The sequence below is a fragment of the Nycticebus coucang genome, chromosome 4 (genome assembly GCF_027406575.1).
Source record: "Nycticebus coucang isolate mNycCou1 chromosome 4, mNycCou1.pri, whole genome shotgun sequence".
Taxonomy (NCBI): domain Eukaryota; kingdom Metazoa; phylum Chordata; class Mammalia; order Primates; family Lorisidae; genus Nycticebus; species Nycticebus coucang.
Window position 1 is genome coordinate 109,282,967 of NC_069783.1, and position 72,089 is coordinate 109,355,055.

Here is a 72,089-nt window from a genome sequence, read left to right on the forward strand (position 1 = left end):
TGAGGAGAGGGGAGGTACAGAAGAGAATATGTCATTTTCTTTTAAATCAGTGGTCCAGAATGTGTATGCATTATTTATCCTTATCCCACTGGCCACAATTTAATCGCATAGCTACATATAGCTACAAAGGAGATAGGAAAATGCAATGTTTTTTCTTCACAGCCAGCTAAAATTGGGGGTTTTATCAGTGGAAAAGAGGAGAATAAAAATGTGGGGGATTGCAGATGTCACCAATGTTGATTATTACAACTATAGACCAGGACACAGGTGATTCCTTCTAAAATATTTTCTGAATAAGATAAATATTGATTTTTATTTTTCATATTAATATTCTCTGATTCTTATAGATATTCTCCAATCCTAAACAAATAGAAAATGTTTTTTAAACCTGTCATTAAGATTGCTCACATTAGGTATACATAAAAGTAAATTTCACTGCTTAAGGCAATAAGAGGTGTTCACTTAACCAAAACATTTGTACCCCCTTAATATTTCAAAATAAAATACTAGTTTCTAGAATATTTACAGAACTATCAACACTCGACAATTAAAAAAGAAAACCATTCATTTAGAAAATGAGCAAAATACATAAAAAGTTATTTCAGGGGAACATAAGACAACCAATACGTACTTAAAAACTGTTCAATATCATTAGCCATTACGGAAGAACAAACTAAAGCTACAATGAGGTACCACAACACATGTGTCAGATGAAAAATAGTCATAACACCAAATCCTGATGAGTATGCTGAGAAACCAAATGCTCATACATGCAATACAGGTGGGCATGTGAAATGGTACAGTAGATTGGAAAACAGTTTGGCAAGTTTCGTATTTAAAAAAAACTCAAAACAGCTTATCATTGTCTTCCCCTCGCTTTCATATACTATCCACATGGTCACCACTGGACTGTTCAAGAAGTGATAAAATTTTACAAGCTATCTGAGTTTTACTGAACCTCATGATTAGGCATGCTTATTTTCAACTTCAAAATCGCATAAAATTCTAAACGTGGAAGAGGCTGAGTGATAGAACAATTGGACCAGATGTGTGCCTTCTGGACTGATATTTAGATACAAACCCCTGTGTAATTCTCTGATCTTAAAAAAGAACAACAAAAAAAGCTCATATTGCCGCAAAGTTTCTATGCTTCTATACAATAATTATTTTCCGCTTTGAGTGTAAATGTGAAATGTAATCTACATGCCAAATTAAAGGTTATTTCTACAAATTTAAGAAATACCATTGAATCTTTACAAAACGTATTTTTTAACCTTCTCTATAGAAGTATTTAATGATCTTATTCCATCTCAAATATAAGATTGCTCTTTTCTGTTTTCAAAAAACATTATTCAAAAGACAAAAAGGAGAAATATGAAATACTTTTAATTAAACATCCCTGGGAAAGAGTGTATCTTAAAATATTTATAGATAAATATTTATATGTCACTAGGACCTATGAAAGCCCAGAATCATCTCTTTTTTGAATCAGATATTCAAAAGCCAATGGAAGCTTCTATTGAGTAACTCTTCATTTTTTTTTGCAGTTTTTGGCCGGGGCTGGGTTTGAACCTTCCACCTCTAGCATATGGGGCTGGCGCCTTACTCCTTTGAGCCATTCAAATTGCTGATTTTCTTTTGCTGTTTGGAGAGTTTTCCCACTAAAAAATATTGGTATCAAGTCTGTTTTAGTTGTTGTTAGATGACTTTGAGCCAGTTGGCCTTTGAAGCATCTGCATCTGACTTGTGCCTCCTATCAAAGTTAATTCAGAGTTCTCTCTCCTCTTAACAGGAAATCTAGGAATTTTTATTGTTGTTGAGTATAATAACAACACAATGTCCACATTTTAAATTAAGGGCTTGCTGTGCTGCCCTATTGCTCCACTGGCAGGAGGGATTTTCTGCAGTGGTATAGGAAAGGAACACATCTGGAGGTACCTCACAGGATGGGGCCAGTGCCCTCCAGCACAGGATATGCTGAAATTTGAACAGCTTCCTTTGGTTCACTCAACATTTTCTTTCATTTTAATAACTTAAACTGGTCTTGTTCTTTGGAAATAGGCTGTAGCACATTAGCCCCCAGGGAGATGTTCCACAAAAATCTGTAAAATGTGAGGTTTACATTCTAACATTTACACAAACTATAGAGCATGTGTATACCTCTAGGTGTTCAGATTGTGATGATCTACAAAAGCAGTCACAGCAAAGTTTTGGGAAGAATCCTGCACTATGACTGAAGGGCTTGTAGAGGTAATTCTGTGGCCCATCACTACCTCTTTTGTCATTTCTTCTTCCTGGCACTTCTCCTTGAAGAAAGGTGACATTTCCAAGAGCACCATGGCCAGGGGACAGCTCTCAATTATTTCATGTGCTGGATCTTACTGCATCTGAATTGAAAACATGGACAGGAGCTGGTTCATGCTATTGAACATCAATGAGATTGTGCTACAGGTCAGGCATCGAGACTGGAAGGCTGGAGTGGGGAAGCTCAGGCAGCTACAGAAGGTTGGATTTTCCTTTTAAAACCTTTGTCTTTCCCAATACTATTCTTACTTTAAAAGGATAATTTTAATTATGATGCTAACATCATTTAAATCATTTAAATGTAGAAATGAATTACTACATAGGAATCACTTCTCTGATAAACACTTGACTATATTTAAAAATATAAAAAAAAAGTATAATAGTGACTTTGCTTAATCTAATTTACTTTGTCATTTATCACATTTAAATTTTTGACAGGCTACTCATTGCTTAAAAGAAAATGAAGTAATTTGTGTAATTTTCATCTTAGGGTTGATCGACCAATTTAAGTTTCTGAATACTTATCTAGGAACATGGCTTTCATATGTGAAAAACTATGCAATCACCATGATAATATTGTTGTTAGCATTAAAAATTGGTATAGAATAAAAAATACTTCATGAACTTCTCAAACTATGCATCATTTGGAAAGTAACAATTATAAATGGCCGTGCTATCACTTGTATACATGTCATTACATTATTCCAAACCTGAGCTGAAAATTCATAGCATGAATTCTTTGTTTATCCCTCCAGTGGCCCTGAGAGGCATTACCTGAAATCCTGGCACTATCTGAGATCAAATCCTGCTCTGGAAATCTCTCTCATCCCGTGCCCCCAGGAAGCAACACCTGGGAGGTAACACTATGTGCAGAAGCTACCCAGACATGTTTTCCTGATGCTAGACAATCCTCAGATTTATCTACCCCATTCCTATACTCCTAAGGAACTACGTTGAGGGGCTGGGATTTACATCTTTAGTATGAAAGATGTAAAATCTCCAACATAGATAAGAGACTGAAGGCAGGCAACAATGAAATGGTTCCTTTATATAACTTCTCTCTTGAATACAACAATAACATTTTTATTAAAAAGAAAAATACTGAGAAGAAACCATTTGTTGCATTTAATCCCACCATGAACCTGCTGTTGCCATATCTGTGTTCTTTCTCCCAGCTGGGGACACAGGGGGAGAATGGGCAAGGTCTGTGCTGCTCCTGGTCCTCCCATAGGAAGGGTCAACTGTGACTAATTGAGACAGTTTCAGAGGTGGCGTATTCCCAAATTACCCTGAGTTGATTAATTCACATTGTATGCCTGTATCCAAACATCACAGGCATGGTATAAAGATACACAACTATAGTTTACCCACAATAATTAAAAACAAACAAAAATATGCCAAAAATGAAAGAATTACTTCTGTACTCACTTGATGTGGTGGTATAAGTGCAAGTCGAAAACCAGGGATGATGCCAGCTTCCTCTGTTCCATGTTTCTCCCGTGAAATTCCCTGTCAGAGGGGTTCACTTCACTGCGGAGGGAGCCCCCCAAAATAACTTCTGTTAGTTTTATGGATCCTGAGGTCTGGGGGTGGGAGAGGAGGGAGTGGAGATAGGCGTAGGGAAACGCTGGTTACTGAGTCAGATCAGGGAAGGCAGCTTCAACATTTCCTCGAGACCTCCGAGAAAGAGACCTAAAAACCAAGTCCTTGGGGCTGGGAGTGAGACCAACAGAAAAGGTCATGCTTCCCTAACTTATAATGGTAACTTGAGACCGTAAGTCCAGGCGTGGCCATACACAAGCACAAAGGCTTTACCAGGCCAGCCTCATATGGGGAGTGGAGTTGCCCTCCCCACTCCTGCCTGGGCACAGACAGGTCATTGCAGGTGCTCAAGGTCCTTTGTGCTTGTGTATGGCCACTCCTGGACTTACAGTCTCAAGTTACCATTATAAGTTACGGAAGCATGACCTTTTCTGTTAGAACTCTCCGATAATACTGTGGATATCTAAAGTAGTGAGTTGCAACCCGAGGTTATTTTGCTCCACAGGGAACATTTGGTAATGTGTGGAAATATTTTTGGTTGCTTAATTAATATATTAAGCTTAAGAGAGGGTACAACCATCAGCCAGGGGGTAGAGGTCAGAGATGCTGTATCCTACAATGTCCAGGACAGACTCCTGCCATAAAGAATTGCCCAGCCCCAAATGGCACTAGGGCTAAGGCTGAGCAACCCTTCTATATGGGTGTGGCCTTATTACAGGGATGAACAGGCATCTCATCATCTGGGAGATCATCTGTTCCAGCATCCTGATTATAAAGACGGAGGCACTGAGTCCCATAAAGGCTTCCTTAAGGCTGTGAAGTTACTCACTTGATGGTACAGCAGGATTCACATCAGAAACTAAGAGCAGGAAAGTCTTGCAGGGTGGTGGTGGAGAATTTTCTTCAACAGTTGAAGAACAGTGCGGCACTCTTGAGGAATTGTCTTTGTGCCACAGACGGGATTGCTCAGTCAGGTAGCCAGGTTAAACATGAAAAGGGAAGCATGATGGTGGTGGCAGTGGGACAGGGGTGGATGTTTGGAAAGGCTCCTGCCTTGAAAATACAAGCTGCACTAATATGTCCCACCTGCATGACGGAGAAGGCGCTATTCATTCCTGAAGTCTACAGATGTGCAGGCAAAGCAGCTCATTCTCTTCTTCTCTTGCTATGACTTCTGCAAACACCAACATATGTCCCTCAATATCTCTGCAAGAAGCAAAGCTGGAGTAAAGTTACTGCACCATGGGAGATCTTACTCCGTGGGATCTAAGTTTTCATGAACTTTTTGTGTTAGCTACTATCTGTCTCCATCTTGGATTATTTAGAACTTTTGAAATTTCATCTGGGTTTTTCAAGAAAAAGGAATTTTGATTATAATGATAGCTCAGGGCCTGGGAGGAAAAAAATCGCACAACTGCACAATGTGAAATTAGAATCTGTCTTTGCCATAATTTTCTACAAATGATCTATTTAGACATATGTTTTTTTTCTTCAAAAAAGGAACCGTATTAATTATTTTGCTCCTTGGGTTTCTAATAGATACTGCTCACATTTCTGATTAAAACTTTTCATGATAGAGGCAAAGAAGGAAATGGACATTTAAAAAACCCGCAGTAGAAATACTTGCACATTAGCAGTTTTGTTAAAAAGCTGTCAGTAAGGAATAAAAAAAAAAATAAAGGCAGCAGGGGAGAACCTAATGGATATAAATTGCAGCCACCTGCTTGCACATTTCCAAAGGAAATGATTTTGTGAAGTATAAATCAATTTCTTTGAATACGTGTTGTTGTAGTCTTGGCTGCTGAAGCTTTTGCCAAAGTTGCTTACCACCAACCTGGCCCAGCCCAGGTGCCCATGTGAGCAGTCAGCGTCAACTGTAAGTGGTCAGCTTTTAGGGTCAAAAGGTGTCCAGCTGAGAACATTTTAAAAACAACATATTGTCCAGATTTAGGGGAACCTGGAGAATCCATTGTGCTAATGGTTATCGATTTCAATTCAGGGGATATGTTTATAAGGGATTGATTTGGCCTGTGACTAATTACAGGGTGGCTTTTGATGCTGAGTTAGAGAGAAACAGCAATGCAATGAGTCATAAACTTGTACCCACAAAGTTGTGGCTGAGCCCATATCAAAGGCACCCATCTCTAAAATAAACATTCATCACATCAACCCAGAAGTACGACCGATTGACAAGAAAACAGAGAAGCCATATGTGATTATTTTATATTTTTGAAATTCTTTTATTTTTTAAACTTAATTTTTATTTTAGAACTACTATTTGTAAATAACCTCTGTTTAGTAATTAAGATCCCCATTATTGTTAAAACACACATTTATATTTTCTTAGAAAAACTTACTGATATATGAACATTTCTCCCTCAATAGTAGAATTTTAATGATTTTCAATTTCTTATCTAATTTGTATGTCTATTTAAAAATATATATACTTATTTATTTTATTTTATTTTATTTGCAGTTTTTGGCTGGGGCCACTTTTGAATCCACCGCCCCTGGTATATGGGGCCCGTGCTCTACTCCTTGAACCACAGGTGCCACCCTCTACTTTTATTTTAAAGTAAAATAAATAATTTTTTTCTAAGGAAGAATAGGCATCACTAATTTGCAAAAGGAGAAGTTGAAATTCTGCCCCCAAGCTCTGCGGTTCCTCACCTAACTTCTAGCTTGTGGGAACTAAGACTGGTGGCAACTAGTTCCAGCCAATTTCTATTCTTCCTCTTTGACTCATGCCTCACATGACATCATACTTTTTATTCCCTTAAAAGTTGCAAACACATGAATCATGCTGTGTGGCTTCACAATTGCAGTAGAAATGTTTGAATGAGCCTGATTATTGTTTCCTGATGTCTCTCATCAGCGATTCAGCTATTAATGGAACCAAAATAAGCTCATTTAGACTTGATTCCATAGGAACCAATTCCGCATGATGTCTGAGTCTTCCTTGACAAACAACTGCAGTGTTTGCAAAATTAGAACCACCACAAGGCACAAGTTTTGCATATTGTGTTTAAGAATATATTTGACTTAATTATCAAATTTATAATCGTGGTTGTACCCCTCATTCACAATGAACCATTCCAATCTGTTTTAAAATGGCTATGAAATCCAGTTTTTCATTACACGATCAGATGTGATCTGGAAATCTCAAAAGAGGTGATAATGAAATTACATATAAGGGAAAATTCTCTCTTTCTGCCTAAAAATGGCTTCCAGATCCTAGACCTGCTAAAGGCTGCAAATAGAGTAATGGGGCTTTATGGCAGTCATGTTTAATACAAAAAGCTCATTTTTTTTTTTTTTTTTTTTTAGGTCACACATGATCAGAAAGGAAACTTTTATGAAAACTCAAGTTTAGATTGAGAAAGCAGCTTATTTTCACCTGTATTGCTTTTCATCTTGAAAGCAAAGGAATAGAGCATTTTGACAATCAATACTTCATAGAGCCCAGTGCTATGGCTGACATCTGTAATCCTAGCATTCTGGGAGGCCGAGGCAGGTGGGTTGCCTGACCTCCTGAGTTCAAAACCAGCCTGAGCCACAGTGAGACCTCATCTCTAAAAATACCAGGTGTTGTGGCAGCTGTCTGTGGTTCCAGCTACTTCAGAGGCTGAGGCAAGAAAATCACTTGAGCATAAGAGTATGAAGTTGCAGGTGGCGCCTGTGGCTCAAAGGGGTAAGGCACCGGCCCCATATGCTGGAGGTGGCAGGTTCAAACCCAGCCCTGGCCAAAAACTGCAAAAAAAAAAAAAAAAAAAAAAAAAAGAGTATGAGGTTGCTGTGAGCTATGATGTCACAGCACTCTATTGAGGGTGACAGAGTGAGACTCTTGTCTTAAAACAAACAAACAAAAAACAAAAACACTTCATCATCTCCTACCCAGTAGGAACTAAATTCTGCTTAAAATCACTCAAAGCTGTTCCTGTGGCCAACACCCAGCAGCTATTTTGATCCCAGTTTACCAAACCCATTGTTATTGGGCGGCCATGTTTCCAGCCCAAGGGACCCATGGAGACTAGTTTAATTCAGTTACTACAGGGTCATTTTCCTCCCAGTGATAGACTCGGTTTGTCAATTGCTGTTCTTTTTGAAAGTACAGTAGAAACAATGTAGCAAATTCTTTTTACTGATGATTATGACATGAGACCTTACTGAAGCTCTGCATTTGAATAAAATTGAGCCTATAGGGCAGCACCGGTGGCTCAAAGGAGTAGGGCGCTGGATCCATATACCAGAGGTGGCGGGTTCAAACCCAGCCCTGGCCAAAAACTGCAAAAAAATAAAATAAAATAATTGATCCTATAAAACGATTTTCTCTATACTGACATCATCGTGCAGGTGTAAAAAGTATCAGACCAGAAGTTCAAGCTTTGTCTGACTCTTGCTGTGTTACTAGGAATTTTTTATGAGAGGAAGTGACATTTTTTTTTAAAATTCCATAAAACTTGCTGGTTAATTTAGTGTTTATAGTATTTAATTATATAAAAACATAAATGACTTCGGTTAAAGAGATACTTCTCTCATTCTCATTTAATCTCTCTATGAAAATCACATTGCAGGTCCTTTGGTTGCCATTGAGCATTGACTCACAATGATTGATTGATAGTGACTATGTTTCCAAGTAGATTTGGACATCAACACTTGTACCATGGTAATGCATCCTCAGGGACCAATGGATGCTTATAAAATTTAATATGTACTTGGTACAAGCTAAGATTGATTTTGTAAGGGATAAATATTTAATTTAAAATAAATATAGGCTAGGACCACAACTATAAGTCAACGAGATGAGACAAGATAAAGAACATAGGTGGGTAATCTTCAGAATGAAGGCATCCATCAGGTGGTTGCATGGTCTTACGTGACCTCTTTAGCTGTCTAGGTAATATAACCTGTTTCCAAAGGCAAGTTGCAAAAATGTCTTTTATCTTTCTTTCATATATACACGTGTATATGTATAAATGCAGGGATGGATGGTGTGTGTGCACATACACCTAATTAGAAAATACAGATGTGCATACTGTATGTGAGATATATATATATATAAAATTAGAAAAATGACATGCTTCTCATTATTCTTTTAGAACATGTTGCAACATATTCTACAGCACACATGCATCTCCTTAGATATTGCATAAAATCAGGGATTATTTATTTTTGTGTATTTTTAAATATCTTTAATGTAAGTCACAAAACCTGGTTAAGTATAAATTTAGGCTGCTGTATGGTTAAGGGTAACATTAAAAGTGAAATGGACTCATATGTGATATGATGCTCGTTAATTAATTAAACCCACTTTATTATATGCAATGGGTCCCCAGGGTATGGTGTTCAACAAATAAATTTGTCCCCGACTCCCTGATCATACACTCTAGGGAAGAAAGACACAAACCAAATAGTCATATAACAAGGTATTATACTATCTTTGGAATCTGTAGAGAGATCACCCCTCTAATTCTTCATGTTGGCAATTTCTATCTTCCCTCTTTCTTTTCCTAATAAGTCTAACTAAGGTTTTTCAACTTTACCTTCTTAAAGAACTATTTTTTTGTTCTATTAATTTTTCTCTATTGCTTTTCTTTTCAATTGTATTTGTTTTCATTCTTATTTTTTTATTTATTTTTTTTTTTTGTAGAGACAGAGTCTCACTTTACTGCCCTCGGTAGAGGGCCGTGGCCTCACACAGCTCACAGCAACCTCCAACTCCTGGGCTTAAGCGATTCTCTTGCCTCAGCCTCCGGAGTAGCTGGGATTCATTCTTATTTTTATTGTTTCTTTCATTCCAGTTTGAGTTTTAGTTGCTCTTATTCCTTTTTTCTTGTCTTCTGTTTTTCCCCCCCAAAGGTGAAAATCAAGATCACTGATTTGAGACTTCCTTCTTTCCTAAGACAGGCATTTATTGCAATAACCATTTTTCTAGGATTATTTTAGCAGTGTCACACAAATTTTGATATGTTGCATTTTATTTTTATTCAATGCAAAATGCTTTATAGTTTCTGATTTCAGTTCTTCTTTAGAATTGGTTATTTAATTTCCAAATATCTGGGAGTTTTTTACAGGTCTTTTCTGTTACTATTTTCTAATTTATTTTCATGTTGCATACAGGACATAATTTATATCATTTGAATCCTTTTAAATTTCTGGAAACTTTATTATTGTTCTATATTGGCAAATGTTACGTGAGTGCTTGAGAAGAATATATATTCTGCCCGTATTGGGTGAAGCATTGTAAAAATGTCATTTTAGTCCAATTTAATTGTGGCGTTCAAGTTTTCTATAGTTTATTTCCTTTCTACTTACACTGAGCATTGAGAGAGGGTCATTACTTTCTCTCCCTCTTCTGGTTCCAATGCACAGATATATCTGGATGATACCAAGGAAACAACTCAGCTTAAAACTCTTTCGGGTGGCGCCTGTGGCTCAGTGAGTAGGGCGCCGGCCCCTTATGCAGAGGGTGGCGGGTTCAAAGCCAGCAAAAATAGCCGGGCGTTGTGGCGGGCGCCTGTAGTCCCAGCTACTCGGGAGGCTGAGGCAAGATGAGGCAAGAAAATCGCGTAAGCTCAAGAGCTGGAGGTTGCTGTGAGCCATGTTGTGAGCCATATGACGCCACGGCACTCTACTGAGGGCGGTAAAGTGAAACTCTGCCTCTACAAAAACAAAACAAAAAAAACTCTTTGTAGGCAGCAGAAAAGACTCCAGAAAGATTTCTTGTGTTGGATCTCAGACAAATTAGACTCAAATCTCCAGACTCCCAGCTGTCTGGTAAACACAGCCTGATTTTCTGAGTCTCGGTGTACTTTCTCCTCATTTTCTTCCTAATTCCCCAATGTAAAATTGAAATAAAAGATGAAATGTAACCTTTGTAATTTATCATTATATTATTGAACAGTTTCAGGTTTTTTGTTTTCAATTATGAAAACTAATGAGTAGTTATACTTCTCTAAGCATAAAAACTCTACACAGTGAAAATTCTACACAATTATTTCATTTGATTTTTACTCATGAGGTTTAAAACTATTTTCTTCATGGCTAATTATCCTCAGTAGAGGGAAAAAATGGTTTCCTACATCATCACTAAGTGGCAAAAATCTAATTTGTTAATAATTTTCATTGATATTAATAAACATTGTTATGTGAGAATACTAATTTTAGTAGACTCTTTTTTTTTTTTGAGACAGAGTCTTACTTTGTCATCCTCGGTAGAGTGCTATGGCATTGCAGCTCACAGCAACCTCATACTCTTGGGCTCAAATGATTCTCTTGCCTCAGCCTCCCAAGTAGCTGGGACTACAGGCATATGCCACAATGTGCAGCTATTTTTAGACGGGGTCTTGCTCTTGCTCATGCTGGCCTTTGAACTCATGAGCCCAGGCTATCCACCCACTTTTGCCTCCCAGAGTGCTGGGATTACAGGCATGAGCCACCGCACCTGGCAAATTTTAGTAGACTTATGCTAGACTTCAGTTAAGTCCATTGCTTCCCTGAACCAGGAACAGAGCCGGGATTCATCACATGAACTAAGTCTGATCTCATTTCCCTTTTGATTCTGATTCTTAAGAACCTTCTCTTTCACTCAGACTAGAAACTGGGCCACATTTGGAAATATTTGTATGTACTAAGTGGCTGTACAGAGAGGACTATTGATGGTGCATTTTTGTGTTTGTTCTTGTTCTCACTGTGAATTGTCTCTTGTATTTGGTCCCAGTGAAACTACTGTTTGTGGCACGCTCCATCAGACATGTCATTGTCTAGTGCAGTGTTTTCCAACTTTTTTATCTCACAGTACACTTGAACCTATAGTTAAGCTTCCGCAGCACATCTAAATTATGTTAATCAAAAAAAAAAAGAATTAAGGAAAAGAATATACTTACTGTGCTTTGAACTTATTTTGAAAATAATTTAATTAGCAATCTGTAAAGATTGTCACAGCACACCAGGGTATCGTGGCATACCGATTGAAAATCATGGTTTCCTGAGAGGTTCACCTTCTTACTGTTACTATAAAAGACTCAGAGGTGGAGTCTGCAGAGCCTTCTTCCCTGGGCAGGTGATGGGCTAGAAGTCAGTGCATATGTGTTCCTTCCCCAGGAGGGTGCATCTCCCACCAGATGTCAGCCTCCATGTCAGGATTGACTCAGCAGCCTAGTTCAGCAAAGGGCACAGTCTTCTGTGACTCTTCAAAGAATGAGTCTCTCAGATGGCTACAGATAGCATCAAATGAGGATTGCCTTTCCTTATATCTGTCTGTTCTTCTGAAAGGGTATTTACATTCAACCCTCAGATTGGAAAGATTGTACTAATCAGTTATCAGCATCTCCATAAATATAGAGAGACAGAAAAAATATACAATTCTCACAAAAGCCCCAGGCATCCCAAATTCAAATGCCTAATGATGCCAAGTGAGTAATAGGAAGGACTATAAATGCCTGATAAGAGAGGGAGGCTTGTGCAACCTGGAGGGCTTGGGCTCCAGGTGAAGACATTTCATGTGGGCTGTGCCAGGCAAAGCTTTCCGTGGGCCAGGTTAGTCTAGGTCCCGTCTCCTGTGCTCCATCATAATTCAAAGCTGGTGTAATCATGCATCACAGTGTTTTTAGGTGTATGTGTTTGTTTTACTTACATGGTAAGATTATTATGTAATCATAGTATGAGGTGCTTTCCTTCATGAAGGATTGGGTTTAGGTTTAAAGCTGTCAGCTTGTGATGGAGTGTTTACAGGGATGCAGGTTACTGAGGAATTCTGAAATTACTGAGCTATGAAGGTAATCACAGGCATATATTTCCTTAAGGATGCTTGACCTGGACAAGGTAAAGGAAAATAAGTACAGTAGAACCTCTGTAAGTTGACTACCCAAGGGACTGTAACAAACTGGTTGACATGTAGGAACTAGGCCTACTGTACTGATACCTATATATGGGGCATGCCCAGTTTATGAAAATTAGGTCAACTTATGGGGGTGGTCAGTATAGGGAGGTGGTCACTATGGAGGTTGTATATTATTTTCCCATTGAAAGCCAGAATTGTACCACAGAGTCTTTTCAGTACAATAGATAAAAGAAGTTACTTAACAAATATCTGAAAAAAGTCACAGATGTCTCCAGTGAAAGACATTATTGACACACCCAATAGTCAACCTAAATATGCATGAGAAACATTCCCTGCAAACCTTTTCACTTTTCTAACTTCTGGGTCTCAGTTAGGGTTTTAGAGCTTTATAGACAAGAAAAGCTTCAAGACAAAGATAACACTTCACAGGTTATCTTCTTTCACCCCGATGCTTCTTAAGAAAATTTTCTAAAATTCCCCATAATCTGAGTTTAAATCTAATATTTTTTACTGATATTTACTATGTGTATAATCACTTGAGATTTATCCTCCCTGGGACTTAGTTTTCCCAACATAGTGATACCTTCTCAAGGCACTATAATGAGGCTAGAGCAAATTAAAAACATGTAAAACCCTTAGCCCAGGGCTTGACATGAATACCCCTGATAATTATCTTGTCCATTGATTCAGTTTAGTTTGATAGACAAGGCGCCTTGTGTAGATACTATTTTTAAATAACCATAAACTTCTGAAATATACACAAAATCAATTTTAAATATATGGAAGAAGCCCAAGTGCCCATTGACCCATGAATGTATTAATAAATGGTGGTATATGTACTCCATGGAATATTATGCAGCCTTAAAAAAGGCAGAGACTTTTATCTCTTTTATGTTTACATGGATAGAGCTGGAACAGATTCTTCTTAGCAAAGTATCCCAAGAATGGAAGAAAAGGTATCCAATGTACTCAGCCCTACTATGAAACCAATTTATAAACACCCGCACTTCCATATGAAAGCTATAACCCAACTATAGCCCAAGATGAAGGGGAAAGAGGAGGGGGAGGGGAGGGGAGGGGAGAGGATGGGTGGAGGGTAATTGGTGGGACCACCCCTATAGTGCATTTTACAAGGGTACATGTTAAATCTACTAAGTATAGAATATAAAACACAATAACTAAGAAAATGCGGTGAAGGCTATGTTAACCATTTTCATGAAAGTATTTCAAATTGTATATAAAACCAGCACATTGTACCCTATAATTGTATTAATGTACACAGCTATAATTTAATAATATATATATGAAATAATGTCCACACAATGAACGGCACGGATAGACTGTCATTAATGGTGATGAGACTTGGACAGATTTCTCCAGACCAGCATATGGAGTAGTTTAGAACACAGAGGGAAGGAGGGACCCTTGATGTCTGAACTGGCCGGAGAGCACTGGGCTGAGAAGGGGGCACTTGAGCAGGAGCTGGAGGCCATGGAGGATGTGATGGGGACTTCTGTCTACAGAGATGGGGGTCAAGAGACTGAGATTTAAAAATTATGAGATTTCAGGTTAGGTCTCAGCATTTTCTTCTAAAATGAGGAAACATTGTCCCCAGCTTATCTATATTTTGATGCAGCAAAAATTAATTGAAGAGAGGAACAAATGGACAAAGCACAGAGGATTTTTAGGGCAATGAAATTCTTCTGTGCCACACTACAATGTTGGACACATGTCATCATACGTGTGCCCAAACCCACAGTAGGTACAACACCAAGAGTGAGCCCTAATGAAACTGTGAACTTCAGATGACAATGACACGTCAGGGTAGGTTCATCTGTGGTAACAGACACACCACTCTGGGAGGGAGCTGATCACGGGGCAGCTGTGTATGTGGGGGGTGGGTGGGAACGCTCTGTACTCCCATTCAATTTTACTGGGAACCAAAAACTGCTCTTAATAATAAATCTACTCATAAAAACAAAAATGGTGAGTAAAAATAAATAAAATGTATTTTTTAAAACCTGACTCTAGGTGAGTAGCAATCTGTGGATTTAGGTTGTCTGCACAGTTTTTTTTTTTTTTGTAGAGACAGAGTCTCACTGTACCGCCCTCTGCCGTGGCGTAACACGGCTCACAGCAACCTCTAACTCTTGGGCTTAAGCGATTCTCTTGCCTCAGCCTCCCGAGTAGCTGGGACTACAGGCGCCCACCACAAAGCCCGGCTATTTTTTGGTTGCAGTTTGGCCGGGGCCAGGTTTGAACCCGCCACCCTCGGTATATGGGGCTGGCGCCTTACCGACTGAGCCACAGGCGCCGCCCAACTGCACAGTTTTAAAGTCAAGTGGGTAAGCGATGCTGGCATGGAATGTCTGCGTGTGACGGACTGGGAAACCACGAGATGAATACAGCAAATTCAGACCTGGAGATGAAGGGAAATTCCCAAGCAAATAAAGAGGAGGTGGAAACAGATAATTGAGTCTTAATGCTGTTTTTGGTTCCACGTTGTCTGTGCCTGTCTGCTTAATTTACTCTCACTCTGAGTCCTGTATTATATTCTGTCAAAGTCATTAGATAATCTCATGAACTTTCCCCCAATAAAATGAATGCCCTACTCTGTTGAGCCACAAGAGCCACCCCTGAATCGCTTATTTTTGACAGGATGTACTAGAAAACTTTTTAGCCAACCACGTGAGGAAGGAAACAATCATTGTGAGATTACTGGAAATTGTTGCATTCTATTAAATTTAGCAACATAGTCATTTCCTTGAATGATTTGATGCAAAGAGCCATGAAACGGGTGGATGTTTAGATATCAGATTAGTCATCCCACAAGCTTATCACAGCCTCATTGCCTTGCTGCTCTAAAGATTCCATTTTAATGCCCTGGAAAATGATTATGGCACCTGACAGGTAGCCCATGTGTTTTCTGAAGTTAGTGCACATTAAATGTTTTGTCACTCCGATGGGGAAGAAAAGATGGGGCAGGTTTCACGACCGAAAGGTTAACACTTTGCTGCAAAATCAGAAGTGTGTCAGCCTTCTATTACATTGACTAAATTCTGTTTGAAATGTTGCATTTATGCATTCATCAAAATGAGCACCTGCTCTGTGTCAGATACCATAAGATTCTCAATAGATACAACATATGTAGAATATGCTATGCATAAGGCATGCTTAGACTATAAATATACTCATTACTTGTTTAAAATTTACCTGGGTGTGCTATATTTGTATGTGCTAATCTGGCAGCCTGAGATCCCAGCCAGTAGGTAGGCTGGGTGGGTGGGTTGGGGTGGGGGGGACACAGCTATATACACAGATAATCATAGTTGAGTACAATTAGTGCTGTGATGAGAGAGAGGAGTTTGTGGGTCACCACAGCAGGAGCAGCTAACTCCAGGTGTTTGAAGATCAGAGAAGTTTTCCCTCAGGTATTAATATTACAAATGAAGGCATAAAAAAACAGTGAGAAAGTCCAGACAAAGAAAGCCAAGGTGGCTCTTTAGGCAGAGGGGATAAGAGATATATCAGTAGAGTTTGGTGACATCTCATTATGGCTTTCATTTGCATCTCCTTGGCTAGATATGTTCAGCATTTTTCATGTTTGTTGGTCTTTAGTCTGTCTTTTTTTGAAAAGTTTTGGTTCATGTCTTTGACCCACTTGCTAACAGGATTGTTTGATTTTTTTCTGACTGATTTGCTTGAATTCTTTGTAGATTCTGGTTAATAGCTATTTTTCAGATGTATAGCATGGTACCCTTATATCTTTGACTCAAATTGTACACAAAGTATGTAAACAAAATGTCTGTACACCCATACCATTTTGAAATTTTAAAAAATAAAATGTATATCAGACATTCTCAGTGGGCTGCCCACTCTGTAGCTTCTGTAACTTTTCATTTGAATGTTCTACTCTACCCTGGACTTGTAGTTCCTTAAACATGCATTTCTGTGCCTAAAGGTTCTCCATCCTACTGAAACTGTGAACAACCTACTGTCCGATGGCCGAGTGATGACTCTTAGCAGGTGTAGTGTCAGGACCCCACTAATGTCTCAGATGGGACAATTCTAAGACACGTGTGCTGTGATGTTTCCCATAATTTTACCACTCAGTGAAGATCTGGTGATCACTGGTCGCTGGCTGGAGAGAGCATCCTTTAACACCTCTCCTTCATTCTACCAATTTCCACTTCTCATTCAGTCTTCCCTGAACTTCTCAAATGAACCCTCTTTATTTAAACCTATGTCTCAGGGTTGGCTTCCAGAAGAACCAAAGCTAACGTGAGTGGAGGCTGAGGAGAGCAGCTGACACTGTGTATATGTAAGAACTACAGATCTCCTCCTAGCCAGGATGTGGGATGTGGACAATGAGTGGGCAGAGGTCCAGCTGGGCTTCAGCGGCAGTCAGAGATTTGGAAGTATTGTGAAAACTGAGAAAGTGTTATATGGCAGAAGTTAAAGATGTGACATGATTAGTTTTGTATCCTAGACGCATCTTTCTAGCTGGTGTCTGGGGGAGTGGGAAGAAGGCAAAACGAGCATCCAGGAAGGCAAGCAGGTGAGCAGGCTGATGAGAGGTGACTGTGGGAGCATTGGGTGCAGAGGAGGCTGAGGACATACCAACAGCACCTTGTTGTCTGAGGGCGGACAGCACGGTTTTCTGCCCGGGTGATTGTGTAGACATTGTTTCTTAAACTGATCTTGAGGATATACAGATCTCCACTTCATAGTAAAATGTCCAATGCTTCTGGTCTCTCTAACATCTAGATAAATGCGGCTAACAGTTCCAATTCAATAACTTGCAGATTTCAAATTCATCATCACTGGAAACAATCCAACCAGGAAATGATGCCATTGTTGTTTTCCCTGGAATTATGGAAGGGAGTTGGCTGCAGCTCAGAAGACAGCACCCAATCCAGGCCTTGCATGGTGCTTGTCATGGGTGAGGACCAATTAAGCCGCTGAAATTCCTCAACATCCAATGGTGATGTCATGTTCTAAAGAGTCATCTAAAGACATCTTAGCTCAGATGGAACAAAAAATCCTCTGTTCTTATCATGCAACTCTCAAACTCTTGACATCTGCATTTAAATATGCAGATTCCTCCATGTTCTGCCATTTTCTTCTGCTTTTATTTCATTTCTTCTCCAGAGTAAAGAAGTCCAGACTTGCTTGAGTGGGCAGTCTTCTGTCAACAGAAGGACTATTTATCAGCAAACAAGCCTGTCATAACTGGGTAATTGTGAAGCATCTGGGATGAAAATAACACAAACAAAGGCAGGGGAAAGCTTCAGCATTCTGCACACGGCAGGGGAGGAATGAGAGGGCCTTGGCCTCTGTGCTCACTGTGGCATTACAGGTGAGCAGCCCAGGCAGACCGCCCGGTTTCACCATCTCTGTTGAGTTTTATCTATCCCAGGAGTGTGGGGGCTGCTTACTATTTCTGCATCAGGTAAAAGAGGAATGATAAGTCATGTAATATTCCATAAAAATTGAAGGTATGGAAAATTGCTTTATAAACACAAATCTTTCATTGAGAAAAGAAATATATTTTAGCTAAAAACAATGTGGCAGAAGTCTTTCCAATAACATAAATCTGAGCATGTCAAACTTCCTGCCCTTTAACAAGCATTTCTGGCTCCTATTCTGTGCTAATTGCTAGGCTTTGAATCAGGAATATAATAATCAATCTAGAACCACCATGCTCCCGTCAAAGAGCTATAGCTTAGGTTGCCTTTTTTATTTTTTTGGAGACAGAGTTTCAAGTTGTCTCCCTAGGTAAAAGGCTTAAATTGGGGCTTTTAACGTGCCTTTGGGGTACCCCAGACCAGGAAAACTGTAACGATAGGCGTGATGGCCACTGCCCTGAAACAATGCACGTTCATTTTCTTGATGGGACAGGCACACTCAGATTCTCATCTCTTCCATCCTTAATTTTTCTTTATTCTATTTTAAAGTGTTGTAATTAAAATACTCATTTTCTCCATATGTTCCTCATAAGAATTACATTCCACGAAGGCAGGTCCTGCATTTTCTTTGTTCCTGGTGTCTGTTAGCTAACAAACTAGTACATATTGGATAAATTGTTGTCAATTGACTAAATAATGGAAAATAAGTGCATCAGTCTACTCGAAGCCTTCTTTCAATGCAGGCTTTGGAGGAGGACAGGAGGAGAAAGCCTGAAGCAGGGGCTGGACATCAGTTAGGGTTTCTCATGTTGACAAACCTTATGGATGGGAAGTACAAGTGTTGGGGATTGATCCTGGACACGGTGTGGGTCCCGGTGGGCCCCGTACATGGTCCTTCCTGACATGAAGAGTTTATTTGTGGTTAATGAAGCAGATCAAATATTGGGCTGCATAGCACAGATGGAGTGGGAGAAGGAGAAAATTGTCCCACAAAGTGAGTTTCTTCAATCTGTTCATAATTCATGTCTTGGAAGCAGATGCTCCCTTGCCCTGATGTCTGGAGAAAAGGCGAACGCCAAGGCAATGTGGCAAGAGCATCTTTTCTCTTCCCCCCTGTGCTCACCTACTTAATCAGCATCAAAGTCTTGCTGCCAAGATTGATGAATTGCTTACCAGCATTACAGCTTGGTGGCTCTTGGTGCTATGTGCGCTGGCAGCAGCCACCCCCATCCTACCTGTGACTCACACATGTCTTCTGGAAACGGCCAAAACTAAACTTTCTCTTCAAATATTGCTTTCTACCCAAGGGTGCTCACCTAAGTCTATCAGTCATTTACCTCTGGGTGCCCAGTTATGATTTTGGCTTTATAAGATAGAAGTGTCCAAAAACAATATTCCCTTTCTTAAATGATAAAAGTCGCTTTGCATCCGATTTACACTGTAGTGACGGGTGCCCAGGGAGGAAGAAACGGGGGCATGGGTGGAGATGAAGGGGCATGTGTGAGCTGGATCCTGTAGCACCCCATAGACCACTCTCAAAATATGAATATGTATTTTTAATTCCAGATGTAATGAGATGGAATTGAAATCTTTGAATAAGATATGTCATGATACAATTTAGTATTTAAAATTATATTTCTGGCATATGGCAAGAAGGGAATCCTGAAAACTGAAATCAGAGATTCTTGTGTCCAGTACAGGGAGGATAATGGCATGGAATCAGGTGATGACAATGGACCTGGGGATGCGGGGACATGGATGATTCACCAGTTTCTACTTTTGATGGTTTGGGTATCTTATTATATGAGAAGGGAGACATAAAGCCTATATAAAGTTTATAAATTGAGATGTAATACGTCACTCATTGCTGTTACACCACATGGCATTATCCAACTTTGGGATTTCAGCAGATGCTCAGTGGATGGACCCATTAGTTTTGGTGGCACAGAGCTTTCCAAGGAAACCTGAGTGTCTGTCACTCTTTGAAGACCACCGTGCTTTGATTCTAGGTCCCATCAAGTCTGCTACTTCAGAGGGTACAGGGGTAGCCCCAGTATCTCCCTTCCTGAAGGTGTCTGCACCCCTATACCAACATCCATGCCAAGAGCTATTCCATGTGCTCCTGAAGCACAGGCCACCAAAGTTCCCCTCAGAGGCACAGTTGCCAGCTCTGGCCCCTGCCTGCTCCGTGCCACAGTCTGATACCTGAGGTCCTTGGCAGCCAATCCTGTCTCAACCGATGGCATCTTATATTTCCAGGTCTACAAGGCCAAAGCCTCTGACTCACTTCAGACTAATTCCTTTCCCTCATACCAAGCTATCGGGAAATCCTTTTGCTGCCTTCTTGAAAGACACACAGATTCTGATCAATTTTCATCCTGTATCTGACTGTTGCTGCCCAGTTTTAATTCACCAGGACTAATTCACCAAAAAGTATCCAGCCATTGGCTGATGGTGGAAGGAACTGCGTTAGGGAAGAAGGGACTGGAAATCAGGGATCAAGAAAGTCCCAGGAAGAAGAGGCAAAGGACATGGACCAGCCACTGCCTGTCTGATAAGTTCCTATATGTGTGTCTCTCTAGTTTTCATGTCCCATGGCTGAATACTTTTTGGATACACACATGCACACACACACACATATACCACACATACAGAAGTACCTCCATAGCTGACCCCCACCCCCCAGTGACCACCTCCTTAAGTTACCTTTCTAGACCAGACATGCTTCACTCGTGCATATCAGTACAGCAGGCCTACTTCCTTATGTTGACCAGTTTGTTACAGTCCATGGAAGGTCAACTTACAGAGGTGTGTGTATATGACACACATATATAGTATATGATACATATGATTGGCTTCTTCAGTGTTTATGTTCACCCATTCCCTACTCCCTAGAATAGAAGCCCTAAAAGGACAGGGACCTTTGTTCACTGTGTCCTTGCCCTCCTGAGCTAACATTGATGTAAAAGGAAAGAAAACTACAATCTCTCTCTCACACACATACGCACACGGAATCTATAGTGTGCTGGATTTCAGAGCTAACAAGCAGAAATCATAGGACATTCTTCTGGGGGCAAAGGCATATAATTTTCAGTTGAATAGTCAGAGAAGATGCCATGGAGAGGGGACACTGGAGCAGAGACCTGAAATTGAAGGACAGGCCTTTTCAGATGTGAGGGAAGAGGGTTCCTGGCAGGTGTGAGATGGGAGGCAGCAGGTCCTGTTGGTGGCTGACCCCACAGCTGCTTCATCCACGGGTGAATCCATGTGATGCTATAAGCGCAGTGTGTGTGCAACCCCAAAAGCTTCCAGGGTTCTGCTGCCTGTCTGTGTGAGGGCTGTTTCCAGACTTGCAGGAGATGCTCAGCCTGATGACAGGCACCCTAGGCATCCTTCTGAGAGCAGCCCTCTGCCAAAGGGAGGCTGGGGCTTATAGACGAGCAGCCGAGTATCCCTGGCCCAGAGCTTGTCTCTTCTGAGGCACATAGCACATGCTTCCTCAGAGAGTTTCCGGGGAAAACGAGGAAGCCATAAGCAAAAGGGGCAGCTGCTCACTGACACACATTTTTATTGGCTTTCTCTTTCCCCTGCCTCACATTCCCCATTCTCTCACAATGATTTCTGGGATCCACTTTCACACATACACCTACCCTTACCATCTTGGGTCAGGCTCTGTTTTGGTGAGAATTCCAAGTAGGAATTATGCCACGAAATGGATGATAAGAAGTGACTGCTTGTCACACATTGGAAAACAAAATAGAGTTGTTCAACCATATTTTTTTCTCTTGCTTGTCTTGGCTGATGGTGGAAAGAACTGCTTTAGAGAAGAAGGGACCAGAAATCAGGGACCAAGAAAGTCTCAGGAAGAAGAGGCAAAGGACATGGGCCAGCCACTGCCTGTCTGATCAGTTCCTACATGAGATCAGAGCATTGGTGTCCAGACTGAGGGTCAGATCTGGACAGAGACACAAGGGACTTTGAAGGACAGTGATCCTACCAAAGCTGAGAGGGCAGGCCAGGGCCCATGCCCAAAGGTGGACAGAGGGCAGGGCTTAGCTGCAGAAAACAAAGTAGTTATTTGGTTCTAAGAATGACAGCATGAGAAAATCTCACCCAGTGTGCACAGTGAGCGCTATCTGGGCAAGGGGCACACTTGCAGCTGGGACAAATGCATTAGGAAAGCAATCCATGCAACTCAAAACATTTGTACTGCCTTACTATTGTGATATAAAAAGTTTAAAAACAAAAAGGAAAATATTACATTAAAACAAATAAAGATGGCATGAAGTCAGAATCCCTCACTGAGCTGTTTGTGGTTCTGATGCAAATACGTCACCTAAAACATGTGATTAGCACTGAGCATTGCAGATGCTGCATAAATATTTGCTAAGTGAATATTTACCTTTGGGATAGCCAGGAGAAAGCAGGCTCAATATTTTGCAGTGGTTTGAGGTGCAATTTTTCCATCTTGTAACTCCAATCATGTCACCAAATTTCATTGTGGAACTAGCAGTGCAGTAGCCATGTTGATATAAAAACTGTTATTCCTCCTTCTATCAGAAATTTCAGTAACTTCTATTCACAGGTATTTACCCTGGTGCTGATGTGCACATATTATTCACCTGGGAAATATTTCTCTCTGTGCCTGTGTGTCTGTAGCTCTACAATGCCTCAGTTCTATGCAGAAGGCATAGATCCCCACCGGCCCACGCAGAGTTAACTGTGAAAGCATTTAGGTGCTTCACTGTTTTATGCTGAAGATTCAGCTTTTATAAAGTTCTCTGCAGCCTCACATTGGGCTCCCTGTGCAGTCGGGTGCAGGTACTTGTGTGGGTGGAGGTGGAGGATTATTCTGACTTTCTCGGGCAAATATGCATTTGCTCACAGAGCTGGAAACATTTATAGAAATGAAAGAAGTATTATCATTATGTGCTTCCCTACCTTTTTTGTTTGTTTGTTTTTGAGACAGAGTCTTACTCTGTGTCCCTGGCTAGAGTGTGGTGGCATCAGTTGAGATCACAGCAACCTCAAACTCCTGGGCACAAGCAATTGCCTGCCTCAGCCTCCCAGGTAGCTGAGACTGCAGGCTCCCAACACAACGCCCAAATATTTTTTTCTTTTTTTCTATTTTTCATAGAGATAGGGTTTCATTCTTGCTCAGACTGGTCTAGAACTCCTAGCCTAAGCGATCCACCTGCCCCAGCCTCCCAGAGCACGAGGATTACAGGTGTGAGCCACTGCACCCACCTTGCTTCCCTACCTTTCAAGTGAACACAGGATAAAGAAAGCGTAAATGTCTTTGAAAAGAACACATTTGGTGGGGTTAAAAAGATTTTGACATTTGGAGGGCCACAGGAGCTTATATTCCTGAGGTGGTACCAATGAAAAGATGGAACACAAGTATTTGAATAAAGAACTTAAGACGGCTGCACTTTATTGAAGTTGTCGGGAAACACAACACCATCCAGGCACGTCTCTCAATGCCATTTTTGTGAAAGTTCCTAAAATTCTCCCCGCAGAGCGCGCCCCTTACTTTCCCAAAAGGCTCCCACTAAAATGGAAACTTTCATCTGAATTTTGTCAATCTGCTACCAGTTCCTGAACATATTGTTCCAACTCGGCTTCTCGACTACGGAGCTTTCCTCTTTAGAATGCAAGAGAGCGTATTGAGGGCATGAGATGCTGAATTGATATGTTTTGATTTGGTAAAGAAATAAAAGACAAACCCAAAGTATCTCCATTTATTTCTCTTGGAAGTTGTCATTCTTTTGACTTCCTAGTAAAAGTTGCTTTGGTTTACATTGAAGTGTCTTACATTGAATGCTATTCCTAGCAGCTTTTTACACAGAAAGCAGGAGGGGCATCTTGAGAGCATCGCCCTTTGATCTTTCCTACTTTACATGACAAATCTCAGGCACCTCAAAGCCTCTGGATTTGGGGTGGGTGGAACCCACTTCTCCTGCTTCCCGGTTAGATCTCTACACAGAACACACTAGCAAGAGTCCCACCGGCAAGCTCATCGCAAGTCAGGCAGCAAGGATCGAGTTTTGTCCCTCCATGGGAACAGACTCTGTGTGTGCATATTTCTTTATATTTGAAGACGGGATTTAAAAAAAACCCTTTCGATAAAATATTTCAAATTGTATATAAAACCAGCACATTGTACCCCATGATTGCATTAATGTACACAGCTATGACTAAACAAACAAACAAACAAAAAAAACCTTTCAAGTGATGATGAATTTGATTTCTTTACATGGGCCTTGAGCAAAATTTAAAAACTGCAAGATGTGCTTCATGGAGCAACAGCTGGAATATATTTCACAACAGCTGTTAATATAAATAATTTACTGTTAATTGGTTCCAGGGGCATGCCAAGTTGGATAATGTAATAATGGTGTAATGCAAAGAGATAATGTTATGATTATTTATTCCCATCCACCCTTATTGGCTATAATAAATGAAGAGGAGACACAGGGTTTATTTTCTAACCTACAAATCAATCCTGGACAGATGTTCAGAGGAACAATGTATCCAGGCAGCCTGAAGCTCTGGGTAGACGATGCTACCATGTTGGTTTAACCAGGGCTTTCTCCTTTTACATTCTGGGTTCATTTAACTTAAAAAAATGCCATCTATATCATCAAAATCATCCAGTTGAAGTTTTAATCATGACATTTAAGATGCACAGCCTGTTATAGAGTGGGGCAGAGAGCAGGGAGGCAGAAGGGACATGAGATGTCTAACTCACCCAAGGTCACAGATGAACATAATTGTTGAGATGTTAAACTTGCATGTGTCTATCAGAAGTAAGGATCTTTTTGATAAAAACATTCTTATATAGTACAATTGTTTGTGCATTTTCTCCATAAACTAAAGAGGCTTAACATGTGGACCTCGACGGAGTCTTCCCAAGCCTCTGGGAGATCCTGGCAAAACCCCTTTGCTGGCCCTCAACTCTTCCTTCCTCTACTCCTTCCAACACTGGAGCTTAGTAATTCTGCAGGGACCTCCCTTAACCTTATCTTTCAACAGACTTACTTGAAGGCCATCTTTTTTCTTTTCTTTCTTTCTTTTTTTTTTTTTTTTTTTGAGACAGAGTCTCATTTTGTCACCCTCAGTAGAGCGCTGTGGTTCCACAGCTCACAGCAACCTCCAGCTCTTGGGCTAGGGCGATTCTCTTGCCTCAGCCTCCCAAGTAGCTGGGATTACAGGTGCCCGCCACAATGCCCGGCTATTTTTGTTGCAGTTGCCACCACTGTTCTAGCTGGCTGGGGCTGGGTTCTAACCCATCACCCTTAGTATATGGGGCCGGCGCCCTACCCACTAAGCCATAGGTGCCGCCCTTTTTTGTCTTTTTTTTTTTTTAATTGTTTGGGTTTCATTGAGGGTACAAAGAATTAGGTTACACTGATTACATTTGTTAGGTAAAGTCCCTCTTATAATTGTGTCCCGCCCCCAAGATGTGTGCCATACACTGTAAGGGCTCATTTCTCCTCCCTCCTTTCATCCAGTCTCTCATCCCCCTGCCCCCACCTAAAATTGATTTCAGTTTTTCTCTTATGAGGATATGTATTAGATCATCTACTGGTTTCATATTAGAATTGAGTACATTGGATTCTTGCTTCTCCATTCTTGTGATAACTTTACTAAGAAGAAGGTATTCCAACTCAATCCAGGTTAATATAAAAGATGTAAAGTCACCAACAAAAACAATCAAAAAGACATTTGCACTAGACTGTTTATTGCAACTCAACCATGTCCTTTTATCATCAGGACATTTGCACTAGGCTGTTTATTGCAATTCAATTTACAATGGCCAAAATGTGGAAACAACCTAAATGCCCCCCAACCCAGGAATGGGTTAACAAACTGTGGTATATGTACATCATGGAAGCCATCTTTTATTACGGAGTAACTCTTTGCTTGCTTCCTGTTATAGCACTTCCTTTAGGTTACAATGTCAGTCAGTGCAGGCTCCAGACCTGCTCTCATCCTAGCATCTAGCAAGCGTCCAACACCGTGTATTCACAAGAGGATTTGTAATTGTATAGGAAACTTTGACATGACTGGAATTTACAATACCTGTAAAAGAAAACTGCAAATGGTAAAAATGTCCCAACTTATTTAGGGTTTTTGTCAAGGTGATTTTTATCTTTGCCAGTAGGTAATTCAGGTAACAGAGGTTAAAAGGACAATAGCTTACACAAATTCCTGAATTAAACGTCCAGTGTTATGACTGGTTGAAACACAGGGGCAGCTTTCAGGGATTGTCCCCAACCTCCCAGGTTCAGCTGTGTTTCTTCACTTCCTCCTCCTCCAAGCAACTGTCCCTGACTGCTATAGGGCATCATAGTCCCTCCTTTCTTGGACCTCCATGTGCTGACCCTACAATTTGGGAAAGCACTGGCTTATCTCAAAGTAAGAAGCTCTAAGGCCTCCATAGAAAATAGAAAGGTCTCCTAACATTTCCTAACAAACCAATACAAATTAGTTATCTCACAATTCTGAAAGTCAGAAATCCCAAGTGAGTCTCACCGAGCTAGAGTATAGAGGTTAGCGGCTTGCGTTTCTCTCTAAACACTCTAGAGGAGAACCCACATACAGCTGCCACTTGAACAACATGGGTTTGAACTGCATGGGCCCAGGCACGTGTGAACTTTCTTCTGCCTCTGCCAACTCTGAGTTGGCGAGCCCCGTCTCTCCTCTTCCTCCTCCTCAGCCTCCTCAACATGAAGACTAAAGGGTGCAGACCTTTATGATAAGCCACTCCACTTAATAAATAGTAAGCAGCAAATCTCCTCTTTAGGATTCTGCTAATAACATTTCCTCCTCTCTGGCTTACTCTATTGTAAGAATACAGTCTATAGTGCATGCGTCATAAAAATAGGTGCTAATCGGCTGTTACATTATTTACAAAACCACTAGTAAAGTTTTGGGGGAAATCAAAATGTGTACTAGAACTTTCTACTGTGCAATGTCTTGGCAGCTCTCACCCCTGTTGTTCAAGGGCCTTTGGCTTTTTCAGCTTCTAGAGGCACCTGTATACAAGGGTTGGCTCAGTCTTTCTCTCTTTTTTTTTTTTCTTTTTGAAATACTGGATTCCCTTCTTTTTTTTTTTTTTTAAATCATAGCTGTGTACATTGATATGATAATGGGGCATCATTCACTAGCTTCACAGACCCTTTGACACATTTTCATCACACTGGTTAACATCTTTATAGCAAGCATTGGCTCGGTCTTTCTCATATCCAGTCGCTTTTACACCTGTCTTCTTCCAACCTTTGTGGTGACTTTGGGCCCACCTGGATACCCCAAGATAATCTCTGTTTTAAAGTCAGTTGATGAGAAGTCCTAAACTCATATGCAACCTAATTACCCTTTGCCCTGAGAGATAACACAAGAATAGCCTCTGGGAATGAGGGTAATGAGACCAGGTCCTCTTTATACTGATTCCTTGTGGAGATGAGAGCCTGGGCAGCAAAACTTGTGTTTAAAAGGTCTCTCTCTCAATTTATTAATCCATTCGTGGATCGATGGGCACTTGGGCTTTTTCCGTGACTTAGCAATTATGAATAGGGCTGCAATAGACATTCTGGTACAAATATCTTTGTTATGATGTGATTTTTGGTCTTCTGGGTATATGCCTAGTACAGGAATTATAGGATTGAATGGCAGATCTATTTTTAGATCTCTAAGTGTTCTCCATACATTTTTCCAAAAGGAATGTATTAATTTGCATTCCCACCAGCAGTGTAGAAGTGTTCCCTTTTCTCCACATCCACTCCAACATCTCTGGTCTTGGGATTTTGTGATATAGGCTAGTCTTACTGGAGTTAGATGATATCTCAAAGTAGTTTTGATTTGCATTTCTCTGATGTCTTAGCACAATAACTAAGAAAATGCCAGGAAGGCTATGTTAACCAGTCTGATGAAAATGTGTCAAACGGTCTATGAACCTAGTGTATGGTGCCCCATGATTGCATTAATGTACACAGCTATGATTTAATAAAAAAAAATAAATAAATAATAAAATAAAAGGTCTCTCTCTCTTTTGGGGGGAAGGGGGAGAATTTTTACTCATTTAAAAGAAGTTACAATCTTAAAAGTAGAAAAATCTACACATGTGACAAAATCTTATAGAATATACATGCATGCAAAGTAAAACTGGCAAAATCTGAATAAGCAGATGGATAGTATCAATGTCATCTTCTGGCTGTGTTCTTGTTCTACACAGTTTTGCAGGATATAACCACTGGCGAAAAGTGGGTGAAAGGGGAAATGGGATCTTGCTCTGTTCTCACAAATGACTATGTGTGAACCTACAGCTGGCTCCAAAATTTCATCTTGCTGTGGTTTTTGTTCTGTTTTGTTTTTCCTGTCTGGAGGCTTAGAAACAAGGCAATTGAGCTGCTAGAGGCTAAGGCTGGGACTTCTTAGAATTCATCCATTCTAAGGTACATTTTCACTCTGTGCTGTGAAAGTGCTTCAATTGATGTCCAAGAGCAAAGTCACAGCAGGTCCTTAATTTGAATGTTTCAGAACCAGCTGGGAGTCCTGGTTAAGCCACTGGGACAAAAGCTAAACTTGCAGAACTTGCTTTGCTCTGCTGCAGAAGGGCAGATGTGCAGGTGGGTGTGGAGGTGGCCTTGCCTGGATTACCTTTCTATAATCACAGGCCTCTCAGGGAGGCGGGAAAACAATAAAAAACAGGAACATGAGAAAGTTTCATGGCATTGTTTGTTTGCAATTTCACAAGGTGAGGCTGAAATACAGCACCCTGAGTTTCTAGGCTGTCTTTTCCTTTCAGTATCTCTCTTTCTTTCATTTCTGTGGCAAAGAAATTGAAGTAAAAGGAATATTAGGGGGTGCCAAGATATGAGCTGAAAGTAAAGTAATGGGGTGCAATCAGTTGTGCAGACCTTATGATCAGGATTTTCAGCAAGAGAAGAAGTAAAGGATGGATAAGCTTATGTGTATTTCCTTTGACTATCATATGCAACCAGAATGCACAGGCTTCTCGGATAGCTGAGAACATAAAACTACACCAAGCATCATGGCTGATTCCACTCACAGTCAAGAAAACACAATTGGTGGAGACACACTTAGATGAGGGACAGATAATATTAAGGGATTAAGGTATAATTACTTTGGATGTCCAAACATTTACAGCAATATTGTCTACTAAATCTATATCTGGTGACCCAGAAGTTCCCTAGATATAACCCTGAGAGAAATTCATTCTCTAACAGATTTGATTTCTTCTGAGAGCCACATCTGGAAACAACCACCATGCCCACAAACAGGAGGATGGGTAAATACAGGGCAGTATGTTCCTACAACTGAATATTGCAATATAGCAAAAAATTGAATGTAGCATTAAAAAATAATTTCTACACAGAGCAATATGAATACATATCACATATCTAAAAAATTAAAAAAAAAAAAAACAGGAGAAGCCAAACACAAAATAATCTACACTGAATAATCCCCATTGCATGAATTTGAAAAATATATAAAACTATGATTATAGATTAAATCTCCTCTCCCTTTTCTGAAGGGAGTGGCAGGTGTCTAGTATTGACTGAGGAGGCATATGGGGCCATTGTGATATACTGTTAATATTCTAGATTCTGAGTAATTTAATATTCTGGAAGTGGTACATAGGTGTATAGCATTACCTAAATGTTAATCCAATATCATCAAAATTTAGGCACATTACGGTAAGAAGAATTGTACTTCAAGTGAAAGAAAATACTTGAGCTGTTTTGGAATTAACCCTAAGTAACAACCATATTAATGATAAATAATAGTTGGCAATTACTAAACATTTGTTATGATAAGGATTTTGCATTAATTGGTCATATTTTCCTTAGAACTAAGTCTATTGCAAAGGAATTTTTAATTCTCAGTTCACAGATAAGGAAAGTAATGTTTAGAGAAGCTGACCCCATGGCTCCACAGCAGGATAAATAATAAAATTCGGACTTGAATCTTGTCCCTGAAGGAAGCTGCTGGAAGGGGAGAAGCAGGTGGTGTGTGTTATTCTGCCTGCCTCTGTAAATTCTGCAAATGTCATCTCAGGCGTGTTTTACTTCAGTTTTTCTTTTTTCTTTTTTTTTAAATTTTTATTTTACATATACATGTGTTAATTAGGTTTCCCCTTTTGGCCTTCACAGAATTAAAAAGACTTAAAATTTAATAACAGTAACAATGTTTAAGATAAGGATTAGAAACAAAAACCTTGTAAAGAACGAACGAACATAAATACATCCAGAAAAGGAATCAGGCAATTGCTTCATCGAAATATTAAGCAATAATAATAATAATGCAAAGAAAGTAACATTCACTTTGTCAAATAAGAGTATGTCTATTAGAGAATGCTTTGACTCTGAGATTCGATATGGAGTCATCAGTTAACTGCTTATTATTTTTTTAAGTATCCAAAAATAGACAACTAATATTTATAAATAAAAGTAAAATATAATTTGTAAAAACAGATCATGCTAAATCTTATAGACAGTAGAAAAAGAAGAAATACATCAAAATCATTCTACTTGATCTGGGTACACCTGATTTTAAAGTTGAAGAAATTATTATAAAGGAGAAATTACAAACATATGTCATTTATAAATGAGGATACAATATCCTAAAGAACATATTAACATGTTGAGTTAAAAATTAATGTTTAGGTGATATACTTGGGTCAAAATTAAAACCAATTTATGTGAAAATTAGTCACCATTTTCTTGTTCTTTTTTTTTCTTCTTCTTTTCCTCTCCCTCAGCCCTTCCCTCCTTTTTATTTCCCAGTTTTTCTCTTAAGTCTTTTCCCTTTCTTCCCCAGTTTTTCTTTTAAGTCTTCTGTTGCCAAAGCTTTCTGCCTTGATTACGGTCCTTAAAAAATGAAAATACATTTTTATTTCCATAAAATCTATTTTGTCATGCATCTCCTTTTACCTGGAGCTGAGAACAGGTGAGAAGTATGACCAACAAGTTTCCAGTGAGTTAGCCATGCTGAGATGAATCATGGCCAAGAGGAGGGGACACACCCTATGACCATGACCTTGACTGACCAGCAGCATCACAACCTAATCTCAGCAAGTCTTGATCATCCAAGAGTTCCACAAATGTAGCTCTTAAGCACATCTACCCCAAGGTTTAGGTGAACAGGAATTATGAGGAGATGAATTACAGCAAGATTGTTTTCAAGTGCTCAAAAGAGTATTAGAACATTTTTTAAAACTTCTTGGAGATAAGTTATCCTGATATCCCACAGGAGTGTGCTGCTACCAGAAATCAACTTCAGATAAACATAACTATCGTCCCGAAAGTCAGTTATTTATTGAATTCCTAGGATTTTTCTTAAGTATAATATTAACCTGACCCCACTGGTTCTCACCCTAGGGATAGTACATCAATTCCCAGAAAGACTCAGAAACCCAAGGGGAAGCTTGTGACTTTTTACACTAATCAAGGAGCACTTCGGACACTTAATGAATATGGGCCAAAGGGTCTCAAAATCCTGAAGTGAATGAACAGTCCCAGTTAATGAAGAATTGTATCATCCCAAATGCTTATCATCCGCCCTCTGAGGTACTCTGGAACACAGGTGAAGAGGTACTCTGGTGTAATTGGAAATTCCTTATTCCTACAGGTAAAACCACTTAACTATCTCCTTAAAATGGCCCAACTTCATCCATCCATCGACCATCCATTCGCATGGGATCCTACATATATTTTTCACTATATGAACATTTCTGATCTCTCCCCTATCCCCAAAACAACATTCCAGCGTGTCTTGCCAAGTTTCCAACATTCTACCATCTCCTAAAGCTCTTGTTTCAACAAATCACTTCTCTGTGCTTTTGCAGTGGAGGACTGGAAGGAAAGAAGTGAAGAAAGAAGAATAACCAGAAGCATATAGATTGAGGCAGAAGATCATTTTTCAAGAAGTCCGAAGTAGAGAAGAATTGAAATGTGTAGAAGGGTCAAGGTCACTCCCTGAGGTCTTTGCCAAGAACCATGAATGTTTCCATATGCATAAAGGAAACTAACCCTGATCCTTACATGTAGCCAATCCATCCCACTATTTTTTCATTTCCTACCTCTTCTGTTAGGGTATATTCTTTTATGTGCTGATGAAAGAGGGACACACGGTACAAAGAAGCGTCTGGCATCATGTAGTTATCAGTCAATCTCATAAACATCTCATGAGAACACAGGTACCAGCTTACATTTTTAGCTCTAGTATATGAATTAGTAAAGCAACAAGTGATTTATGTGTCCTATCAACAAAAGCAAGAAAAAAGAGGCATGATCTACTGGTATCTCATATAATCCTGGGCATATATTATGTATGCTATTGGTGATATTTTAACTCTTTTTTTTTCTTCTTTGATAGCATTAGTTACTATGGAGACTAAGAAGACTCTGCTCTGAGCAATGCTAAGGGAAATTTATCAGTAAAGGAGAACATCATTTATTAGGTGGTGGCTTTTCCTGTCCACACAATTAACTCTCAGAATGTAGCCTGTTTATGAAAGATACATAAATAAAGCCACATGGGTGAAGACATGGTTACCTGCTCAAGCATTCCAATGGCTAGACAATTAAAAGGAAATGACCTGTGCTATTATTCAATATTGACTTCTAAAAATTCAATATCTAGGTTGATGTATTTTCTGGACCCCAATTACTCAGCAGTTAAATGTTTGAATTGCTTTGTACCCAAGGTTTCAATAGCTGTAAAATATTTTCAGCCTTGAGAGTTTGAGATGAGCTATAAATTCTTTTCTGTGTTGCTATGGTGATTTATGTTGTCACCATTTTAATAACCACATCAGATGCAGGCATTAAGTAGCAATGTAATATCCCTATATAATTTGGTATCAACCATTTATAACAACTTGTGATACAATTTGAAATACTATGTGAGGAAATTAAAAGTAAATAGAAATAAATCACCCAGAGGATGAAAAATGGAAATATTTGAGCTGTGAACGCGAACACTATGTGAAACAACAAACAAACCAAATAAACACAACGATGATAACAAAAGCTAGTCCTAATACATGATGCAAATTCAAGATTAGTTGTGAAAACTGCACTTGAATTTAGACTATTTTTTTTTCTTTTTTTTTAGAAGAGGGGAAAACATGCTTACAAATTATTAGGGTAGGACACATGACATCAGGGCCTCTTTTACACATCTGAGTGACAAGTTACAGTCCTTAAATATGGGACCAAGGATTATTAGTCTTTGGCAAGACTACTACAGAATGAGGTTGTATTCAACATATGTCTAATGGGTTAAGCTAGAAATTATGTTGTTTCTTATTTGCTTTCCCTGACGTATATTTATCTCGCTTGATGGGAAGACTCGGCTGCCTCTTCACAGCCAACTCCAAAGTGAAGATGACTTGGTAACTACCCTGTTTCCCCCAAAATAAGACAGTGTCTTATTTTAAGGTGTGCTCCCAAAGATGCTCTAGGTCTTATTTTCAGGGGACGTCTTATCGTTCCTGTAAGTAGGTCTTATTTTCAGAGGATGTCTTATTTTCGGGAAAACAGGGTAGTTAAATGCAGGGCCCTAAAAGTGGGCCACTAAGTGGGCATGCCAGAGTAGAAGAGACGGAAGCAAGAAAAGCAAAGTGCTGAGAAGATTAATAAAATGATTCTTGAACAACGAGCATACACATTTCTTTCTCATTCCTAAGAAAATATGAATTTGGTGCAAGTCTTTATCTTTTTCCTTATACTTCAAAAATATGACCTCATTGCTGGCTCCAAGACTGCATGAGCCAGTTGGGGATTGGCATCCTGTTAAGGTCAGTGTTTGGTCCAAGAGTTGCCACACAACTTGCCACAATCAAACCAAAAGAAAAGCCATAGTTTTTGATTAGGAAAATTCTCATTCTCTGTCTCTAAATACATATATCATATTTCCATTCACAGTCACTTTGTACCCACAATGAACCTTCTAATGGACAGCTGAATGGAGAGAGGAAAAGAACTTTAGGTATTAAGGACATTGTTGAGTGTCTGAATTAACTGAAGTTGTAGCCTTTCCTGCTTTAGGCATTGGAATGTGAGATATTAATTTTATGTATTGTTTTAAATAAGTATGAAGCAGCCTTCTGAAGATCTGTGGCTCAAAACAGCATCTTGTGAGCTACAAAGCTAGAGGAGTAAAAGACTCATGCTCCCTTCATTCAAGGACCTGTCACTCCAAGGAAAAATCTGACATCTTTGTGATCTGGCCTTATGCTGGAAGTGCACTGGATGGTCTCTCCAGTGAACATGCAGACCCAGAAGGGAAGCAGGACCCTACAGACCTTCAGTTCATTCCATAAAACACATGGGAATACTTTATTTGCACTGAGTTGACATGGAGGAGCCTCTCTAGAAGACAACAATTGTGTTTCCTACTTTATTATGATCCCAGAAGGAAAGGCAGGCAGTTGCCATGTCACCGTTTTCATTTGTTTCCAGGAACACTAGGAAAAATTGTGGAATCACTTACAGAGTATACATAAGGTGAAGGGAAATCACAAATGTGGTATCTAAGGGATACTACCAATACAGAGCATTATTACCACCCCCAGGCCTAAAGGATCAGCAGGACCAAGTGGTTCCTAGAACCCAGAGACTGAGAAAACTGCCAGGCACAAGCTGTGAATTCAGCTGAACCATACAGCCAGTCCTCAGCAATCCTAAGGAAGGGAGCCAGAAAAATAATTTTCTCTCCTATTCTTGCCCATGCACTTCACTTATCAAAATCATATGGAAGTTGGAGAGCAAAGGAGACCTCCAGTGAGTCTATCCTGAATACTGAACACAGAGCGACAGAGAGGAAGGTGAAAGTTAGCAGGAGAGATCCAGCTCAGATTCATACCTTTTGCTTTGTGTCCAGATGAAAGTCTACATTCCCCAGCCTCTGTTACAAGAGCTGTAACTGTGATGTGGAACCGTGACTAACAAATGGAAAACAGAGGAGATGGAAGAAGCAAGAAAGGGAGAGAGTATAGTCTATAAATGTCTTAACACAATAATTAAGAAAGTGTGGTGAAGGCTACGTTAACCAGTTTGATGAAAGTATTTCGTCTGTATGTAAATGCAGCACATTATACCCCATAAATGCATTAATGTACATAGCTAGGATTTAATAAATTAAAAAAAAAGAAAGAAAGGGAAAGCAAGATAATGGAAAGGCAGTTGATTTTTCTGTTAGAGGGCATGAAAGATCTGCATTAATGAGGATGCTTTGCATTCAATAACTTTCACTTTTTACATTTTGTTAGTTAAGTATTTAAGGGTTCTCTCTGTGGCCAAGAATGTATTATGGACTAAGGAATATTGAAGTAAAGATAGCATTTCAGTTCCTGCACTCATGAAATATGTTAATGTGGGAAAAGAGATGATATCCATGTATCTGTGTTTATATATATCCTTCCTGTAAAGATTATGCTGCTATGAAGGAAAGTAAAGCAGAGAGAAATGTTTGAAAATTGCCAATCTGGATGCGACAGCTGTAAGTAGTCAGAAAGAGCCTCTTTCGAGGACATATTGCTGGCAGGTAGGTGGAGAAGAACAGAAATAACAGCTTTCCTGGGGGCTAGACATCCCTGCTGTGAATGCTCTCCACATATCTTCTTATTTTCTTTTTCATGTACATCAAATGCATATACAAAAAATGTACGATCTCTTTAGGCTTGATAAATAAAATTTATCTTAAGGAGATTCAGGTCCATATTCACAAGATCCACAAAAATGGCATCCATATGTTTTTGTTGTAAAGCACTGGCTGCAAGGGAAAGACTTGGCTGCAGTGTCAGGAGAGCCTTTGGAAGTTATCAAACCGTCCTGTTGGTTATCCTGTGATTTCTTCTATTCACAAAAGCAATGCATCACCAGAGAACTGCAGTAAAAGTCCTTTCTTCCTCCTCTGTGGTTCACTTAACAGAGATAAAGCCTTTCAGTAGAGCAATCTATAAAGTACGCCTTTCCCCAATAATCTGAAGAAAGACACTTGAAAATAGGAAACAGAATTGAACCCATCCCTCAGCTTGGAGCAAATTCCTAGAAGATTCCAACAGGATTCACAGACTATGGACAAGAATAGTAAGTCCTTGAATTATAAGCAATCGAGATGAGCATTTGTAGTGTTATGTGACACTATCACAACTACAACTGCCTAATAAAAAATACCACCAATACAAGACAATTTACTGTTGCATATGATCACAAAATAAGAGCCATATTAAGTTAATACTTCTTAGAAATTTTTGAGGATCACAAAGTGTACAAAGGAGGGTTTATTATCGTTCTTGGCATAGCAGCTATTTTGTAACTGATATTTTGTTATTACTAATATAATTAATATTACCAACAGGTATTGTTGGACTTCTAAATCATTTCCAATAGTTCAATACTTTCAAATACTGCTAAAAACATTCCTGCGTGTCTATGTCTGACATGAGTGCAGGCAGGTTTCCAAATCAACCCCTGTGCTTATTGCAGTTTGATATGCCAAAGAAACTTTCCTTATCTCCAAGTATAAAAAAAGTTGATATTTGGGAGGAAGTGATTCTAGCCCACATGATGGCCATATATTCCACATTTTGGATTGGTCTCTTCTGGAGTACCACACCATCATTCATTTTTAGCTGGAAATTCACCCAAAAAAGCTTCCGATCATGAAGGTTGTCAGAAATACTAAAAATCAACGTGATAAAAATAGTTCAAAAGAACTATTTTTTCTTTTTCCTCTGCCAAACGAAGGATGTTGACTTTTTTTGTTGTTATGACAGGGAGAGAATTTTCTAAGGATGTTCTGTATTCAACAATTTTTAGTTTTTAAATTTTGTTAAGTATTTAAGTGTTCTCTGGGTGCCAGGGAACGTATTATGGACTACAGAACAATGAAGAAGTCATTTCAGTTCCTGCACTCACGGAGTATGTTACTATGGAGAAAAGAAAATACAAGGATATCCGTGTATCCTTCCTATAAAAATTATGCTGCTACGAAGGGCAGACACGGGGCGCTGGGGAGGGCCTCGCTCCCGGGCAGGACAGGAGGTGGCCCAAAGTCTCCGACGCCCACTTCTTTCGGGGAGTCCGAGAACGAGTCGCCTCTGCGGTGTCCAAAGTGTCGGTGCACGTGGCCTTTCCTTCTGTCCTTGTCACCTTCCCGCGCCCCCCAGAGGCGGTGCGTCCCCAGAGGGCGCGCCCTCTTCCGCCCCGGGGCCAGGCCCGAGAACGTCCCAGCCACGCGGGCGGGGGACGCGCCCCTCTCCTGGACGTCCGGGTTGGCCCCTTCCCGCCACTCTACACCGCGGCTCCGCTGCAAGGTCGCCCTCCGCGTCCTCTCGGGCATCAGCCCGTCCCCTCCTGACGGGCGGGGACTGCGGGGTCTGGGTGCGGGGGACCGCCCAGCCGCCCCTCCTCCTCCTCCTCCTCCTCCTCCTCCTCCTCGCATTGCGTTCTGCCCACAGCCGACCCCTGCCCGGCACCACCCGCGCGCAGGCGCAGACGGCAAAGCTGTGGGCGACGCGGCAGATCAGCGGGTCTAAGGCCGAGGGCTGGAAGGAGGGCGGGGAGGTGGCGCCCTTGCGCAGGCGCAGACGCTGACGCGGAGAGCCGAGGCGTGGCGGAACCCTAGTGGGGATCGCCACGCGGTGAGGCCTGGGCGCAGTGGCCGGCGTGACCTTGTCCAGAAGCCAGGTTGTTGACAGTGGCTGTGTCTGTGCGGTCCTAGAGGAGTTGCACTAGGTCAGTCTAAGTAATTCCAAACTTACTTTGAAAGTCTTTTTCTTGTATTATAAGATGAAAAGGAAATTTAGTCCATCACACTGGAGGACACAAAGGATTCTTTTACAAAGTGAATTGTCACTATTTTCTTAGAAGCCAAACAGCAGCAGCAGGCTGAAAGTTGACTCCCCAGGAAAGGCCAGGGGCCTGGAAATGATAAACAGCTAGCCTTTCACCCCTTCCACTGCTATTTTATTTCAAAGTAATTCTTGCATAGAGCTGGATTTAGCTTTAACCTATTTGCTCACAAACTCACACTTAAAAACAAAACAAAGCAAAACTCCTATAGGTAAATAAAAGCTGTTGGTTCCCACAAATTATCTTTTCATTGCTGATGAGTGGAGAGTTCTAAGGAGGGAAAGCTGTGAACTGGCAGCATTCCCAAAATAAATTCCAGTTGCTTTTACTGAAGGTAAATTGTACGAAGGTGCCTAAAAGAAAGCTTCATCTGGTTTTACTTACGAAGAAAGGATTTCCAGTTATAAAAAGGTGATCAATTCCGTCTTTCAGAAGAACTTGACAGAGAACCTGCCGTGCTTCAGGCACCATTCAAGGCAGTGGATTATGAAGAAGAGAGGCACAGTTCTTACTAAGGGACAGAGTGTCAGGAAGGCAGGTAGTGACTCTTTGCTACAAAGCCAAGAGTAAGTCAAGGTGAGAGGATAAAGTGTCGAGGGGGTGTCTCTTTGGATACAGATGTGAGGTTTATGTTTTACTCATCCACATGCCCCTTGAATGTCAGCTGGGGTGCCTCACTCTGCAGTGTTCTTACCCTGGGACCGCCTTGGAGTAAAGGAGAGGAACTGGCAACATTTGCCCTGTCTCTCTAAGCTTTAGTCCAGAAGTGATATTCTCCATCTCTGCACACGTTTCATTGGAAAAAATCAAGTCACAAGATCAAATTGACCTTCCAATGGGGGAGGGTGTACAATCTTACCATATTCCCCGAATAAGAGAAAAACAATATATGTATGATAAGTGCTAATAATAATAACAACACACCCAAGCATGTCCCCCAGAAATGATTGGAGAAGATTATCTGCATTCTTCACTTCCCTTAAATTGGAAGGTGAACTACTTATGTAATAGACTCTTTCAGGATGGAACAGCAACGGTGAAAAAATGTGAACAGCAGGAGAGGGGTTGGGGTGGTGGTGATGCTTGTGTATATCAGTATTTTTGTTCAAGTTACCAGGACCTTTCTACCTCACGCTGCCACAATTCATACACATAGTTATTTGTGACCTAGTGACCCTGTATCCTGTGGAGAGGACCAATATAGGATCCCAAGCCATGGTGCCCAAAAGAGACAGCTCTGAATTCCAGAAATCTGGCATGCAGCTGAAGTTGGAAAATGCAGCCAAAGTTCCCTCCTTGATAAAGGAGGTACATATTCTTAGGATTATCACTGGGCAGCTTTGAAATATTAACCACTAAACGCCTTTTGGAATTGTCAACTTTTTCAAGCAAAATTCTCTTCTGTGTAAGAGAGAAGTAAGAAAATAGCAGTGACATCTAAATCAAAAGCATTGCTCTTGAAGTGGGTGGTGTTTCAGGATTATTCTATTTCATCATAATCTGGCATTTTACTAATATGCAGCCAATAGATGCTAAAATTGATCAATTCAATGTGATCCCCTGAACTAATTGATCAATGTGATTCAATACTCCCCCATGTAAATGGGGAGAAAGAAAAATAAACAAGAAATGTGTTGAGTCTATGACATTAAAATCATGTGTATCCTGTCCTCCCATGTTAGTTGCCTGGAATTAGTTTACATGACTCTAAAAGGCAGTGGACACACACGTGGTTGATAGGAAGCACTCACTCCATGTATGTGCACTTACCTGCACAGCAGTGTAGGAGGATCCTGTTTAGTAATAAATAATTCGTAATTATATAAATATGCATATTCTTACGGAAAATGAGGAATATTCACAGTTATCTAGAGATGATTATAAAAATCACTTGTACTCATACCAAAAATCAAACCACAGTATATTTTTGTCTTTAAATCCTTGTCTTTATTTCAGCCTACTATAAGGAAATGTGAATATTTGTCTCCGTAAATAGTGTTATATACTCATAGTCTATTTTACTGGTTATAAAATGAACTAGTGTTTTATTCTCTTTGAATTCATCATGTTATAGTCATTTGCCACACCATAAATTTTCTTTAAACACAACATTTTAAAATTACCTGAATGGCATTAAAATGGATTTTTTCCACCACCTTGTTTTTGGACTTTTAGATTATTTGAAACAATTAATAATTTGTGAGGTCCCCCTTCTATGCATGATGTCATTCAGGCTCAAGTCCTAGAACTTAGTAACAGCTTCAGACACCTAATACTAACATCTGGTGTTTATTCATTTATTGATAGCACTGTTTTAAGTTTTTCCATATGCTACTTTATCAAATTATTATAATTATATGATGTTCAAATACTGTTGTTATCTCCATTTTATGTAAGAGGGAGCCAAATTCAGGTTAAGTCACAAATCCAGGTCACAGAGTCAGCCAGGAAGAATCGGAGGAGAAATATAAACCCAGGCAGCCGACTCCAGGAGTTACCTTATCACATAATCCACTCTTCTGCTTCCAGTGGTGGGAACTTATAGCCTTTTTAGCAGCGTGAGTGATCACTCAGAAATAGAACGAGATGTCTATGATGTTTTTGCAAGAGAAATACCCATGCAGCTGAGTAAATAGATGCATGGTTGCGTTGGTTACCAAGATATCCCTGTACTTTCTAGTTCAATTTGCAAGGAGAGTGTTGTCCCATATGTCATAAATTTATAATAAACATTCTGAATAAGATTGTATAAAGACATATGCAAATCAAAATAGAAGCAACTTCAATAAACCACTTTCTCCCAATGTTTCTTTTGAACAAGTAGACTAACTCAGACATGAGTTATTAAAAGCATATTATATCTGGTTTCAGCTTCAATAGGTGTGAAGCTTGGCAGTTATCATGCCCACTACATAAAAGGTGGAAAGGCTGAAAATCATCCATGGACACATCACAAAACTGAGGTCACTAGGCACAGCTGCCACGTATCATCTGGAGAGAAAGGTGTTTCCCAGAGACACTGCAGAGATCTGCATACTGGAGTAGAAGCTGCTGGAGACATAAAGGGTCATGACTACCAAAAGATAATTCTGGCAAGTTACTAGAGTCTGAGTGTGGACGAGCATGCAGGTGAGAAACTTCTAAAGTCGGCATCCTTAGAGGGCCCTCACACTTCCATGGCTTTTATTGCCAGGAACCATGTTCTCACAGTGAAGATGCAAGAAAGATGCCTTCAGTCCTCTGGGTCATGGAAAAAAAAAATAATCAAGGTAAAAGACATCCAGATAGATTTGTGTTACAAAGTCCTACCCCCCAGGGGTAAAGGCTTTCACACACCTTCCCTTCCATCCCACTGTAGCCACCTTGTCTTACCTAAGAGCAAATGCAGACTGTGCCAAAAAACCCTGACTGCATCATATGTATGAAACAACCACATGGAAGCTTCAGGGAGGGAGGTTGATGACCTAAATTATTTTGGAAATTAATGGAGTCTGTAGAACTCAAAGCAAAAGATTTTGCACATAAACTCTATACTTGATTTGTTAGTTCCCCTCCGCCACACACACACACACATGCGCGCGCACGCGCGCACGTTTGGGTTAACAGTTCTTAAACCACTCTACATGTATTCTGGAAATAAAGGCAGGACTGGATTGTATATGGTGGGGTCCAGGTCTCACACATTGAACAATCACAGATAAACTAATGGATTAGAGTTGGAAATGCAAGGATGTTGCATGGGGGTTAGTGTGGGTGGTACGCACATGTATTTCCCTGCTCCTGTGGCATGCACACATATTTCCCTGCTCTTGTCAGCCGAGAGAACCTAGAAACGTCCTGCTGATAGGAAATGTGCACACCTTGCACCCGGATCTTAGTCTGCAATACCATTTTCTAATAGAAGGAGCCAGGGATCTTTGGAGAAATGTCTGAGGTCAGATTCAGAGGAGAGGGGAAGGTAACCGCAGAGAGTGGGGGTGTCAGGAATGCTGGCCGAGGGCGGTGAGGAGAAGACTGCAGGTGAATCTGGGAGAGACAGCAAGGAGTAGATCTCCCCAAAGGAGTACAACCCTGTTAAAATTTTGATTTTAGCCCCATGAGACCCGTTTTTAGACTCTGACAACCAGATGTATACGATAATAAATGTGTGTCGTTTTAAGCCACCAACTCTGGTAATTTGTTACAACAGCAATAGAGAACTAACACAGCAAGGTAGAATAAATACTACTGTTAATGGGTACAGTGCACACTCTGTGGGTGATGGTTACGCTAAAAGCCCAGATCTCACCACTGTACAATACATCCATGTAACAGAACTCTACTTGCACTCCTAAATATATTGAAACTTTTTAAAAGTCCCCCATAGCCTCCGCCAAACCACAAAGGCCAAAAGGCCTCTGCCACTCACTAGCCTGGAGACTTTGGGAAAGCAAGTCACCCTCTCTGTGCCTGTGCTATGCACTTAGGAAGAAGGGTTGTGATATGAGCGTGGAGGAAGTGCTGAATGATGTCACATGATCTAATGCTTATGTCCTGGGTAAAACTTTCCTGGAATACCCCATGACACTCTTCTTGTCCTAACCAATCTCAATTCTGTCAGCCTGCCTGGACAACATTTTAATTCTAATCCCCACAGGCACCACTCTGCTTGCTTCTTGGTGGATGTGGGCACCACTGACGCATCCCACTCTGGTGTATGCCGCACAAGGCAGGCACCTTGCCTAGCTCGCTCCACCCTGGGTTGCAGCACTTAGAGCGCTGTCCATGTGCAGGCGTGCACACACACAGATGTTCAGTAAATAAATGCTTAGCCAATGGCTCGTACACATTCTGTAGCCACCAAGAGGTAGAAATGACCCCACATCAGAATACTTTTCCCACTGAAAAAGCACATGAGTTGCTCCTTTGCCCTAAGCTGGTTGCAGAGACCTGTGGTTGGGAAGATAGATAGTTGTTTTTGAGCAAATAACAAACAGTTAACCTTGTTTGTTCATTTACTACATAGCAGGCTGGAAGTGAAACACCTCTCCTATGTTCCTTCTTTTAATTTCACGAAGGTCCTATAACACTCCTGTAGGCCCATTGATTGTCTCCAACAGGCCGGGGAGACAATGAAGCCCACCGAGGACAGTGGTACTGTGAGCAATATTCAAAGCGTCAGGTGTTGCCTACGTAAGGTTTGTGCCTGGTCACTGCTGTGGGGTAAAAACCTGCTTGTGGTCCTGGAATCTATGAGAACTGAGCTAAATATTCTGCATCAGCAAGCTGTGGGCTGTGCACCAGACTCTCACCCCATCCACCTCCTCTCAGCAGTAAGAAGCAAAGCCTCCCTCCAACCCCCACCCTGCTCTGCTATACTTATGCCACTGCCTCCCCTAACACCCACAAAAGTCCTGCTCTCCCCAGAAAGTTTCATTTTTCAAACAATATCTTTGTGTGTTTTGACATCAACGATCTCCACCTCAGTCTCTACACCCTAATCAACATGGAAAAGAAAAGGAGGAAGGCAGGTGAGGCCTCCACAGGAAAACCACAGAACGTCTCCTCATCTGTGAGTTCCCTGCGACAAGTCACTTTAGCAGAATGACCCTTGCTTTCCTGAATTGTGAAACAGGAACAGTGGGATTTTGTGCCACATAGGCTCCCAGGGAAAAATCTTTCTCCTCTATGAAGCACTGCATTTACGATATGTGATGCTGTTATGATTGCAGAGAAACTTATGTCCAGAATTCGATTTTGACACCACAAAGCAATGGGAGTCATATGAGAACATGTAAGGCTCTTACCACATGAGGTTGAACAAGAATTCATCATTCTGGGCTGTCTCCATGTCTGCTATGTAGATCAGCCCACGGCGAAGGAATGAAAGGCTGTGGCTCACCTCCTTGAGAGCAGAGTATCTATATATATTATTTGGAATGTTTCTGCATGGGAAAGCTGTTTCTTCTATTGATTGATTGATTGAGTACTTATGTCAGTATGAGTCCTGAATACTTAATTTATACTTTGTGCTATAATACTGTTCGTCCAGCATTCAACTCTTTCAGTTTGTTCCTTTGACATACTCCCAACAATTTTTTCCCCCTTTTTAGCACTTCCTTACCTTCTCATACTACAAATCAGTCATTTCGTCAGGGAGCCCTAAATTCTTTTAATGGAGAATGGTCTTAGTAATATAAAGCAAGATCTGGATTCCGGGTGTGCTTGTTGCTACACTTGGGTAGGCCGTTTTTGTAATGGATTTCTACATGTGCCACAGAAATCTCACTGCATGTAGAGAAGAGAGGGAAAGAGAAAGAACGGAGGGGCAGAGTGATTACTCTGCATCAGAGAATGTATCAGAGAGAGATCAACGTTCAGTGCTTCCTCAGTTTGTCAAGTTATCAAGTAACTCTTCTATGTTAGTTTACTATTGCTGCCTTAAAAAATAATAAAAACCACAGATGTAGAGGCTTACAGCACAGGCGTTGATGAGCTCACAGTTCTGTAGTTCCAACAGAAGTCCAGGCGGACACGACTGGGTTCTCTGCTCAGGGTCACACAAATCACACGAAGCTGATAGCCAGGTGTGGACCTGACCTTCTACTCTCTTTTAATTTGAGGTTTTCTCAGTCATCTCAGCATCACACTCCCTCAGAGGCCTGGGAATTATCACTGTATTATGTGACAGCTTACATAGCCCTAAGGGCTGAGTGTGTGCCCTGATGATGAGTCGGCCTCTCCTGGGCTTTTCTTGCAGCCACTTCCCGCCTGCCTGGGGTATAAAAAAGCATTTGGCAGCTCCATTCCCTATGCTTGATAAGATTAAACTCTGTATCTGTCTCAGGGGTAACTAGCTAAAAATTCATTATAATATCATGCTCCTGAGCTATTTTGGGAACAAGAAATTATGGAAGCTTTGGCAGCCCTCCCTGGACATTCTCTGAGAAAGACAGCGGGGCTCTCCAGGTAAAGGATGCGAATTTGGAGAGAAAGAGGCTGATAGCAGGGCCCTTCTAAGGGACACACACACCAGTATCTCTGTGTCTCGTGTCCCTTTTGACTGCTTTTTCTTCTGGCTGTAATGAATGCCTTCTGATCTTATTAGATTAGAAGGATCATATTAGTATGATGCGTCTCTCCTCGTGTGCACAATGTGAGGGCATTCAACACGCCCCCCCCGGGCAAAGGGCTCAACTACAATGTGAACTTTACCTTAGAAATGAAAACAATGGAACCTAAACATTTATGTCCTCCTATCAATTGAAGTTAAAATAAAAAAAAAGAAAGAAAATAAAATCATCTATACTTAAAAGAAAAGAAAGAACGAGGGAAGGATTACCTGATTTGCTAAAGAAAATGCCACAGATGACTTTAGTTAAACCACACCAAAATGAAACCCCCTTTAAAGGAGCAGACAAAAGTAGGTGAATATTATTTTGACATAATTTTGTATCATAAAAGTGAAATAATAAACCATAAAAATAACTTACTTACATAACATTTTAAACTTTCTGTTTATCGCATTGCACCAAAATCAAAACTAAAAGGCATGGGCTATGTTGGGGAGAACGTTTTCAAACTGTAACAAAGAATGAGCATTCTTAAGACAGAATTTGTAAATTAATCAAGATAAAAGAAATCTATCAAATCAATGGATAAAGGACTTTAATGGGTAAGTGAAAATGTGAACAAAAAAGGTAGCAAACATTTGAGGGAAAAAATATTCAACCTCATTAGTTATAAAATGACTACAGAGTAGAAATGAGAAATTGTTAACTGCTTTATTGATAAAGCTGGCAAGTGACTTTTAAAACGACTGGCTTTGCTTTAGCTTGTGTTCAAATGGGCACTTTCAAACCTTGCTGGTGATGCTGTATATTAATAGTACCTTTCTTAGGGACACTTTGGCAGTCAAAATTGAAAAGCCTATAACTGAATATATCTTCAGTGAGACAAGTAAACAGTCTCACCCCTGGATACTTACTTGAAGCAAGTCCTCAGGGGTGTGCAGGGATGACAGAGGCGACCTGAGATGGCAGTGTTTTCCCTGTTTCAGAAAATGTGTGAGCAGGAGAGGTGATTGACAGAAAGGGAAATTGGTGATTCGGGGAGAGGATTGGGTTGGATGCACAGCAAAGTCATTCCAAGTCTAAAATTTTATACACAACCATGTTATTGTCAGAGAAGAAGTTTCAGAGGACCATGAAGACATTGCAACCTTTTTATGATAATTATTATAATCAGAACTAGACGCTAACATTAATTTAACATTTCCTGTATATAGGCACTTTCCATGCATTAGCTAATTTATAAGTTTTATGATGTCCTGTGAGGTGGGTATTGTAATCTTTATTTTACAAGTAAACAAAGCAAGACTCAGAGAAACAAAGTAACATTCTTTTTTTTTTTTTTTTTTTTTGTAGAGACAGAGTCTCACTTTATCACCCTCGGTAGAGTGCCATGGCATCACACAGCTCACAGCAACCTCCAACTCCTGGGTTTAAGCGATTCTCTTGCCTCAGCCTCCCGAGTAGCTGGGACTACAGGCGCCCGCCACAACGCCCAGCTATTTTTTGTTGCAGTTCAGCCAGGGCCGGGTTTGAACCCGCCACCCTCGGTATATGGGGCCGGCTCCCTACCGACTGAGCCAAAGTAACATTCTTTAGGTCACACAGCAAATAAATGGGAGAGCCGAGGCAGCTCAGACAGCCGCTGTGTCATCATCAGTCACCTCTCACACCAGCCTGCCTCCTGTCTGTTGGTTCCACTAGAATTTAAGGTCTGACTGATTTTTTTTTTCTTTCAACTCAGAATCCAGAAGCTCACTGGATCTGTATAGTACTTCACAAAATCTGTTCTTCACAATCATTTTGATGATTTCAGTAAGACAGCTAGGTTGTACCAGCATAAGAATTTCCCTGTATTTGAGGAAGCTCAAGTTCAGAAGATCTGTACATGGTCCTTACTGAGTTTAAATAAAGTGGAGGAGACACTCTTGCTAAAACATTCTGTGTTATTCAGTTAGTTTCAGAGTAATCAACAAATCTGCCTTCTTAGATTTGAGGCCAGTGATTTTATCATGGGCTCCACAGTACAGTCAAAACTTGGCGTTGGCCACGTGTGGTCACTCATGACTATAGTCCCAGCATTCTGGGAGGCCAAGGCGGGAGGATTGCTTGAGGCCAAGAGTTCAAGACCAACCTGAACAACACTGAGATCCCATCTGTACTAAAAATAGAAAAAAATAGCTGGCATAATGGTGGGCACCTGTAGTCCCAGCTACTCAGGAGGCTGAGGCAGAAGGATCACTTGAGCCCAGGAATTTTATGTTGTTGTGAGCTAGGCTGCACCCATAGCACCCTAGCCTTGGTGACAGAGTGAGACTCTATCTCAATAAATAAATAAATAAACAAACAAACACGTGGCCTTGGGCCTCCATGAGCTGATCACCCGTCAGCGGCTCCCTGTATTGCACGAAGGGGACATAAATATTTGTTTCTGCTGCTCCTCATCCACACAGATTCCCGCTGCCCGTCTCATTTCTGGAAAGTGAAGTACTTGCTTCATGCTGATTTCAGTTGTCTATTCCTGTCCAACAAATCACCTCCCAAACTCAGGAGCATAAAAACGACCATTTCATTTTCTCACAATTCGTAGGACAAGGAATTCACACAGGAGAGGAGGTGCAAGTCATTCCTGAGCCACAGTAATGGGGTCTTGGCTGCGATAGTTTGAAGGACCATGAGAGTCACCTGGTCCATGTCTGTCGGGGTCTCAGTTCTCCCTGTCCACTGGGTCCTTTGGTTGTCCTCTGCGTGGCCTCCTTGCATAGCTGGATTAGGCTTCCTGACGGCTTAGCAGCCTGAGTGTTCATTTGACCTTTTCCTCAGTGACTGGCTTCTCCAGTGAAAATGGAAGCTGCCAGACTCCGAAAGGTTGGCTTGGAATTGGGGCTGCACCCTCTGCCACATTCTGTAGTCACAGCACATCACAAGAAACCCTGCCCTAAATAAATGGAAAAGCTTTCGTGAATATCAAATCCTTTAAAAATTGATTTCCCATTAAAAATCTGTCACATATGCACACGACAAACATTAGAAAGCACAAAACATGCGCATTTGAAAGTAGTTTTTCTCTCTCTTACTCCGGACAGCGCGGCGGCTGGATGTCCAGCAACATGTGGTGTCCTTGGCAGTGCTCCCATCCCCCACCCTGACACCTGCACCACCTTGGTGTGGGTCCCGACTGTACCACCACCCTTCTCCTCAATCTGCTGTGCTCAGAGATCACAAGCTTCTGACTCGTCACGGTCTTCCGTGTCAGGAGCACAAGTTCCAAGTTGTCTGGAACTTGATGCAGCCATGGTTTTTCAGATTCCTTATTCTCAACTCTCCTTCATTCATCTCCACTAATCTCCAGGCACTAGCCAGATGCCACCTTCTCAATGAAGAAGACAAAGGACACCCTTGTTGACACTCTCCTCTGTGTCGTAACCCTTGGTAACAGTACCTCCTCAAGGAGGATTCTCCAGTGGCTTTCTGATAGGGCTCTCCAGAATCTAGTGGGCATCATAATGGAGGAGAAGCTTGTGTTGAATCTGAGATGGAGAAATTATAAAACTAGAAGAGACCCAAGGGCTCATCCAGCTCCAGGATGGAAAATCGGCTTCGTCTTCAGCACCAACTCTGCCCAGTCCACCAGTGATTGCTACCTAGCTGTAGGAAAAGGAGGCTAAGACCAAGTCCAGGCTGGGGGCAAATAATCTCTCATGGAATGAACACATCACAGTTGACCTAATCATTTTCCCTACACAGTCTGAGTAGCACCATTATCATTTTTTTATATTACAAATATGTTTTATGGACCTGGGACTCACTCACTGAATATAATTCAGAAGAACTATATGTGTATATTTGCATTATTGATGTAAGTATGCATTTGCTTATGTACGACTAATATAACTCCTATTGGCCAACATTATCAAACTTTTTAAACGTCAAATCAATGTTTATGGACCTGTCTGATGATGTCCCATAATAGAAACGACAGAAGAACACAACTGAAAGAGCGTCATTATTTAATATAACCCTGGGTCTGTTTGAAAATCGAAAACACTTTCTCAATTAAAGAGTTGTCAGCAGGGTTTGTGGCTTGGCTGGAATAAAAGTGCTCAGTTGTAAATTTCTTTTAAACTCCTGCAGAAAGCATGCAAGCCAAGGTATTATAATTAAATGGACTAACAAAGAGGAGGATGTACATTGTTGGTAGTGGTAGTGACAGGGCAGTGGGGTGCAGCCCATGACCTCCTGATGGGCTGGAAACCTTTTCTCCTCAGTCAGGTACAGACAGGTGGAAGAGGGCTCCAATATTGTGCTGAGGAAAGAACCTCAGGGAAGCGTTTGCCTGGTTCTCTTTCTTCTTCCATTGTCCATTAAATGTTTTCTGTTTCTGGCTTCCCTTCTTCAGTCTCCTGATGCCAGCACCATGATGGTCCTCTAAGAACATCCCTCCATCTCGCCTCTGCCTGGGGACAGGGGGTGCTTGTACCTCCTGTCCCTATTCCACCCTGCTGATAAGACTGATTATGGGAGGTGGACACATGGGCATGGGCCCTCGCAGGAGCTTTGTCTTGGGAAGAATAGGGCCCCTCTCTGTTGGGTAGATCAGTATGCAGCTTCTGAAGGTCACCAGTGGAAGGTCTGCCTGAGAATGGCGCCCACACAGAGGAAAGCTGTAATAAGAGAGGAGATGAACCCCACTGATGCTGTAATCAAGGCACACAAAGAAAGCACGAACCCGGGATGTTCCCGTGACAATCATTTAATTCGGAATATTTAATTAATCAACTGTTAATGGGTTGATTGATGTGGTGGTTGTTGTTTTTGCTTGTTTCCTTTTTATTTTCTTTTTTCCGAATCTTTGTCTCATCTACTCTTAAGAGTGAGGCTGAGTTGTCAAGAGAAAGACAGTGAAGCTTCTTTTTTCTTTTCTTTCTTTTTTTTTTTTTCAGATTCAGGTCAGTCTGAGTTTTAACAGTTACATTATGTACCTATAAAGTACCCAGCTGTAATGTAAGTACATTGGGATTTTCTTAAATTACAGCAAAACAGCTTTGTACAAGATGTTCTCAAGACACAAGGGACAAATGAGACACCAGGAGAATTCCAGTTTGGTTGTGATCTTGATGGAGACAGAAGACTCCCAGTGAAGCTTCTTAGCATTGTTCCCTAATAATCGCCATTGCTGAAAGTGGAGTCTCCTGCAGCAGCCATTTGAAAGGGTATCCCCAGAAATTCCTTGCTGCAATTTCAAACACAGCCCTGCTTCCAGGCAAATCACCAGGCCCAGAGTGAGGGTAGAAGTCAGGTCCTTGCTACTTTTTATGGTTTTTGTTGTTGGTCTCTTATTTTATTTATGTTTCTTATTTTTTATGTTCAAGTTGGAAAATATTTTGGATGAATAAAATATTCCAAAATAAATGGAGTACAAACACTCAAGTGAACATACTTTCCCTAATTTACCTCATGTTAATAATTTACCCACTTTGATTCATATCTTTCTTTCCCCTCCTCTTCCTTTTCTCTCTCTCTTTTTTCCCAGTCTTCCCTGTGATGATAGTACTCATTTGAAGTATAAGTAGATTCATATGTTTCCATCTGCTTGAAATTTTATTTTCCCTTCATCACTTTCCTTTTGATTTTTAATTTCACTTTCTGGATGTATATATGTAACTTTAATTTTTGAATATATACAATATTCCTTCTATTACTTTCTCCCCACTTTTTGTTGGTAATCAACTTGTTTTCTGGCTTATTTTCCTTTGTGATACTTAATTTTACATGTCAGCTTGACTGGACTAAGGGATGGCCAGATAGCTAGTGAAACATTATTCTGGACTTGTTTATGAAGAAGAGACTTATTTGCATTTGAATCCACAGACCGAGTAAAAAATTAAAAAAGTTGCCCTCACTTCCATTTGCAAGAGCTTTCAATCCACTGAACATCTAAACAGAAAAAAGAATGCAGAGAAATGGTGCCCATATCACAAAATCCCAAGACCAGAGATGTTGGCGTGGAAGTGGAGAAAAGGGAACACTTCTACACTGCTGGTGGGAGTGCAAATTAATACATTCCTTTTGGAAAGATGTTTGGAGAACACTTAGAGATCTAAAAATAGACCTGCCATTCAATCCTATAATTCCCCTACTAGGCATATACCCAGAAGACCAAAAATCACATCATAACAAAGATATTTGTACCAGAATGTTTATTGCAGCCCAATTCATAATTGCTAAGTCATGGAAAAAGCCCAAATGTCCATCGATCCACAAATGGATTAATAAACTGTGGTATATGTACACCATGGAATATCATGTAGCCTTAAAGAAAGATGGAGACTTTACCTCTTTCATGTTTACATGGATGGAGCTGGAACATATTCTTCTTAGTAAAGTATCTCAAGAATGGAAGAAAAAGTATCCAATGTACTCAGCCCTACTATGAAACTAATTTATGGCTTTCACATGAAAGCTATAACCCACTTATAACCTAAGAACATGGGGAAGGGGGAGAGGGAGAGAAGGGAGGGGGGAAGATGGGTGGAGGGAGGGGGATTGGTGGGATTACACCTGTGGTGCATCTTACAAGGGTACATGTGAAACTTAGTAAATGTAGAATATAAATGTCTTAACATAATAACTAAGAAAATGCCAGGAAGGCTATGTTAACCAGTGTGATGAAAATGTGTCAAACAGTCTATAAAACCAGTGCATGGTGCCCCATGATCGCATTAATGTACAGGGCTATGATTTAATAAAAAGAAGGGAAGGGAAGGGGAGGGGAGGGGAGGGGAAAAGAGAAAGAAAAGAAATCTTGCTTTTGCTCTCTCTTCCTGAGTTGGAAATCCATTTTCTAGCCTTGGGCATTGGAGCTTCTATTTTTGGCTCTTCAGACTCAGACAGGCGCGTACCCCAGCCAATGTGTGCCCCCCTCCCCACTGCAACTCCCTGGTGCTTGTCGGCCTCCTGGCCTCAGACTGGGGGGCACAACCCCTGCTCCTTTGGCTGTCAGCCCTTCAGCCTCAGACTCGATTCTACCTCTGGCTTTCCAGGATCTCCAGCTTGCAGAGTTCTGTTATAGGACTTCTTCTTATTTTTTCTAAATATATATTTTATTTATTTTTTTATTATTCAATCATAGCTGTGTACATTAATGCGATCATGGGGCACCATACACTGGTTTTATAAACAGTTTGACACATTTTCATCACACTGGTTAACATAGCCTTCCTGGCATTTTCTTAGTTATAGTGTTAAGACATTTATATTCTACATTTACTAAGTTTCACCTGTACCCTTGTAAGATCCAAAACTGCATGAGCCAATTTCCCTAATAAATCTCCTCTTAAATATCCATCTATATCCTATGGGAGCTGTGTCTCTGAAGAACTTTAATACATTCATTCAACTATTTTTGTAAATATATGCAGATATATGCATATTGTCCTATTTTTTTCTTACACAACTGATAACATGCTGTCCATGCTATTTATTTTTAATTGTGTAAATGTATACAACATAGCAAGTATCATTTTAGTCACTGTTAAACATACAGTTCAGTGACATTAACAGTGTGGTGCAGCCATCACTACCATCCGTCCTCAGAACTTTTTCATCATTTTTGGCTCTAAGAATTCTCCTGTTTTCGGTATCTCCTGTACGTCTTTGTGTCCAGCTTATTTCAATTAGCCTGAAGTCCTGACACTACGTCCATGCTGTAGCATGTATCATAACATCAGTTTCTCTTAAAGCTGAATGATTTTTATCCTCTTTTGTATTTTGCATGTTTTTTCTCCTTGATGGTGTATCCCGGAGAGGATTTTATACTAGTTCATCAGAAAAATTAAGTCTACTTTTTTATTTTTTACCAGCTGCATAATACTCATTTGTGGTATACACAGATATGACAGTATATTCAATTCCTCTCCCATCCTGGGATATTCAGGTAGTTTCTAATATTTTGGAATTACAAGTAACGCTGTAATGTAAGCATGTCTGGATGTATTTTTTGTGTTATTAGATGTGCATCTTCAGGATAAATTCCTAGAAGTTGCATTTCTAGACCAAAACATAAAGCATGTATAATTTTGTAAGAAATTGCCAGATCCTTTTTTCCAGGTACTATATAATCTCATGTTCTTTCTGGCAGTGTTTGAGAGGGCTCCTTCCCCACAGGTTTGACAAGAGAGCCTATTGTCAAGCTTTTTGATTTTTGCCTATCTGACAGGTGGCATATGTTATCTCAGAATGGTTTTTATTTCAATGTTTCCTACTATGAGCGAAGTTGAATATGTTATATTCATAGAAGAGACACTTTGATTCCTCTTTTTGAGTTGTCTATCATTTTTGCAAAAATTTCTGTATGATTTTTAAATCCTATCCCCGATATTAAAAACGTCTTTATAATTTTGGAGTTTGTAATGTATGTTACTGTTTTTGCTCCATTGTATTATTTGTTTGTGCTCCTTCTAGTGTGGGTTTGGGCATGAAATTTAAAATATATATATTTTTATGTAATCAAGCTTTTGATTTTATCTTGGGTTCAGTCATATGTGGATTTTGGTCATAGTTGGGAAGATGTTCTTAGACCCCCAGATTATATGAAATCCGCCATTTAAAAAATATATGTATTTAGGTCTGATTCATTTGGAAATTTTATCTTGTGCGTGATGGAAGGTAGGGATCTAATGATAACTTTTTGACTGAATTACTATCATTTACACTGAAACCATTTATTAAAAAGACAGTATTTTGCTGCCATCATTTGACAAGCTGCCATCATGTGATAACCGTGTATGACACATGTGCACGTGGTCATGTCTGTTCCTGAACCCCCGTCTTCTCCCATTGATGTGACTGACCTTGGGCCACCTCCTTTCTGTTTCCTTTGCTTTTAAATACCCAGTGTGACTAGTTCTCTTTCAGACTTACATTTCAGTATTTTCCCAGTTATTCTTGTTTGTTTATTTTGCTGCATAAATTTTAATATCAGCTTGTGTAGCTCCAAGAAAATGTTCATTATTTTTTTTTAATTGGGACCCCATTGGAGTTATACATTAATTCAGAGAGGACTGAATATTGGTCACTTCGAGATATCCTACCTAGAGCTAAGAAGAACACATCCAAACCTGCTTTCATCTTCAGGAGTGTTTTATACTTTCCTGCATATTAGCTTTAACAATTTATGGTTATTTCCACTCCTAAACATTCATTTCTTTTTTTGCTACTATAAATGAGATTTATGAATTTGTTTTATCTTCTACCTTGTTATTATTTGTGTCTATAAATGCAATTTATTTTCGTATGTTAATGGTATCCATTGCCATCTTGCTGATATCTATTAGAGTTGAGTTAGTTTTATCATTGATGCTCTAGATATTTGATCAGGTCCTGTGCATATAGTGATAGTTTTATTTCTTCTTCTCCATTTTTATGCTCATGAGTATTCCTTTTTTGTCTAGTTGTTTGACTAGTGAGCATGGGTGACATTCTTGCTTTGTTCATGATATCAACAACGTAGATCGTTGGCTTTAATATTGACGTCCATAGTCACCATTTTTATATTCTCAACATTTAAAAAACTAGAACGTGTGTTGAAATCTGCATTTTCTTCAGCAAATAGGGAGATAACCACTTCCCCTTTCTTCTGCACTGCCTATTAACCCGCCTGCTAGTTTTCAGCCTCTCCAGGGTTAGATGGGAGAGGCAGAATGGAAGAGACAGCAGAGATCTTGCAGGTGTCACTAACTTCACGCTGTTGCCCACTAGTATAGGTTGACTCCTCTTATGGACACTTTTCTGTACTTCTCAAGGGAGCCCTGCTGGGTGCCTTGATGATAATTCCTCTGGTCCATGCTTAATGTGGTGCTTGGACTTTCCAACCCTCCCCTGCTTGTATTTGTCTTGCCAGCCATCCCAAATACTCTAGGCTGGCTTTCCATTCTGCATGTGCAGGGTAACACGTATTCTAGTTTCCCCAAAACTTCCTCAGGTAATTCCTGGCATCCTGGCATAATTGTTAATATTCCCCCTTTCATTCTCAAAAGCATCCCTAAATGGGCAGTAACTGATATTGTCACCTTCGGCCCAACCCAGACCTGGAGCACAGGTATATGCAGCCTTGTTGCTCTCAGGACACTCTGAGCACTCAAGTCCTTCCTCACAAGGCCGCTCCTGGACAGCTCTGCCACCAGGCAGGTAACTAGGCTGCACGTTTCTGGGGCCTGCACATTTATGGAGAAGGATTCATACCACAGTACATGGTGTTGTCAGTTTCAAGCCTTCTATGTGTCCCACTAAGAAGTGAATAAAGCAGGTAGCAGTCCTCCTGTTTTCTCCACCTTAGGAACTATAAAACTATATTTTTATAGTTTAACTATAAAAATGTTGGGTTTTTTTTTTCATGAATTCCTTCCTGTTGTATAAATAAACCTAACATGGCCGGTGTACATTTCCTTCTAGGTGGGACACATCCTCACAGCAAGCTGGAACCCATTAGCATAAAAGCCCACCAGCATCAAACTCATTCTTTATTCCTCCTGTTGTTTTAAACATAGAACTACTAATCAGGAATTTAACCATTTAGAACCTGCCTGCTTTATGTACTCTGCAAAACTACATCTAACATTTCCTAGCCATGAATAAGACAAACTCAGTCCTATATAGACCTCCATGTGGCTCCTGCCCTTTGGTGCTCTCTGGCCTAGAGACTCTCATCCCTGCGGCCGAGCAACATCGCCTGAACAGGTGAGTCCACCTCCAACTGCAGTTCCCATCCTCTCTGCCGTCTCTGGGCAGTGGTCCCCTTACCAAAGCCTCTGAACTCTCTCTTGCCATGAAGGACTTTGCCCTACACGTAAATATGTCAGTATTCTGCAAATAGAGCACGTATGTGTACTACCGCCACCTGGTGGTCATGTCTTTTTTCTTGATTAGCCCTGAAATCTAGATCCTCTGCCTTCTGATTCTTTTTATGTCCATGAAAAGGTTAAGGGGCTTTAAGAATTATTGAACAAGTACTCAGATATTACACAAGCTTTGAATATCTGAATTCTGGTCTATTACTTTATTTTTGGAAATCCTGATCTTTCAGTGAAAACTTTCTGTTCCGTGTCGTCTGTAGAGAGAAAGGCAACATCACAAGGCGATTTTTTTTTGCTGGTTTTAATACTTAATCCACAGACGAGATGTTACCCTGTGATCTCATTTAATACGCACAGGAAGGAATCTATGAACATGTACTAAGGAGATAGAGGCTGAATATTAAATGGGAAAGAAGGAAATCCTGAAAGGAGACTGAGGCGTCTGGGAATTCTCCACCATCACTCATCACAGCTGCAGACTGCATGGTGATCTGAGAAGAACGATTTGAATGTACAGATGCCTGATTATAGCCTTTCCTTATAGTCCCCTGCATATCAGGGACTTTTATCCTTTAGGGGCATACTCATCACGGGGAACAGTCTTATGCATGCAACAAAACCCAATAAAGAGTTATTCTAAGAGGTTTTCAAGGACATTTTTACTACAGGTTGTTTTCCACTTGCATTCTAAATTTAGAAACTTTGCACCTGCGTCAGGTACACCCAAGCACGCAAGAGTAGGAAACATAACCGAAGAAAGAAAAAAGCGAAATGCCTTGCCTGTATCCCCGAGTGCTTCTTTCTTAGTGGGGGACTGCGTTGTCATCTTAGAGTGTAATTCTGATACCACTGTCTGAAGCGACTCTGTTGGCTGCATATGAAGAAGTTGGTGTGGCATCAAGTAGGGGGTCAGGGGACGAGGATGATAATGGAAATGGGAGAGCAAGAGTCAGATCGTGTCCATAGTCCCGGCCGGTTGTGGCAGGTAGTTGAGTTTTGTTCCAGTTGAAAATGAAGCATTTTAAGCAGAGGAGAGAAGATGCTTGATTCATGTTTTAAAATGATCCCTCCGCTTCCTCTATGGAGAATAGATTGTGGAGCATAAGTATCAGTGATTAGGTGGATGTATTAAAAAGCTCAGAAGACAGTTTAGAGATTAGATTAAAATCAAGTCAAGATAAGTGTTTCTTTTTAAGCTCTGCCTTCCACTCCCATTTTTAGGCGGTGGACAGCAGGGCATTGCAGTGATAAATGTGAATTTTAAGTGTAAATGTTCCGATAAAGATAGAAATACTAATTAACACTGGAGGATTGGAGATCAGTTCTACAGGTAAAAAGAATTAAAGGGCACATTTAAATTCCCAAACATCAACCTGGCTTACAGGCCAATTATATTATTGGATATGAAAGAAATAACCAGAAGCTAATTTCTGGAGTTGTGAATCAGTACTCGAAGTCACTAGACACACACAAACACAACCTCATGAGAAAGAAGGTATCAATGTGGCTTCAGAAAAGTTGCCTGGATTTTGCAATACTTTTCATTGTCCAAATTAGTAACTGTCTCTGAAATAGATAAAGAAGGTTAATGTGTTGGCTTAGCCCTAGCTACCCATCTACTGCCCTCACACAAATGCAAAGAAAGAAAATGGGTAAAACTCAGCAATGCCAAACCTCACTAAGAAACCGTAATCTCCAGATTTGGGGGTTTATGGAGAAAAGCCTAAAACAAGGCTATATCCATTGTTAAACTAGTTCTACAAATGAATCCCAGAGACTCAAACATCTCTCCAAACTTCCTGGAAATTTCTGCAACACACAGGTCTTTTTAGGACCACCAGGATGACTATCTGCATCAATTTCCTCATTTCAGAACTGTTTTTTATGGTATGTTCTTGTTTCAGTCATTATGAAACAGCACAGGGAGAACGTTTCCTCTTTGCAACTGAGCCTGTGAGGCCTTGCATTCAGAATGTGAGGCATGCCTATCCTAGTCATAAGATGCTATTTAAAGGCCCCTGGAATTTCACATCACAGTCTCTTGTTAATGTTCCCCCGCATGTCTTCATCTGGATGTGACTGTCACCTGTGAAGTAGTTTGAAAGCTTCTAGCAGCAGCAGAATCTGTAATTCCAACAGTTGCACAAAGGGTAAGCCTGGGAGTTAAATGTGTTAGAGTCACTCAACCTCACATTGTTCATGAAGCACATTTGTGTTTTCCCAGGCTATGGGAACCATGGCTGGCTGGAAAATTTGAAATTGGACATGGATGTTTAGATGTTTAGAACAAAACATCTAATAGCTAAGCAGTTTCTGAAATTCATCCTCTGAAAACATCGACTAGGGGCCATTAGAATTTCTGAATTGAGAAAAAGGGCCAATGTGTTTTCATGGAAGGCTTGGAATAGGTGAATTCCAAGGTGGTTCTAAAGAAAAAAGTGCTACTCCAGTGATGTTCAAGAGACTTTAAAAGGTGATTTCTTCCTCAGCAGAAATCACATTTTGGGGGCCCTTGTGATATATCTGAATGTAAAGTTAGAGTTTGGAATCTGATTTAGAAAAGCGAGTTCTTTAGATACATAAACATAGATGTTAGTGTATCTGCTCAGTTCTATGGCTACGTAGACAGATAAGATTTTCTTCCCACAAGCTTACTAAGATCACTCAGTATTAAAGAATTATATAATTTTATAAAGCTAGAATGTTTTCATACTATGTTATCTCATTTTGCTTTGATTTAGTACTGTTTAAATTTCTTTAAAGGACTGAAGTGCTGAGATTTTTTTCCAAGTCAGATGAAGAATTTCCCATTTTAAAATTCATCATTTCATTATAGATTTTTCAGTAGACCCTGAAAAGAGTGAAATGGCTTTTCTAATTCACTTCCATTCTGTCCACATGCTCCGCTTTGCTCATCACCACTGCTTTTCCTCCTTAAAGACCTGAAGAAGAAAAATATTTTCAAATATTAAACTTTTTTCACTGCAGAGAACCATCTCTTCTGAGTGATGCACTTTATACTCCTGATCTTATTCTGTTGTTAGGATAATTCAGTAATTGCTACCAATATTGTGGTTTCTGATTGATGTGGAACACAAGGCTTAGAGAATTCAGGATCTTGCTCAAGGTCATTTTGTGGGTTGAATTTTGTCCCTCAAAAGACATGTTGAAGTCCTCACCCCAGCAGTGATGAATAGAACCTTGTTTGGAAATAGGGTCTCTGCAGATGTCAAGTTAGGATGAAGTCATTGGGTGTGTCCTAATGCATACGACAGGTGTCTTTATAAGAAGGAGAAGTTTGGATTGAGAGGCAGAGATACAGAGAGGCAAGACTATGAGGACACAGAGAGAGATGATAGTCCCATGTCCGTGAGGAAGGCACAGATTGGACTGATGCGGCCTCGAGCTACAGGAGCTGAAAGAGGCAAGGGGGCATCCTTAGAGGATTCAGAGGAGAAAGCCCCCACCTACACTTTGATTTTTGCACTTGTAGACTGTAGAACTTTGGTAGTTTAAAGCTACCTAGTTGTGACCCTTTGTTATGGTAGTTCTAGGTAACTAACACAGGCATGAAACTAGTGGTAGAGAAATGAGTAACATATGGATTTGTTTAATCCCAAAGCCTAAGTCCCCTGTGCTGAACATTCTCCTATCAAGACTTTCTATATGTGTTTACTTTGGTGCCTACATGTGAGGCCTTTGAGATGAGTCAAGATACAGCGTTTATACTATAGTATCTTCCAGACAGGTTAGAAAACAAATCACAAATAATAATTCCAGAAAATATTTATTGAATGCTATAGAAGTTATATCAATACATATATTGTATTGATTGAGTCTTTGAAAGTATCTAAAAATAGCTGTGTACTTTCTAGCAATTACAGGTTCTAATATGTGTGGAGGGGTCTAAGTCTAAATACATCTTTTCCTTAAACCAAGAACAATTTCAAAAGCCCTTGCTATTTTCATCAATATGCATAAATTCTCATCTCTTAGAGGATTTGGAAGTCAGTGAATCATTGAATTCTGTAATACCTAGTTTTGTAAACTAGTACTTACTAATAACTTGAAACTTGGTTCTTTGATTGTTTATAATTGTATTTCTAATAAGTTGTTGTAAAGAACATAAATCGCATGGTTTTCTATATGGCAGGATACAGTTTTTACATACTTCCTGCAAGTTATTTCTGCAGAGTATTTTCACTGTAGTATCCCAAAAGCCTCCTTAAGTGCCTGCTACAAATAGGAGCTTAATAAGTCTTTGTTCCATGAATTAGTTCTGGTACATTGTCTTTTAAGGTGATGGGAATAAAAATATAGTACCTGTATATTTATCAGGGTAGTTAATTTTTAGTCCTCTTTATTCCTTTACTTAGTTCCATATGCCCATCTAGTAACATCTTTTTCTACTGTCAAATGGGTTTATTGTTATATGTAGTGAAGTCTTCTAGTAATAAATTATTTTGGCTTTTGTAAGTTTAAAAATGTCCTTTGTTTGAGAATACTTCTGCACTGCTGGTGGGAATGCAAGCTAATGCATCCCTTCTGGAAAGAAGCTTGGAGAACACTTAGGGAACTAAAAGTAGACCTAACATTTGATCCTGCAATTCCTCTACTAAGTATATATCCAGGTGACCAAAAATCATTTTACAACAAAGACATTTGCACCAGAATGCTTATTGCAGCCCAATTCATAATTTCCAAGTCATGGAAGCAGCCCAAGTGGCCATCAAGCCATGAATGGATTAACAAATTGTGGTATATGTAGGCCATGGAATATTATGCGGCCATAAAAAGATGGAGACTCTACCTCTTTCATGTTTACATGGATGAAGCTGGATCATATCCTTCTTAGTAAAGTATCTCAAGAATGGAAGAAAAAGTACCCAATGTACTCAGCACTATTATAAAACCAATATGTAATCATCTACACTTTCATACAAATGATAAAACACAATGATAGCCCAGAAAGAAGGAGAGAAGAGGAGGGCAAAGGGAGGGGAGGCGGGTAGCTGGGTGGAGGGAGGGTAATTGGTGGGGCCTCACCTACTGTGCATAATGCAAGGGCACATGTTAAAGACATTAAGAGCAGACTGTCTTTTAACGCAACAATTAAATAAATGAGGTGAAGGCTATGTTAACCAGTTTGATGTAAGCATTTGAAATTGTATATAAAATCAGGACATTGTATCCCATAAATGCAGTAATGTACACAGTTATGATCTAATGAAAAAAAGAGAAAAAGTCCTTCATTTCTCTTTATTTCAAACATATATGTTCGCATATATACATGTATTTCTTAGTGTAGAATTCAGCTTGACTTTTTTTCTTTCTATCATTTGAACATAGTGTCCTGTTATCTTCTCACTAGCATTACTTCTGAAAAGAAATATTGTTCTTAGAGTTCTTCCTTTCTCTATAACTAGTTGTTTTTACAAAGCATTTTTTTCTTTGTAACCAGTTTTGAGTAACTTAATTGTGATATTTCTTTGTGCATTTTTGTGGTTCTTGTGCTTGGGCTTTAATGAGCTTCTTGGATTTGTGGGTTTATAGTTTCAATAAATCGCTTATGCAAATATTTCTGTACCTCCCTATTATGGGAATTTCAATTACACATTTATTAGGCCATTTCTCCTGAGCATGATGAAGCTTTGTGTGTATTTTTTATGTGTCTTTTCCTCCCTCGCTGTGTCTGTGTGTTCAGTTTGGAGAACTGCAATTACTTTGTCATCAAATTCACTGACTTTTCCTCGGCCTTGTCTAATCTGTATGCACCACACCCAGCTTAATTTTTCATCTGACACACATTGTAGCTATCATCATATAATTTCACCTTGTATGCTTTTTATATATTTATCTCCATGCAAATTTTTCAACTTTTCACTTACCATTTGAACATATTGAATAATTGTTTTAATCTTCTTTTTTTTTTTTTAATTTTTTTATTAAATCATAACTGTATACAATGATATGATTATGGGGCATCATACACTCACTTCATAAACCATTTGACACATTTTTATCACAGTGGTTAACATAGCCTTTCCGGCGTTATCTCAGTTACTGTGCCAAAACATTTATATTCTACATTTACCAAGTTTCGCAAATACCCCTGTAATATGCACCACAGGTGTGATCCCACCGATTCCCCTCCCTCTACCCATCCCCCCCTTTCCCACTTCCCCCTGTTGTTAAGTTGTAGCTGGGTTATAGCTTTCATGTGAGAGTCCCAAATTAGTTTCATAGTAGGGCTGTGTACATTGGGTATTTTTTCTTCCATTCTTGGGATACTTTACTAAGAAGAATATGTTCCAGCTCCATCCATGTAAACATGAAAGAGGTAAAGTCTCCATCTTTCTTTAAGGCTGCATAGTATTCCATGGTATACATATACCACAATTTATTAATCCATTCGTGGATCGATGGGCACTTCGGCTTTTTCCATGACTTAGCAATTATGAATTGGGCTGCAATAAACATTCTGGTACAAATATCTTTGTTATGTTGTGATTTTTGGTCTTCTGGGTATATGCCCAGCAGAGGAATTACAGGATTGAATGGCAGATCTATTTTTAGATCTCTGAGTGTTCTCCATATATCTTTCCAAAAGGAATGTATTAATTTGCATTCCCACCAGCAGTGCAGAAGTGTCCCCTTTTCTCCGCATCCACGCCAACATCTCTGGTCTAGAGATTTTGTGATATAGGCTAGTCTCACTGGAGTTAGATGATATCTCAAAGTAGTTTTGATTTGCATTTCTCTGATGATTAAAGATGATGAGCATTTTTTCATATGTCTGAAGGCCGTGCGCCTGTCTTCTTCAGAGAAGTTTCTCTTCAAATCCCTTGCCCAGCCTGCGATGGGATCCCTTGTTTTTTTCTTGCTGATGCGTTTGAGTTCTCTGTGGATTCTGGTTATTAAACCTTTGTCAGAGTTATACCCTGCAAATATCTTCTCCCATTCTGAGGGCTGTCTGCTTGCTCTGCTTACTGTGTTCTTAGCTGTGCAGAAGCTTTTTAGTTTGATCAAGTCCCAGTAGTGTATTTTTGAAGCTGCTTCAATTGCCCGGGGGGTTCTCCTCATGAAATACTCACCCAGACCAATTTCTTCAAGGGTTTTCCCTGCATTCTCCTCTAGTATTTTTATAGTTTCATGTCTTAAGTTTAAATCTTTAATCCAATGAGAGTCTATCTTAGTTAATGGTGAAAGGTGTGGGTCCAATTTCAGTCTTCTGCAGGTTGCCAGCCAGTTCACCCAGCACCATTTGTTAAATAGGGAATCTTTTCCCCACTGAATGTTTTTAATTGGCTTGTCAAAAATCAAATAGCGGTAAGTAGCTGGATTCATCTCTTGGTTCTCTATTCTGTTCCAGATATCTACTTCTCTGTTTTTGTGCCAATACCATGCTGTTTTGATCACTATCGATTTGTAGTAAAGTCTGAGGTCTGGTAGTGTGATTCCTCCTGTTTTGTTTTTATTTCTGAGTAATGTCTTGGCTATTCGAGGTTTTTTCTGATTCCATATAAAACGAAGTAATGTTTTTTCAAGATCTTTAAAATATGACAGTGGAGCTTTAATAGGGAGTGCGTTGAAATTATATATTGCTTTGGGTAGTATGGACATTTTGATAATGTTGATTCTTCCTAGCCATGAGCATGGTATGTTTTTCCATTTGTTAACATTTTCAGCTATTTCTTTTCTTAGAGTTTCATAGTTCTCTTTATAGAGATCTTTCACGTCTTTTGTTAGGTAAATTCCCAAATATTTCATCTTCTTTGGCACTACTGTGAATGGGATAGAGTCCTTAACTGCTTTTTCAATTTGACTGTTGTTGGTGTATATAAAGGCTACCGATTTATGAATGTTGATTTTGTAACCTGAGACGCTGCTGTATTCCTTGATCACTTCTAGGAGTTTTGTAGTAGAGTCCCTAGTGTTTTCCAGATACACAATCATATCATCTGCGAAGAGCGAGAGTTTGATCTCTTCTGACCCTATATGGATACCCTTGATCGCCTTTTCTTCCCTAATTGCGGTGGCTAAAACTTCCATTACAATGTTGAAAAGCAATGGAGACAATGGGCAGCCTTGTCTGGTTCCTGATCTGAGTGGAAATGATTCCAATTTAACTCCATTCAATATGATATTGGCTGTGGGTTTGCTGTAGATAGCCTCTATCAGTTTAAGAAAAGTCCCTTCTAGACCAATTTTCTTGAGTGTTCTGATCATGAAGGGATGCTGGATATTATCAAAAGCTTTTTCTGCATCAATTGAGAGAATCATATGGTCTTTGTTTTTTAATTTGTTTATGTGCTGAATTACATTTATAGATTTACGTATATTGAACCAGCCTTGAGACCCTGGGATAAAACCAACTTGGTCATGATGTATAATTTGTTTGATGTGTTGCTGGATTCTGTTTGTTAGGATCTTGTTGAATATTTTTGCATCTATATTCATTAGTGATATTGGTCTATAATTTTCTTTTCTTGTTGGGTCTTTTCCTGGTTTGGGGATCAGGGTGATATTTGCTTCATAGAACGTGTTGGGTAGTCTTCCTTCTTTTTCTACATTTTGGAACAGGTTGAGTAATATAGGTACTAATTCCTCTTTAAAGGTTTGGTAGAATTCTGACGTGAAACCATCTGGTCCCGGGCTTTTCTTTTTAGGGAGGTTTTGTATAGTTGATGCTATTTCTGAACTTGATATGGGTCTGTTCAACATTTCCACTTGATTCTGGTTAAGTCTTGGAAGGTGGCATGCTTCCAAGTATCGGTCTATTTCCTTCAGATTTTCATATTTCTGAGAATAAAGTTTCTTGTAATATTCATTAAGGATTTGTTGGATTTCTGATGAGTCTGTGGTTATTTTGTCTTTGTTGTTTCTGATTGATGATATTAGAGATTTTACTCTTTTTTTCCTGATTAGGTTGGCCAGAAGTTTATCTATTTTATTGACCTTTTCAAAAAACCAGCTTTTTGATTTGTTGATCTGTTGTATTATTCTTTTGTTTTCAATTTCATTTAATTCTGCTCTAATTTTGGTTATTTCTTTTCTTCTACTGGGTTTGGGGTTGGAATGTTCTTCCTTTTCCAGTTGCGTGAGATGTCCCATTAAGTTGTTAACTTCCTCTCTTTCCGTTCTCTTGAGGAAGGCTTGCAGTGCTATAAATTTCCCTCTTAGAACTGCCTTTGCAGTGTCCCAGAGGTTCTGATAGCTTGTGTCTTCATTGTCATTTTGTTCCAAAAAATTGGTGATTTCTTTCTTAATCTCATCTCTGACCCAGCTATCATTCAGCATAAGGTTATTTAACTTCCATGTTTTTGTATGGGTATGCAGATTCCTGTTGTTACTCAATTCAAGTTTTATTCCATGATGGTCCGAGAAGATGCATGGAATAATTTCTATTCCTTTAAATTTACTGAGGTTAGACTTGTGACCTAAAATGTGATCAATTTTGGAGTAAGTTCCGTGGGCTGATGAGAAGTATGTGTATTCAGTTTTGTTGGGATGAAATGTTCTGTAGATGTCTGCTAAATCTAAATATTGGATGGTTAGGTTTAAATCTAAGATTTCTTTGCTCAGCTTCTTTCTGGAGGATCGATCCAACACTGCCAAGGGAGTGTTGAAATCTCCAACGATTATGGAGCTGGAGGAAATCAAGTTACTCATGTCTGTTAGAGTTTCTCTTATAAATTGAGGTGCATTCTGGTTGGGTGCATAGATATTAATAATTGAGATCTCGTCATATTGAGTATTACCCTTAACAAATATGAAGTGACCATTCTTGTCCTTCCTTACTTTTGATGGTTTAAAGCCTACTGTATCTGCAAATAAAATTGCAACACCTGCTTTTTTCTGATTACCATTTGCCTGAAATATGGATGACCATCCTTTCACCCTGAGTCTGTATTTGTCTTTTAAGTTGAGATGTGACTCTTGTATGCAACAAATATCTGGCTTAAGTTTTTGTATCCAGTCAGCTAACCTATGCCTCTTTAGAGGACAGTTTAAGCCATTCACATTGATGGAGAGTAAGGATAAGTCTGGTGGAATTTTGGGTATCGAGTTTTTCAAAGGTCCAGTGGACATTTTTAATCCTTTCGCCAGTGTGGAAGTTGGAGTTTGATCCGAAGTTTCTGATTGAGTTTACTTTTGTGGTATAGGATTGGGTTGGTCATTGTTGAGGATAGGTCTGAGAACATCCTGAAGAGCTGGTTTACTTATGGCAAATTTTTTCAACATATGAATGTCATTGAAGTATTTAATTTCTCCATCATAGATGAAACTCAGTTTAGCTGGATACAAGATCCTGGGTTGAAAGTTTTTTTGCTTTAGGAGATTAAAAGTTGATGACCAGCCTCTTCTTGCTTGAAAAGTTTCAGCAGAGAGATCTGCAGTTATTCTAATATTCTTACCTTTGTACGTTATAGTTTTCTTTCGCCGGGCTGCTTTGAGAATCTTCTCTTTCATGTTAACTTTAGTGAAGCTAATTATGATATGTCTGGGAGATGGCTTATTGGGGGTGAATCGTGCTGGGGTTCTGAAGCTGTCTGCTATCTGAATTTCAGATTCTCTAGGCATGTCTGGAAAATTTTCTTTCATAATTTCATGTAGAAGGGCCTCTGTGCCCTTGGCTGCCACTTCATCAGTCTCCGAAATTCCTGTAACTCTTATGTTATTTTTTTTTCGAATTATCTGAGAGCTCTCTGAGGGAGTGACCCATTTTTGCTCTCCATTTCTCTTCCTCTTTGAGAGATTGGGAGCGTTCGAAGACTTTATCTTCAATGTCAGAAATCCTTTCTTCTGCTTGCTCCATTCTGTTACTGAGGGATTCTACTGTATTTTTCATATCTTTGAGGGCTGTAAGTTCTTGTTTCAGTGTGTCTAAGTCTTTGGTGGTTTTGTCTTTAAATTCGTTAAATTCTTGAGACAGTTTTTGAATTTCTCCTCGAATTCCTAATTCCATTTTATTAATCTTGTCTGCAAACCAAATTCTGAATTCGACTTCTGACATCTCAGCCAGTTGTTTATGAATGGGATCTTCAATCACATCTGCCGTATCTTTTCTTGGGGGGGTTGATCTATTCTGGTTATTCATGTTACCAGAGTTTTTCCGCTGATTCCGCCCCATGGTTTACTCCCTTTGGTTTTTCCCCTGGGGTTTTATCGAGGGCCCGTACAGTGTTGTGGCCTGAGAAACTGGGGCCCTGTCTGGTGTGGTGGAGCAAAGTGGTTCTGTCTTGTTTTCAGCTGGTTTCTGTTCGATCCTATTGCAACTTCTACTCTGGCTTGAAGTCTCAGCTGTGTGGAAAAATCAGCAATTAAGTCACCCCGCCTGCCCACCTCTGGCCCCAGTTGGAAAAGGAGAATCAAACCTTCCTACAATCGCACACCCAGGGCACCACCTGAAAAGTCCTCAGTCTATTAGCCCAGTTCAAAAGGTCCGAATCAACTGTCTCAATCGGCACTTGTCTCGGGTGGAAGGGTTCAAGAGGTCTCTGGGAACTGGATCACAGGGGCCTGGTGACTCCTCTGACACAGCTCACCCCAGTGCAGCGTGGAGTCAGGAGGAGCCACCCTGCAAACAGAGCAGTCTGGGAAGGTTGACGTCTCCTTCCCCACTTTGCCCCTCCGTCGGACCCAGTCACTGGTATCTCTGCAGATGGCTAACCCAGTTGCCTGCAGTGAACAGACACTCCAGGGGTTTGCACCTGCCTGAATCGCGAGGAAGTCTGCCAGGCCCCCGCAGACTGCCGCTATCTAGCAGGAGGAGATGGGGCCTGACATCTTTGAGTGTTTGATGCAGGTGATGGGAAGGAGGTGTTCACTCAGGCTTAGCCCCGTCCCTGATGGATGCTGCTAACAGAACAGAACAGAACAGACAACTTTGTGAGGTTCTGTCTCTGTTCCTGTCGTCGCCTACAGGAGACGGGCTGTTTTGAGTTCAAACGTCTTTGCTGCTGGAGAATTGCGTCTGAACACCTCTCTGGGTCGGCCCCGCCCTGGAGGCTTCCGGGTTTGTGAGCTGCGTCACAGGTGGCCTCCTCTGGTTGCCCAGGGAGACAGGGGGTGTGGCCTCAGAATATCCAGAAGTGAGCGTTCTGCCGTTAAAGAAAAAACGGCTGTTGATCTACCTCCAGGGAACTGCTGCTCTGGTGTGGGCACTCAGGCGACCCTTTTCTCCTTTGTCCCGCGCCCCAGAGTCAGCATTGAGCGGCCGCAGTTTGTGCTGGGTCCACACCCCTTAAGAGATCCCCCAAGAATCAGAACTCTTGGGGGATGGGCCCCCAGACCCCGATTGGGAGTGGGGCGGGGGGAAGCTAGAGTTTCATTCAGTTTCACGCAATACTACGGTCCGGGGAGGGCTCCTGCACTGCACCGCAGGGAAGTGCCGCCAAGGCTTGATTTCCCCTCAGCAGAGTGCCCTCTCCTCGCTCACGTATCCCAGAGTCAGCGCTGACCTGACGCAGCTCAGGCACTGTGCACTCCCCTCGAGAAATCACCCAAGGAGCCGAACTCCTGGGGGATAGGCCCTCAGACCCCGAGTGAGAGTAGGGGTTCTCAGCTCTCAGCGGGGAGGCCAGAGTCTGATTCAGTCTTGGGCCCCCTATGCCCGGGGAGGGTTGCTGCACTGCACCGCAGGGAAGTGCCGCGAGGCGTGACTCCCCCTCAGCCCGGTGCCCTCTCCTCACTCGCGCGCCTCAGAGTCAATGCTGACCAGTCGCAACTCGGGGACTGTCCACTCCCCTTGAGAAATCACCCAAGGATCCGAAGTCCTGGGGGACAGGCCTCCAGACCTCAGTGGACGGGAGGGGAGCGCCGGGGATTCAGGGTTGCCGGCAAAGGATTCCCAAAGTTTTATTCAGCCCTATGTCCGGCAGGAGAACGCCACGGCACCCCAGTAGGGGAGGTAGGTCCAGTTTTTAGAAGGACTCTCCCGTGGAGTGTAGTGGGAGGGGCTTTAATTTCTGCCCGCTTGTTCAATTGTGTGGCTCCAGAGCCGGTCTCATGGGGGAGGGGGACTCCCGTCCGCTTGGTGGTGGATTTTGTACCTTTTGTTTGCGTCCTTGTGATCACAACTTGCCTCAGCGGTGTTGATGTGCGTTCTTCAGCCTTCTCTCTTGGTGAGGCTCAAGTCCACCAGGATACTTACTAAATTCCTGTCCCTTAACTCTCCTTCTGGACGGGAGCCTTTGTTGAAAGCTGGCTTCAGTCCGCCATCTTGTCTCCCCTCCCTGTTTTAATCTTCTATTCTAATTCTAATACATGTGCCACTTTCAGGTTGGTTTTGATTGGCCAGTGTTTTGTCTTATTATGGGTTATATTGTTCTGGGCTTTTTTTTTTTTTTTTTCTTCCTCTTCATCTTCTTCTTCTTCTTCTTCTTTTTTTTTTTTTTTTGTATGCTTGGTGATTTTTGACTGAATGTAGACTACTGGGAAATTTATCTTTTTGGTTGATATATATATATATATATAATTTCTCTAGATGTTCTTTTTATCTAAAGAGATTTGGCATTCTACTGAAGAGCAAGAGAGGGCTCCCCGTATCTCTGGGGATTTCTGTGGGGTCCTTCCTTCTCTCTAGTTTGCTGCTCCCTGGACTATAAGTTTCTTCTCCTCAACTTGGGCATTGGAACAGCCTCTCTGTGAGTCCCCTTTACTTCCTGTGGCCTGGAAACTCTCTCAAGTTCATGTATGGGGGAAGCTTGGGAGTTCCCTTCATTAATTTTCTTTCTCTCATAAATCACTGTTCTTTTTTGCTCACATTTAATACACTGGAAACTGTTTCATATATTTGTCCTGTAGTTTTATTTTAAGTATAAGAGTGAACCATTCCCTATTACTTCTCCCAGAGAAAGCCTCTGCATACATTTTATTCGGAAAAAATACAAGGAAATAACATTTCACTGTAGAAAACACAAACAAAACACACAAACACACACGCACTTTTTTCTCTTTTTGTTCCCTAGTTAATAGCTGCAGATATATTCCTTAAGTTTATTCTTTCACTATTGTGATCATTAATTGTGCTTGCTATGGGCCTCTTTGCCTACCTATCCTGGCCATGGAGGCCCACTTGCTGTCGAAGGCAAATGTAGCCTGCTTTGTAAACTCCCTTACTCTGTAAGCCTATCTCTTTCTGTTCCTCAATAAACTTGGCCTCACGCTTGCCTTAAAAGAAAATAACTAATTGTACCTGGGATGTTACATAGCACAGCTTTAGAGAGATGAAAATTGCATCTTTTATCTGCCTTTAAAAATTATTTGGCTAGTTTTACAAGTCTTTTTTATATGTTTAATACCTAGGCTTAAAAGGACTCTATATGAAAATAATTAGTGTGAAATAAAATATTCAGATGCATTCTCAAAATATCAGGTTATAATTCAGGGAATAAAATAAACAGACTTCATTTTTCAAAGACAACTTTTATAATGTAAAGAAGCCATCTGGAGTACATTTGGACGTGGGCTGGGAGAATCCTGTAACAGTTGTAATAAATTGATGGTCTTTCATTTCTCTTTCTAAATTTTCTAAAAGCAGAGGCTGGGTTTCTCTAATTTATCTCTTTACCTTCATTGTCTAGGTCAGTGTGTAGACTATAAAGAGCATCAACAATATTTGTTGATGGATATGTAAATAAGTGAGTTCAGGTGGAGCATAGTCCAGTAAGTTGTTTCACACAACTCTAAAAACCATTAAGCACTAAGTTCTCAGAAACACCTGCCATGGACACCATCAGTTGAAGGCAGCTTCTGCACCTCATCTGGAGAAGAGGACACTTCTTTCTCTATATTACTTCTTTTTCCTTTTCTTTCTTTTTCTTTTCTTTTCTTTTTTTTTTAGAGACAGAGTCTTACTTTGTCGCCCTCAGTAGAGTGCTGTGACGTCACAGCTCACAGCAACCTCCAACTCTTGGGCTTAAGGGATTCTCTTGCCTCAGCCTCCCGAGTACCTGGGACTACAGGCGCCCGCCATAATGGCTGGCTATTTTTTGTTGCAGTTGTCACTGCTGTTTTAACTGGCTGGGGCCGGGTTCAAACCTGCCACCCTCGGTATATTGGGCCAGCACCCTATCCACTGAGCCACAGGCGCTGTCCTCTGTATTACTTCTTGAAAACCTCATTCCAGAGAACAATTACTCAGAAATATACATTAGTATGAGGCACACAAAGACGGAAACAAGGAATTAAAATGTAGCATCTTAATGAAGAAAGTTGTAATGACAGCGCCTATGGCTCAGTCGGTAAGGTGCCAGCCCCATATACGAGGGTGGCAGGTTCAAACCTGGCCCCTGCCAAACTGCAACCAAAAATAGCCGGGCATTGTGGTGGGCGCCTGTAGTCCCAGCTACTTGGAGGCTGAGGCAAGAGAATCGCTTAAGCCCAGGAGTTGGAGGTTGCTGTGAGCTGTGTGAGGCCACGGCACTCTACCAAGGGCCATAAAGTGAGACTCTGTCTCTACAAAAAAAAAAAAAAAGTTGTAAACAAATAACAATCCAGGTGTTCATGTAAGAACTTCTCAGATAGCCAGGAGACTGTGTTCAGAGTTAAATAAGAAACACTAGTTACATAAGCATTCTTGGAATGTGGTTTACCAGAAAAAAAGTATCCATTCTCCCTATAGGTGCGTAATTGTTTCATATAAAATCTATCTATGTAACTCATCTTTAAAGACATAGCTTGACAAGAATGACTTCTATTTGAAACAAATTCCTTATCTGTTTTCTTTTCTCCCTTCTAAAAGTAAAGGCAATTCATAAGTCTGATCTAATCTCTGATAAATGCATTTTGTTCTTAGCAAAGCTATAAATATAGTCACAATGAGGTTGACTTTAGATTCATTCAATCCACTGTGACCAATGAGAAATAACCAGCTTGAGAAGTAAATGCTGTGGACAAAGACAAGAATCTGCGCATTTACCAGCCCTTCTGGGTGAATCGAATCAGTATTCAGTGGCTCTGCTAAGGCAGAAATGAGAATTCTTGAAATAAACTTATTTTAAGTTCACATTTCCATTATCCAAAATCTCTTTATTCTCTTACATTCCTGCATGTTTTTTTCATTTATTTATAGCCAGAGGTTAAGATAGCACAGGGTACAGAAAAGGAGTGAGAATGCCCTAGTACATAAGATAAAGCGTCTCTCCTGTTCAAAAGCAGCCCAATGGGCTGTCCTAACCCCGTAAATCACCTTAGCC